Here is a 72,089-nt window from a genome sequence, read left to right on the forward strand (position 1 = left end):
AATTATTGAAGACGGTATGCATAATAAACAAGTTTTAAGAATGCAGGGCATGTGCATTACTGTGCAGTTTATAGAACATCCAGCTGAAGTAGCGGGAAATTTAGCTTTAAGTTTACCATGATTTTATTCAAAAGCATTTTGATATAATGATGTAGATGTAACAGTACACGTAAAGTATAGGGATAATTTCATTAAGAGAAGCATGGGAAATGGTACATTTCGCATCCTTGGTTAATTGATCAAGATCACTTGAACAATTATCGGATAGAAAATGAACTCATTCAGATTCGAAGTTTCACTATCGAGTGTTAATTGAAAAAGGCCCTTAAAAAGATAGACAAAGTATTTAAATTGCTTAAGTGCAATTTATAAGAGGTAAACCATCGTACATAAGCGAAACATCCATTATCATTGGAAAGCAAAGTTTGATTGATGAGATTTGAAAGGGATTGAGTGACACCAATGGCCAAACGCTTCCAATTTTACTGACTCTTCAGTATATCTAGTTTGAATAAGTGTGCTTCAGGAATTCAAAACTTTGGTGAGTAATTGTATGTTTATATTTATTTATTTATTTACTATCATCATATTTTTTTTTCTCTTTTGGGGTTTTTGTTTAGGGGGTGTATAAGGAACAGTATAGAAATAGAATATTCTTTTTGCAAAAATATCAATTGAATTCCACTCAATCATCGTCAAACCCTTTAAAAACATTATCATGAGCTTTCATGTTGGGTATACATGATAACAAAATGTAAATGTGTTAAAAACAACTGTATAATTTTTTTTTTACCTTCAGTTGTCACTGCTTAATTGGTTAGGAATGAACTAAAAGTAGAGTGTGTTTTTGCACCCAAATTCGAAGAAAAATTATATCGTCATATAAAATTATTGAGATAAAGTATAATACATATTATAATGATAATGCAACATATTTTCATAGCTCTTGAATACAAACAATTCTAGGGACTTTGCATCAGTTTTGTCAAAATTATCCAAAGTAAATTACATAATTGAAGAGATTTTCGAATTAATCTCAACTTCCAAAGGAAGTAGTAAGCAATATCCGACAAAACTTAGGAATGGAAAATAAGGAAGAATATACCAAAAGATTAACAAAATATTATTTTCAATACATTCTTTAAAATCGTTTATTAGAAGACAAAACATAATGAAAGACGATTAAAAGACATGGAGGAGGAAAACAATATTAGAACCACATGACAATATATTGAGTAAAATGTTGTGTTCTCTTTAAATGTTATTGCCACTAGCGGTTCTAAATGGGTTTTAAGGGATTCAAACCTCCTCCTTCGAGTTTTGCTTAAGCCGCTCTTCTAAAATTATCATTTAAGGAGGCACGCATAGTAAATGCATGCAAACACTCAAGCCCACGTCAGCCCCCCCCCCCCCCCCAAAAAAAAAGGAGAAATCTAGAACGGTTCCTGGTTAGCGCTCTTTTTTTGGTATATTCCTGATATGGTCAGAATGTATATTTAAGATTTCAAAATATTGCCGGAACTCTAGGTTTGACTCATTACAGCCATGAGCCCCATCACTACCATGTCCGTATTATGTAACCTTTCTACCACTTATAGTAACACACATGAATCCAATACCAATGTTTGGAATACCCAGACGGAATATGATTTATATCTTTTTGTGTCCACATTTATTTAGACCTACTTACAATTTTACCCAATTAATATGAATTATATCAGTGGTCTACCTAGTTATTATGGTTCCTGGGGCAATGTCTTGAATTTTGATCGTTCATAAACGGTTTCCACATTTGACGCCAAATTAACGAAACAAAAATCCTCTCTAATGCAATAAGTTATACCCTGCATATACAGACGTGCATTATCACCTATTTTTTCTTCTTTTCTCCCCATTCTCCTTTCTCTTGCGTTTGTTTGTATTTTGCACCCTTTTCCGCATTGAGCAATTCCCCCTCCTGCAAGCACCCTCTCTAACATTGATGTATATTTCATATGTATTGTAATGAGTAGGTTTTTTTTTAAAACTTTTTTTTAAAAATAAATATGTAAACGTTTATCATAGTATTATGTTTGTTAAAACGCTTAGAGACTTCGATGGTATTAAGCGCTTTATAACCACCGTTTCTTGTATTACTATTTATGTCGATACGCGACCGACATTCAATTTCAATTACAATTTTGTTTCACCTGCTTTACACGTCTGCGTTGAAGCATTCCATTTGGGCCATATTGGCAATAGGCCTGGTACACACTGCAGTGTTCCACCTCCATTCAGACTGTATCCATCATCACACGTGAGATGAACAATGGAACCAAACCACGTGATGTTAGAATCACAACATTCATTCATGTTGAATCACATCCACGGCGTCCGAGTCGGCGATATCATATGAATCTCAGTCCCATTGAATTAATCAAAGGGAAATTAGACTTTATCGGATTCGGACCGTATGAGAAATATAACAATTTTGTTGAGAAAATCATTGCAGTACGAGAATATTTCGACGTTTAATGTGAAAGTTTTAATTTCTTAAAAGTTGAGGTCTTTAATAAAAAAATAAAAATATAATATGGGGGTTTTCTTCTAAATTGGCATATATGTGTTTATCCATTGCGTCCCAGAAAAAGAAAACCCATATACAAACGAATATTGTGAACAAACTATGAGCTAAACAAATATAATAACTCGCTTTTCGTAAAATAGAAATAATATGATTTCAAATGATACGTTGATAACTTTAATCTGAAAAGTGTCTACGCTTCACTGAGCTACATTGTTTTTCAAATGGCACGTCAACATCAATTGTGTCAGATTTGAGTGAAACAGTGAACATGGTCATGATCGGTAAAAAGGTTAGTATCACACGCGATCATGACCAAACATGACTGGAAGGACACCTACACTTAAAAAAGAGAGGCCTTCGTGAACGCCATAATAAATTGGTCTATGAGGTAATAGGCGATTGGATATTCACTTTATTCCTGCCCTTTAATCACTTGTTCGCCTTTGATCTTGAATAGTCTCTTGGTCATTTTTTGGTTCATAGGTATTCTCATTCCTACTTAGAAAACCTAAACTTCAAACAGAATGAGAACATTGTTTAATAATAAGGATGAGATTATTGCTATCATCATAAAATAAAGGTAGGGATGTTGTCAATATTATGCTGGACATATTTTGTACTTAAATAGTTCTGCAATCGTTATGAAGAGTGAGTTGAACATTTTTTTTTTTTAGATCTGCGACTTTTTCAAAGAGTAATATGTCTACAATAATCAAAACAAGGGTACCTACTTTTTTGAAATGGGAAAAGATATGTGCACATTTTCCTCTCAGGATGGGAACCATTTTCAATCAATAAAAGGTACTTTTTTCATTGCTTGAGGGAGATTGATTGATTTTGGGGAAATGTTTTAAAATCTCTTTCTCTCTCTTACTCTTTCTCTCTTTCTCCAATCGAAACAAACTACATCTTCATACCTCTTCAAACCGTAGGAAAAACCCAACACCTTCCAACGCTCACACCCCATACTCTCCCATTCCACACATTCAAACCCTTAAACCCAACACCCTTATACCCAAACCCTCACACACTCATATTCGACACCTTTACACCTCTACACACAGCTCACACTCTACACCCTCCCATTCCATACTCACACCTTCCAATTATCACACCCTCACATCCCTCATCGCACACTAGCTCTCACACCTTCATCATCGTATACCCCACGTGCTTACAGACAACGCCCTTACATGTAAATCCACACCCTCTCACCTCACGCCTTCATATTCTCACATCTCATACACTACATCGCACACTCCTTCACTCACACCGCACACCCTAGAACCTTTACAGCCTTACACCCCACACAGTATCACACCTTCCAAACTTTACACCCTTTTACCCTCAAGTAAATAAACAAAAAGGATATCGGACTCTAAAACGCTGGTTTAATTCAATAATCAAAGACCCAACGGTTTTTCAAGACATCGTCAGTATAAAATTATGTGAATTGTTCTTATATTCACTTATGTACTGTAGTTAGGTATGTTTTATTATACATCTGTACTGTTTGAAAAACGGATTGTGGATTCTTGATTAACGCATTTACCACTGTATTAATACCACAGAAAATAAGCATATACATCGGCTTAATTTAATAGGAATTTTCTTTGAACACCTCAAACTGGGATATAGGTGAAATATTTAACATCATATCTGAAATAAAATCTAAAATACTGCAATGATTAATCCAAATAATCATGAATTATCTGGCATTGAAATTAAAACTGACTTTCATCCGTTTTCTAGGAGACGAACAAACGGCATGTGAATGCGGCCAGGAACAGACAATGGAACACCTGCTAGTCTGCCCACTCCTGCCAGAGCCATGCACCCAAGATGACCTGGAAGCCGTGAATTGCCGTGCCAAAGCCTGTGTGGACCACTGGACGGGACTTGTGTAGTGACTCGATAAGAAGAAGATCCGTTTTCTTGATTATAAGATTACCACAATATCTCGTGATATTTCATGAAGTTAATATTTCAATTCCTTAGTTGCAAGAGTATTATAGAAGCAAGGCAATGCAATTAAATAAGGTTCATAAGGTTCATAGTTATTGTACATTGAATTATGGAAATTCGTGGTATGTACATGGTATATATACACATATTAACATGCACATTCATACAGACAAATTCACTAAAACATTTTTGAGTTCACATGAACAATAACAAACCCCAAAACAATTAAACATTGATATAGTCATACATCGAAATAATGTACATGTATACAAGGTGAGATGGAAAGACGATAAGTCTTTACATGTATCAATAGTGTATCGTATTTCTACAACTGCTGTTATTATTATCATTATTGTCGGCATCATTATTAATCACATTCAACTTAACATTTTCATCACGTTCATTGGTTACAATAATATATTTTCATTTAAGTTACATAGTTGAGCACTAGAACCACTTGTCCGTGGAAACACCTACCCCGTTTCTCCACCAATTACACCATACTAGCCTTCTAACAAATTACGAAATCAACAATAAATCAAGAGACCAGCTCGGTGGTGCTGATTATTCTTAAGGGTGAATTTGCTTTTTCTACTATCTCTCTAAAGTTTATTTCTTGGCCTATTATCTTCTTGGCCTGTCTGATGAGTATATTCAACACAGTGAGGTCTCCTTTACGCCAGCTTGTGTACCAGACTAGACAATCAAACACAATGATACATTCAATTACTGATTCATAGAACAAAACCGTAATGGTGCAACACACATACAGAATATTTTAAAAAATTCTAAGAAAATGCATCCGCTTTAGTCCCTTCTTGTAAATCGCTTTACGCAAATTCATTAAACATACATACATATTTGAATTCGGATGATATTTTTCTTCCAATTTCAAAATTTATGCCAATATCTGATACATGTTACGTTGTAATAATAAGTCACTGTATCATGGTCTCACTATTTATATCCCTACTACATGTAAAAAGAATGGAGAAAATGCACAACCAACTTCGCACATGACAATACACACATAGATAGAGAACAAACAGGATGAATTTGAAACTAATTTAACGAATTCGAATTCTTAAATACACTATGCATGCATATACATGGTCTTGTGATAGAAATAAATCACTAAATATGCCCCTTCAACAATTCCAACGCTGAGGTGCGGAGTAAAACGTGGAGTAAAATCCAATAAAATCTTTCCATACTTGTAGTGCTATTTGTGCATCTCCTGATTTACTGTACACCATGCACCTGTAATGTTGAACAAGCATGTTGGCACTGGTGATTCCTGTCAAAAGGCCATTTTGTTTAGGAGAAAATAATATACACTGTACCTCTTGCCTCAGTCATAGTTCATAGTTAATTTTATTTCTTCTTTCACAATTTTGTACATAGAATTTCAAATAAAGTAACTGGAACAGCAGACTATCAATGTAGGGCAATTCCACGGTAACGGAAGGACACTCAGACAAGATTTTTGAACTTCACGTTCATACTAAAAGAACTGTTTTATTAGTATAAGATATGAAACAGTACAGATATAATACCTATATAAGTGCCTTTAATTCTCCCCAAAAAAATTGTCATTATAGTTAAGTAGTTTAAGAATGTGCATATTAATTATCTCGGTAACGGAAGGACATAAAAATGGACATGGTTTTTCCAGTTAATTAGTGTTTATCCAAACTTTGTGAAGTTGATGAAGCTTTCCACTTGACTGAAACAGATTTTGTTCCCCATAGTTTATTACATACTAATAAAACATTTCTTTTAATATGAACCTGAAGTTCAAAAATCTTGTCTGAGTGTCCTTCCGTTACCGTGGAATTGCCCTGTAACAAACATAATTTGAAGCACAATAGTAACGTTCAATATACAACTCTTGTTATTATCTAAAGAAATTCTTTAATAAAATTACTTGTGTAAGATCATGTTCTGTACATGAAAGAAAGAGGAGACCTTATAGAAGCTGGTCCACAAACATAATATAATATCTGAATGCTTAAATTTCTTTGAAGAAAAAATACTTAACAACTAAACTACCTTAACAGACTAGACGCAATTAAACATGGAAAATATTTACAAAAGAGATAGATTGATGTATTATGAAAATGAGAAAATGGGAAGATATATACATAAGGATGGAGAGCAAAAGCGCAAACCAGAACAAAACAACAACATAGAAAAGTTGAGAAGGAAGGAAGTTATATGTAGGAGAAATGATGATGTGGAAGAAAAAGAAGAGAGAGAGAGAGAGAGAGAGAGAGAAAAAAGAAAAAGTACGATAGAGCAAAACAGAACAAAACGAGTTTGCTAATAAATGATGAAATGTTGGTAAGGTAAGGGCCAGCCTGGAAAAGAGGAGGGGGGGGGGAGAGGAGGAGACAATAAAGCAAGAAAAAGAAAAGTACATACTTTATCATATGTGATAACATAGTTTTTACATTAAATACTTTCAGCATAATTACTCAATACATATAATTTCAGTTAGCGTTTAAAAACAGAGACGCTGATAGAGCGAGTTACATAAATAGGAAGTGAGTTCCAAAACTTGGGGCCAGTACAAGCTTCTGGTCATGTATGATGAATCTCAATCAGGAGGTATATATTGTTTGTCAACGAACATCACCGGTTTGTATACTCAGTGGATAGTATAATATGTTTTCAACCATCATATCAGTATGACTGAGATCTCCGTTCTCGCTTTCACTTTTCAACAAATCTTCCCTGTCCCTACCAATCTGTTGATCATCTTCTAAGCAATGGTAAAATGGGTCTGGTTTAGAAAACTGCGGCTGAACGCTCTTCCCGTTAAATCCCCCTTCATCTTCTAAATCATCTACAGAATAATATCCATGGTTGTCACTCGCTCTAGAAGTTGCGCCAGTGCAGGGGTAGTCATCACCACCCTTCTGAGCTCTAGTGCCCTTTCCTGTCGTTTGATCTTTATCATGCGATGAAATATTATGATGCAATGTGTGTGTCTTTGAAGTGACTGACAGGCCTAATGGATAGTCGTTTGGTAATGTGGTGTAGTCAAGTGCACATATTGTATGACATGTATCATCGAACCGTGTACATGTATTTTGCCCCATGTTTAAAGGGCGAGTTTCAAGATTTGTTCGTGGGGGAAGAGAGGGGCCTTCGTGGACGCCATAAGATATTGGTCTATGTGGTAAAGGGCGATTGGACATGGACCTTATTTCTGTCCTGTAATCACTTGTTTGCTTTTGATCTTGAATATTCTCTTGGCTATTTTCTGCTTCATAGGTATTCTCATCCATGCCTATGTTTGTATTTATCTGCATTGTGTTATTTTCATTACTAACGCCTGAATCCATTGTCGAGTAGTAAGTGTTTGATTCACTCTCTTCTATTTGATAAGGATTTTCTCTGTGTGGAATGGGTTGTTGAAGTGAAGGAAATAGTATGATAGTTGTGTTTGAAGGTTGGGAGCTGTCAATATTATCCTGGGCATGCTGTGCTTGGGTGTGAAAAATATGAGGTTGTGATTCCCCATCGTTGAAGAGAGTTGTGTTTATGAGAGAGTCTTCGGTATTCATAGTCACAGTTAGATGGATTCCACTTCTACCATCATTGGAAGGCTGTGTTCGGGTCCCGGAAGGCTCTCTCGGCCATCTGCTGTCAATGGCTGGGGATTCTCTGGCTTGGTAGGTACCATTTCGTTTTCTGTGAATAGAATAGCGATCATTGAGAATGTAAGGTTAGTGGTGTTTATGATACTCTGGATTATTATTGTTATTATTCCCTCATAATTACAGGTTTTTCCGCTAAATTTAGCAATTTGGTTATTCGGTTAAATGTTAAGATAATTCAAATTCATGATAGTTGTGATCGCCACTTTGAATTGTAATTCAAAAATTCAATTTCATTTGTTCAAATTCGTTATTCATGCTACAAGCTCTTCAAATGAGCCATTTAAATCTAAAGAAGGAGCATACAATTTAACAAATGGTCATGCAATTTTATGTTCATTCGTTCCATTTTGTTATCAGTGCAAAAAAAAAATGTTTAAATGAGTCACCCAAATTCAGAAAAAATCATGCAATTTAAGAAATGAGCATTCGAAATAATGTTCCCTTGTTCGAATTCATTTTTCATGGAATTTTTTTTCAAACGAGTCACTCACATTTCAACGAGGAGAATAACGTTTAAGAAATAGACATTGCAAATCAGTTGCAGATTGCCTCGGCTTTTCTTCAGTCAATCAAATTTATGAAAGGACAAACATCTTTTAAATATAAAGTGCAAACAATTTCTGATGCATCGTCCAAGACCAACTATTATGAGTATACATGTAGGCCTACCATGCTCATTCTCCATCAAATTGCGTTTTAATCGCTCAATACTAACTAGCTCACAAAGGTCCCATATGAACAGGATGAAAATGAAATAAAGAATGTAAAGCTGAAAAGAAAGAAATACGAACTGGAACCGGCCGATTATAAACAATTAAGAAAACCTGCAAAATGTCAAAATCACACCCTCTTAAAAGGACCCGGATGAAAACAAAGGAAGAAATTAACAATCATAGGCCCAAATTCACATAGGAGGTTTAAACTCAACCCATGGTTTAAACCCTCATTTACATAAATCATTGTTTAAAAATTAGCGCAAAATAAGGGTACCCTTTGCGCTTGTCTAGTATTGGACCTCTTGACTGTGTCGCGCTTATTTTGCGCTTATTTTGCGCTTATTTTAGACCGTGGGTTATGTAACTGAAGATTTAAACCATTAAACCCGGCTCATTGATGAATTCGGACCGTACTTTCATTGTGAACATCATAACGAATTTGAAAAGTATTTAAATATGATGAATTCGTAAATGAAGCAGCAATATGTCACATGAACAACAAGATGATTTATATGATGGCACATCATGCCTTTGCAAATACACACAAACACAAACATATATAGAGAGAGAGAAAAAAAAAGCACAAACGCTCACACACACAACATATACAAACATATGAAATCCATGAAACTAAATAAACAAATAATTAAATTGAATTCCCTAAAATGAAATAGATTGCCCACACAGGTTCCTCAGGCCTATTTTGTTAATTTGAATGCACGAACCTCGAAACTCAACACACGAAACCGTGCATACGTTCACGACTTCGTTTGCACATCAACGAATATCTTGCGAGAAAATAAATCGAATGCAGATTTTTAAAAAATGCTCTACACTAAAATACTTTTGCCGATAAACTTATTTGGATTCAGAGCCCAACTCTGAATACATTTAAAAGAAGATACAAACAATTACGTTTTTGTGAATAGTATTTTATTAGTTTTTATATATGCAATCAGGTTTTAGATGTTAGGTGTTAGTTGTTATGTGTTAGGTGTTAAGTGTTATAGGTTAAAATTGTCGCTAGGGACCAGCCCCACACAAGACTTAAATGTTCTTTCTTGCTGGTTCCTCATTCGTATATATATTTGTATTTTATGTTTGTCTTTCGTTATGTTATTTGTATGTACTTTACTTATCTGTAAATATCAATGTTTTAATCATGTATGTTTTTTATATGACGAATGAAATAAAATGAAATGAAATGGATGCCCATAAAATAATTCACGTTTCTCCATATAAATTCCATTGCCGGGATTTCAAATTTGAAAGACCGATATCGTTCAGAAAACGATAATGCCTGAATTTGAAAATGATTTGAGTGACAAATATATGAAATTGGGTAGGAAAACCTATATAATTGTTATTATTGTTATTGTTATTATTATTATTATTATTATTATCATTATCATCATTTTGATTGTTTTTATTCTTGTTATCATCATTATTGTTGTTATAAGTATAAGTATAAGTAGTAGTATTATTATTATCCACGTCATCCTCTTTATTTCAAAAGTCAGCATATACATGTTAAGTTTAGAGTTATAAGATTAGAAGCTGATGCTTAGCATTGGCGTTGTTGAGAAACTATCAGTTTTTCTTGAGCAATTTTATGTTTGGGAGAAATGCAGGTTCAGAAAAAAGAATGTAAGGGAAAGGTCCGTAAGGTGTTACAAACATATGACATTTTGAATGTAAATGGCGCATGGCTCGTCAGGTTGTGTGGATTTAGACAAGTAAGACCATTATGCACATATATAGCAATCATTAAGAGCCCAGAAAATTTGAAGAATGGATGGAAATCAGGAACAAGTAAAAGAAAAAGTGATACATAAAATCTAGGAGAAAAAAGGATGAAGACGAAAAAAGAATAAAGTATCATTCATGTTAGATGGTTAATTATATGAAAGCACAGTAACTTACAGTGCCAGCTAGAACATGTAGACAGATTATTATGAACAACATGCATATCACTGAAAACGACAATACTAATTTCTAGTTTGTACGTCGCTAAAATATCATGAGTAAATGCAAATTATGTCACCGAAAATCAACTTATTTATACCAATACCATTGCTGTTTATGTATTATCAATCTTACATTTCATTTGAACTAAAATAGAATTAAATGCAATACAGTTTCACAGTCTACATGTATCGTGTTAGTGAATGGAATGGAAAATGGAAAGACAGCCACATGCATGATAACTATTTGATGCAAAACATTTAGATGCCACTAATGCAGACATACATACTTCTAGGCATTCATTACCTGACTGATACCATAATCTGTCCAGCGAATTGGTAATCCATGATCTCGTTCGACTGTAATTGTACATTTAAAAATTAGGTCGTCTGTATGCACGATTGAAGGCATTCTGTAACATTATACAGCCGCCTTAGTGGAAAGGCAGTTGATATATTTTCTCGTCACAAGACGTGATGTTTACATCAGTTAAGGAGAAGTATATGGAAATCAAAGAAAGTGAAAGAGATGATAATGGAAATGAATAAAATTGAACACTAACATGAGGCTGGTCTTTATACGAACAACATCAAATATGGCGAAATGGAAAGAGAAGTAGGCTACTACATGGTAGAACCGAAAGCCTTATATTTAAATATGCCCTCATCATTCAACTATGGAACCTACAGAGAACATCTTAGGTCGGGATTGATAAGTGTTTATAAAACAAAAGTATTTATCGAAAATAATATCGCTAGTGATATTCGTTAGTCTCGCAATGTATGGTCAACAGGGGATCTAAAAGCTCACGACGTTTCGTGCGCCGCTGCAACACTTCGTCAGGTGATACAATCTAATGTATGCAAGCGTGTTCTATACTCTACAGGCGGATCCAACGGGCGATTAATTCGATCCATAATTGGAACCATAACGGACAAGGCCTATTGGCGATCTTTTAGATCCCTTGTTGAATATACATTGCAAGAAAAACGAATATCACTAGCGATATTATTTTCGATACTACATCCGCAAGGAGTAATATATTTAGCAAAAGTATTTATATTTGCTACCCTCAATTGATCTATGTCTCTTGTGCAACAGACAAGGAGACTCTGGCAATTTCAGATGCAGAAAATGGATCTTATGAAGAAATCAGCGTAACAGACCATCAGTTGATGCTAGCATGTTAGCGGTAACACAAGCCTAATCTTCCTATTCAGCATGTTTTTCGTAACCGAACGGACAACGCTTTGATAACAAGGGGAATGTGCCAGGTAATACGCCTACTGGTGAAAAAGCGGGGCTTGAAGGTTCCTACATGTATGTAGGTACAGATTTAATATAATATATTTACAAAGTTTTCCATCATCTCGTTGTAGAACTCACGCTGATTTTGCCAAGATAAATCAATATATACGAAGCACAATTTAAACTTTTAAAGGGATGGTTCAGTTTTGTTGCAAAGTGCACTACACAAAATAATTTTTGTGTGAGATAATGAAAAACTGAGTGTCCAATTTGAAAGAACATACAATTTAAATGAGGGCATTAAGAAGGGCACTCGAAGTATCATAAATAAAAATAAGAGCAATAACCATGCACTTTGAAGGCATTTGCGGTCTTAACAAGAACTTAATTATCCATTTAACCTTTTCTATCACATATCACACAATGCTGATTACCAGAAATTGACCATCTTTCATTTTTGCAGCATTTTAGAGCATGTTTCAGTTTGTAGTTTCAATTTCATTTCTAACAGAACAAGTGATATAAACATTTATGACAATACATCACAAAAATCAATATGTATTAATATCATGCATTAGGAAAATCATTAATTGAATTTACGATGACGGCACATTGGTCATACATATACTTAATGAGGTCAATCAGGTTCTTCTCAACTCCTATTAGAAGAAGGCACTTCCATAAAGCATCCCTCCAGACAGTATCGAATGTCGCTTTGAAGTCCACAAAGTTCCAATGGATGGGGATATGTCTCTCTTTGGCCTTCTCCAGCACTTGCCTGACAATGAAAATAGCATCAATGGTTCCTCTTGAGCTCCGGAATCCACACTGCTCTTCCGATAAATGCTCTTCAATTGTCTCTTGGATCATACTTAGCACCATCCTGCAGAAAACTTTAGCCGGCACTGATAGTAGTGTTATGGCTCGGTAGTTAGCTGGGTCAAGTTTATCCCCCTTTTTGTACACAGGGGTAATAAGGCCTTTGCTCCACTCAACTGGTGTCTTGCCTTGCGTAAAAGCAGTGTTGATGATCTTCAGCAAGATCTGTGCCATTGCTGGACCACCAGCTTTGAGTGTTTCAGCTGCTATGTTATTAAATCCAGTTGCTTTGTTATTCTTTACAGCCTTGATCGCAGCTTTAACCTCTTCTATAATAGTAAAAGGTGTAGTCTGGTTTTCAGTAGGAGGAGGGTCAGGTATATTGCGAAGTGTGTTGGTGTCTCTCGGGAACTCTGTATTAAGATGGGTGCTGAAATGTTCTTTACAACAATCCAAAACATCTCCTGGAGCAGTCTTGAGAACCCCCTCTTTGTTCTTGGCTGCTGGCTGTATCTTCTCCTTCTCACCAGCTAGTTTTCTTACTTTCTTAAATAGCTCATGGCTGTGATTTCGTGCCTGTGCTGCCTCCATTTCATCTACTTCTTTCTTGAGAGTCTCCCTCTTCCACTTTTTGACTTCATATTAAACGTTTTTGTTAAGGCGACGATACTTCATAATATTATGATTATTATTAGGGGAGTTTAGTTTAGTTACCCTAGCCTTCCTTCTGAGTTCACAAGCATCTCTCACATGTTCTGGGAGATGTTTCACTTGTTTCCCTCTCCTGATGCCAACAGCTTGCTTGGTAATCTCATTGGTTGCATTAATGAACTTCAGCCAGAGTTCATCTATGTCTGTATCTTCCAGCAGCAACAACGGTTCAAACGCTCCACCAATTCGGGCTTGGAATTCTTCAGCAACAGAAGTGTTTTTAAACCTGCCCACATTATATGACTTCTGTACGCTCTTTATTCTTCTAGCTTTTGGTGGTTGAAACTATACATTGGCTAATACGAGGTTTTGATCTGACCCAATGTCAGCAGAGCAGAACGACCTACTATTTTTGACGCTATTTAAGTCATCTTGGTACACCAAGAGAAAGTCAATCTGGTTCTTATATAGGCCATCTGGCGAGGTCCCAGTTGCTCTTCGACAGTCCTTATGTTGGAAATATGTGTTACAGACTGCTGGTCTATGGATCATACAGAACTCCATAAGCTTTTCTCGTCAGCTATTCTATACTCCAAGACCAAACTTGTCCAAGGCAGGTGCCCATGTTGTATAGTCTGATCCTATCTTGGCATTAAAGTCCCCCATAATTATCAACTTCTCTTTCTTCGGGATTTTTGTAATATGTCGTTGAAGCAGATCATGAAATTCATCACTCTCTTGATCACTATGTCCAGTTGTGGGTGCATAAACTTGAATGATATTCATGACTCATCCTTTCATCTGGAATTTTGCTGTTATCATTCTGGATGATACTGCTTCATAACCCAGTAAGCAGTGAAGTATATTTGGTGAACTCATTATGCCAACTCCTTCACGGCTTCTATTGTCTTTTCGGCTTGACAGTAAAAAGGTGTACCCATCTTTAGTAATGAGGGTCTCTGCATCAGTGAGGTGTGTCTCGCTCCCGGCCCCCCCACTCAGGTTTCAAAATGACCGCATGCGTGTTGCCAAAATGTCCTTTTCGTAACAAAAGAAAAAGGTCGAGCCGTATTGACTTTACACACCGGACTTTTGCTGAAAAGGGGGGGATGCTGAAAAAGGCTCGTATACAAAAGAAAAAGGTCGAGCCGTATTGACTTTACACACCGGACTTTTGCTGAAAAGGGGGGGTCGGTTGGAACACGCATATGCGTACCCTAAATAACACTGAGTGGGGGGGGGGGGGGCCGGGGTCTCGCTAAGGCCAAGGATGTCTAGTTGAAATTTCCTTGCTTCCTTCATTAAAATGTCCCAGTGCCCGGTTGTCTTCATTGTCCTCACATTCCAGGCTGCTATACTCAAGCCTCTAGATTTCATCTTCTCCCCAACTCTCACCCCACCAGGTGTATCCTTAGTCATATCAGGTAACTTCCCTTGACGAGCGGGGGTATTTTTTTCGTAGGCGATTGTCCAGTGGGTAATTGTCCTGCTATGCTTGTCAAGCCTTTATTTCAAATGAATCAGTCTGGATTCAGTCTAGTTGTTTGGTGGGGTAAGTATTTTCCGATATACAGTGCGTCCCAGAAAAACGAAACCGAGAATTATCGATGTTTTATCATAACTTTACATTTACAATTAATGAATGACACATATTTGATAAGCTTTAATAGATCCTCCTCTTTCATTTGAAGCAACTCATATGATGCATATTTCACGCATGAGTGTTCAAAATGAATTTGAAGAGAGGGAACCAAAAATGTATTTGTTTGCATGTCCATAATTTCATTTAACGAATTCGTTTTCACTGGCTGCCTGCCGTAGCAACAAGCAGAATTGACAAAAGACTTAACTCCGTTTCGTTGACAATCTGCCATACATGAAGTATTTAATCTACGGCTGATTGTTACGAAAACGGAGTTAAGTCTTTTGTTAATTCCGTTTGTTGCTACGGCAGGCAGCCAGTGAAAACGAATTCGTTTAACGAAATTATGGACATGCAAGCACTTCTTTAAATGAACGGAACATTGTTATTCCTAGCTCATTTTTCCTAACTGAGGTGTCTTATGAAAGGGCAGATACTCAACTTTCTAGAAATGTGATTTTTCTCTTTGAAATTCAGATACCATCCGCCAAACGACATTTAGGTTTCCTCTCTTCAAATTCATTGTAATCACTTATGCGTGTAAAATGCATTATATGAGTTGCATTAAATGAAAGAGGAGGATCTAAGCTTTACAAATACGATTTATTCATTAATTATTATTGTGATTAAGTTATGATAAAACATCGATAGTTCTCGGTTTCGTTTTTTCTGGGGCGAACTGTATATGTAAGACCGTCATTAAACTGACGGATAAAACAAGACTGCTAGAACACTATGCTCGTCAGCTGGCAACTCCATATTAGGCTGTCATAGCTGTTTAAAACGTCTTTGAATGAATCCAAGTCTCCCGCAACCTGTAAATCGGCGATTGTCATTCCTATACCGAGAACAAACCGTGCGTTTCAGCTGAATGATTAGGGACTTTTAGATTGAGTGGACGAGAACACGACGAACGCCGACTGATCATGCGTGTCAACGTACTCAACTGCCCATGTTGACTACAATTAGAAATCTTTTAGATTGCACACGGCGATATACATGCATGCAGGAAGTAACACTATGAACATGACGGACAAAGAAAGAGGACAAAATATACAGTTCCTCATTCTACCCTCAACAAAAGGCCATTTTCGTAATGTAACCAAATTCAATGCATAAGTCTTTGTGAAGTGCCTTAATACAAATTATTTCATTCACCTGATAAGAATAATAGTATTTCAATAGTCAGAATGCAAACTGCATATATTAAGTGTTGCTAGGTAGGTCAAGCCATAATATTTCTCCAACCTGACAACAACTAATGATGCAGTTCGGATTCTGTCTATTGAAATACTATTATTCTTTTCAGGTGAGTGAAATAATATGTATTGAGGCACCTCACAAAGACTTATGCATTAAATTTGGTTACATTACGAAAATGGCCTATTGCTGTGGTAGAACATCCCTTCACTGCTATTGTGAAAAAATGTGTAGAATAGGTGAATATGCATGCGACACCTGTTCTACACATTTTGACATAATAGCAGGGAAAGGATGTTCCTTTGTCTACCTGAGGAACTGTATATTTTATGCGCACGCGGCATATACGAGTACCATACTAGATTTAGGAAAATCAAGGTTGACGCATTCTCGATCGCCGAATGAGAACGTGACGCATGCGCAGTGCCTTAAAATGACGTCACATGTTGCAGTCAAAGCTGTCGACGTGCAAATCTAAAAGTCCCTATTATCAGCCCAGTCGCGCTTACCTCGATCATCATGAAATGTTTTGAGAGGCTCGTGATGCAGATTATTTTCCCATCAGCATCCAATCTTCTCGACAAACTTCAATTCGCATATCAACCTATAAGATGTCCGTTAATGACGCCGTCATAACACTGATTCAAGAAATCGCACAACATACCGATAAAATTGGATGCTATGCAAGAGTGATGTTCACAGATTTTTAATCAGCATTTAATACTATGCAGACTCATATCCCCTTGAAGAAGCTACCTAGAATGAGCGTACCAGTTTCTTCAATTATGTTGATAAAGGAGTTTTCTACGGACAGGAATCAAAGAGTTAAAGTGCAAGAAGTTTTATCTGATTCATTATCTATTAATACCGGTGCCCCTCAAGGATGTGTGCTTTTTGCATTTTTATATATTTTGTATACTAATGATTGCATGTCTGGTAATAACGATGTTCGCTTTTTCAAATATGCAGATGATACTGCAATCTTGGGGATGATCAGAGGTAATTAAAATAACTATCGTTCAAATATACAGCAGTTTTGTAAATGGTGTGATGATAATAAAATCAATCTAAAACGAAAAAAATCAACACGAACCAGTGAAGATCGAAAATGAAAACATTAAAATTGTTCCAAAATTAAATTTCAGGGCACAACGATCGATACCAAACTTACGTGGCATGGTGAATGTACGTCCATTGTGGCGAGGGCCCAAACGAGAATGTTCTATCTTAGGAAACTGAGCTCTCTACATGTTGATTAACCCATTTTAAGTCTTTTCTGGATTTAATGTTCTATCCTTTTCAACATTAGAATATTCCTAATTTTTCTATTTTGTCTACATTTTGTTTTGATGTTTCTTTTATGATTTACAAACACAACGATTTAGTTTCTCATATATATATATATATATATTACGTATTTTTACAATGTGTGACCAATACAAATTTCCATTTATTCTCGTGAATTTGGATGAATAAAAGAATTGAATTGAACGGAATGAAATTGAACCACCTTGAATTAACCAGTTGTTGTCGCTTTACGGACTTTTGAGGCCGGTCAAGCGGTGTAAATGAAATATCTCAGGCTTTCATTTTACATCGTATACAGATTTTCTCTATTTCATAAGACTTTTCCCTCTTTTCTTTTTTCTTTCCACCTACCCGCTAATTCGCCTTGCTTTTACAGGTAGCATATAATTCCATTTAAAATACAATTTTAGAAAACTCTACATAACTAAGTGTGAAATCACGGTTATTAATGGATGATCTAACTTACCTGATAAATGATTTCTTTCCACTTCGTTTCCACAGGACAACCACACCCAAAATCAAACCGATGAAGAGAACGATCAACAAGAGGAAGAAGAGCTTTTTTTGGCCACTAAATTCTGTTTCTGAAAAAGAAAAGATACACTCAAATGATTACCGAAAAATTAGGAAAGAATAATTTATATAATGATAACACACATAGGGGTATTTATCGTTCCACCGTGTCTTCAAGTTTCACAAACCTTCGTGAATGTGTGAGCCCTTATCTTATCGTCAGAGTGTCTGGTCCAATTTTGTCAACACTTTCTACAATATCACGTCTGGACCTGAAAGTTTTAATACGAGACAAATAATTACAGGAGTTATTACAAAAATAATTCAACGTTAACTTAGACTCTAGTACAAGTTAAACCAGAGTTTAATTAAACCTAACTTTAGACCACAGGTTTTATGGATTAATTCGAAACGGTTCATTCGCGCCCAAATGGCCTTATTGCAGATTTTGTTACAATCATACTAGATATAATGGATACATTAGTTAAAAACATTAATATCAGTGAAATGCACCTGAAAAAGTGCACTTAGTAGGCCCAAGGGTCTACTGAATGCATCATCATGGTAAATATCGGACATGATAAATATCAAGATATCAGTCCAGTCTATGTCGGTCACAGGTTTATTTTTGTTTCTTAAAGTCAGGTTTAGTTCAATTAGAGTTAAAGTCTATGCAGTCTAATTTTAATCTGAGTTTGTTTGGCATTGGGATGTTGTATGCTGCTACTGTACATGGTCAGTAGTGGTCATTCTATCTTCAAGACGACTCAAACTCGCTCATAATGTGCATGTTTCTTTTATTTCTAAGGTATTTTATGCAAACATTTCGTGAACATGCCAGTACCCTCAAAGAAAGAAATTCAACTTTCCATTTATTTTGTATTGATTCGCCTACAGAAGGCTTTGCGAAATCGTAATTGTGCAAGACCCATAAAATGTCCTTGGTATGATAGACAACGACTTTAGTAATCCACAATTTTGACAATTTGACAAAGCAGATGAAGCTACCAGATAGCCCTTCAGCCTAATTTGATATCCAATTTTAGATTGGGATGACGAGCCAGGGGAAAGGGCAGAGGCAGATCCGGAAGATGAACATAGGACAATATGTGTGTGTAAAGTTTAAATGCTTTAAAACTGAATGATACTCACCGTCGGGAATCAGAGTACCGGTTGCTGATGATGTATTTCTACAAACTTTAAATCATATATAAAGTGAGATAAATTATAAAAAAAAGAGAAAAGTGAAGATGATTACCGTTCTTGATCGCATGGTTTGGTTAATTAAATCACATGGTATTTCAACTAATATATTCATAGATGGTCTGTTACATCGTTGAATTGATATGTAAAGGTTTGTTTTTACCCGACTGTTAAGAAAGCACGTGCGTGTTTGCAAGTAACGACTTTAAGTCCTGTCCAAGGGACTGGGGATTAAAGGGGATTAATGCCTTAACACAAGCTACTAGTGCATCGACTTGGTTTCGAACCCGGGATCTCCCTTTACGGAGACCACGGCTCTCCAAACATAACACTGACCCATCGCGCCTCCACTGCAAATGCCTTAAAGCAAGGCGTTGCTATCTACATTGTTTTCTCCACCCAGCTGTTAAGTGGGTACCTTGTAGATGCGAACGTCATTTTAGTGGGATTAGTATGTGCCCTCCCACAACAAGGCGACTAGCTTGCATGCTCCCCCTTGGAGTGGAGAATGTGAACAAACTGCATTAAATGTGCAGAACAGTTGTTGAATCCATCAAGCGAAATATAAGAATCGGTAGCTTTATCATGGTTATCACAGTGCATATACAGTGCAGTACAGTCCAGTGTTACGAGCAAATGTCTCGTCAATGAAGAAAAAAATATATAAAAAACTGCATGATTTTATTTTTGAGGGTAGGCTCAAGTACAGATTCGGTTACACGTTTAGAATAATAACACATTTGATGTTTGTATGTATTTATGGTTTTTCCCTAAGAAAAGGGCAGCTCGTGCCTACTTTAAATATTTTTTTTGGCAGTGGTACCAGCCCCTTAAATAAGTTATATCCACGGATAAACCTGTTTCCAAAATTAAGAGTGATATTTCTTTATATTTTTAAAACTTGATACAGAAAATAATATATCGTCCATCATTTAACAGCCCACTGGATTAATGTTGACTAATAGAGGAAAGAATGTATTGTTTTGTTTATGGTGTCAGTATTATCGCTATGGTGTCCCAAAAAGTAACCAAGAATAATATACCAGTGGTTGGTTTAACAATACCGGAATTTCGTATGCATTTACTCATTCAAACATTTGCATGGGAGTACTGAAATCATAGGCATATTTTCTGGAGCCAGGTGTGAGGCCTGGTGGGTGAATATCAACCACCCTGTTTATAAATTGCACGAGCGACGGAAGTGAGCGAACAAACAGAGTAAAAACAGCGTTCAAGAGTGGGGGAGCTAGGGGGGTGCTGAATATGAACAGTCCTATTTATGAATTGCACGAATGAGTGAAGTGAGCGAGCATTTAAATAAACAAAATGTTGAGGGAGGGGGGCTGAGGCCTGGTTGCTGAATACCAACCATCCTGTTTATAAATTGCAAAAGCGCAAAAGGTGAGCTAGCCAAATAAATTAGTTATTGTTCATTATGGAAAAAATGTTACTTTGACATCGAATAAATTCAATCTAGCCACCTGACTGCCCAAATATTGGAACTTTAAAAACCCTCAGCTCGACAATAGAGTTTCGAATTTAGAACATTATTATGCGGTTAAAGTACATGTTGTTCTCTATTGAGTTCTTTTTTCAAATCATAATTCGTTTATTTTATTAGGATAATGATTATTTTCATCCTTTCCTCTGTTTTGTCTTATTTCCTTCAATTTTGTGTGGTTCTTAAAAGGCAGCCCAGGGCACGTGCTCTCCCTGTCACCACCATACATACATCAGTGAGTAAGACACCCATGATGAACCAAGTCACAAATATCCCTTGTAGATCAGATGTTGAACTTATGATGAAATATAATGAAATTGGCATTATTTGAATTTTCACTTTGCAGAAAGGGTTAAGGAAATGGTATGAAAGAGAGTATGAAAGCTTACCTTAGCTGTAGTGTACTGACAAAAAGGGCAAAAATACTAGCCTATGAAATCATGTGCATAATTCAACAAGGCTAATGATAACAGTTTTGAAGTTTTAAAGAATTTAAACAGGACCATTCTAGAAGATGGCAATGCTCGTTTAGTGAAGATCATAGCTAGTGATTGAGACCAACATAATCAGCCTCGGGGGCTTTAACTTCTAGTGTTGACGGTATCATGTACTGTTGATCGCTAGAACCCTAAATATAACTTTTCAGTAGATCCAAAAGGGGAGAAACAGGGTTGAGAAAGATTTCATACATACCTTCCGTGTTCGGCGTGGTTGAAAACCATTTAGGGCCTACAAAATTCAATTAAAGTTGGTATTGTGTTACAGCCCTGAATTATAAATGTGATGCTTCAAAGATTCACAACCCCCATGTTGTACAGAGTAAGACCTAATCAGATCACAATAACAACGTTTAACAGTGCGTATATTAAATAGGTAATGATGATAATAATAACAATATATTGTATATATATATGTGTGGGTTTTTGTTGTTGGGGGGGGGGGGCGGTTTCGACATGTACATAAAGTATCATCAAGCAGTATGCATGTATGTTTGTTATCATGTATATTACACACACAAACATATGTAAATAAATATGTTGATGTAATTTCTATACAGATAGCTCCCATGTGTATAATCTCATACAAAGTAAGAGAGTAAGAGCCCAATATCTGATTTACTGTTGTTTTTATTGCCGATAAAATGAGTTCATGTATGGTAGCAATTAAGTTGCTAGTGCATTTCCTCTTACCTTCAAGCATGTCACATGTTGGTCCGGAATCATTCCAAACAGGATAATACGGCGATAGTCCTGGAATACACAGAAGGGTTCCACCTCCATTTAGTCTGTATCCATCATCACACGTGAGATGAACAATGGAACCAAACCATGTGACGTTAGAATCCCATGATCCATGAATGACGTCATCCAGCTCATCACAGAATCCAACGGAAACTTTAGAATAATGATTTTAAAAATATATACATTAATGACAATTACGACAGTAATTATGGAGTATAAAATTGACAAGCTATAATGTTTAATATTGCTCAATTACTAATTCTATTTCATTTAAGTGCATGATCTTATGTCATCAAAATAAAAATAAATAACACAAAACAAGCAGGCGATCTCTTATTATATCGAGGCATGCGCATATTATATGCCTCAAACTTCCATCCATTATTCGTGGATATACATGTATACTTATTTTTGAAGAAGCTGACTGACCGTCATAAACCAATGAGTTGATAACTTGTCGAGTACCCCGGGTATTTTGGATGCATGTACTATCATCTGCAACAGGGGCTATATCGGGTAGTCTAACATCATCAGCGATAGAACAGAAGCATTGTTTTCCATTCATTATAGCGAGACCCTTCCTTGTAATCGCTCTACATGACGACACACACTGTGAGGTCGATTCAAAGATGAATCTGTTTTGTTGTGGAAGATCTTCAGGGTCAAAGCAACCTTTATATCCTGGTTCTGTATAATTGAATGAGAAATACATTTTTTTTTAAACAGAACACCAAAAATGAGCTACAACTTCTTCAAGTCATTTGAGTTTTGCCTCCACAAATTTCGAATATGCCATTCCGCATTCAGCATATTGTTTACCCCTTTCATTTAGAATTTCATACGCCTTTTTTGTATTTCTGTTGGTTTAAAAGTGCTGAATTCTTGTATTTGAGTGAATAATAATAATATTAATAGATAATATTTACGAAGCGCATAATAAATTGAAAATGTATCTGCGCTTTACAATCATAACAAATTTGAATATATAAATAACATTAATACAACAATAAATAACAAAATAGATAAGCAATGGACAAAAAATATTTATGGGAAAGTTAACCAATGCACCTATAATTTATACACCTACATTGTAAGTAAAACTAATTGACATTGCATATAACAAATTTAGCAGACACTCATCATGTCGAATCAGCCTCCCAACCAGCAACGGACAAAGCAGCTCTAGGAGACCCTCGAAAACAAATAGGTTTTCAGGGCTCTTCCAAAGCCGTCAATGCTCCCAACAACTCGAAGCTGGTAAGGAAGCTGGTTCCACATGACAGGCGCTCCCGTTGAAAAGGCACGAGAACCAAATGTTTGGGTTGATGTAGTAGGGACAGTCAGGAAATTCTTTGTTGAGGAGCGGAGATTTCTACCGGGTATGTAAGAGCAAATAATATCATGAAGATAAGTCGGCGACTTAAGAATCATTACCTTGTGACACAACATAAGAACTTTACAAACAATTCTTTCTTTTACAGGTAACCAATGAAGGCGAGTGATTCATGTTATGAAACGACTAAACAGTTGTTTTTGTAAAATAGAAAGAAAATCTGCCTTACCATAGCACTCAACTTTTACGGCATCACCGGAGGTAAAGTTTCCGAAAGGCCATGAACAATCCTCTAAACGGAATGTGTCTGTGAACATGCGGGTGAAGAAGAAGACGAAGAAGGAAAAAAAAAAAATCCGTTTTTATTTGGTAATGCATTTCATTCTTCGTAAATGGAATAGTTAACCGCCTTTGACACAAAAACAAAAATTATTTACCCGTGCACTATTCTTTGAGCAGATTCCACAAGCATACCATACATTCTTACATATCAATAACAATATAGTAGATTTTATCTAAATTAGACAAGAGATGTTGTACGTCTATATTCAAACTGTTGGTATGGTCGTATCAATAATATTTATGCATATAAATGTGTATAATATTATATTATTCAAATTGTAAGCTCGTCCATTCAGCATGTGCTAAACTAAAACAAAACAATGAAATTAATATAATTATGCACATGATTAATTCAAAACATGCTAAAACCCAGTGAATTGACGACCCACTAGTAAGACGGAGCACGACCTTCTGAGAGTTCGTGAGACTCACCGGCTGTCTACTTCGTGGCATTTGGCCCATGTTTTGGTTCTCAGTCCATATACCTGCTATATGAGATGTTTTAATTTGTCTACGTACGCGAGTTCAACAATGTATTGTGTTTTAACTCGTTGTTCATGAAAAAATTGAGTACAAAATAAATATTATGTTTGTAATATGAATACAACATCGGTGTAGAATCAAAGGAACTTGATTATGGGCGATATTAACCACACGCGCAGACATTTTGTTGTTTTTTGATGAAAGTTTGCAAATTTGAAATGAAGGGCTGCACGCTCCTGCAAAAGCTCAAGCTATTGATCTCCCTCTATTAAAACAAACTTTCACTCAACTGTATATCGTTGAATGGAGTCAAATTGTCTTGCATAAGAGAGAGAGAGAGACGCTTAGATATTATCGTTTTGATAGTCCATTTGACAATACGAGTGCGCTTTTGGCGTAATGTAACGGATGTACTCACATTCATTACAGATGGGAGCCTTGATGCAATCTTGCCCAGCTGAAATACATTCATCAGTCCCATAGGAAACCTTCCTAACAGCAGGATAGCCTAGTTCCCCACAGACGACCTCTGCCATCCTTTCATCAAAGCCATCTTTGCTTACCCTCCTCCAGTTATTCGATTGAGTACGAAGCTCAAGAAAGCCCTTCCCTGGTGAGCTACCGCCAACAATACGTGCCACATCTGCATCCCCATATAACGAAAGTTAATACATCAAAATACAGAATAATTCACTGTAATAACCCACACATATGTTTTTTGGTTTAGAAATTGAGAGGTAATGATAGGTAAGGTAAATATTAACCCCTCTGTTTTGTAAAAGAAACTCGATTGAGATGAGAAGTTTCTCGAACATTGACCCACTTTCGATTATTTACAACCAAATTTAAAACCGTGTACGCTATTTTTATGTTGTAAGTTTAGAACCTTTCGTTATTTATTTTTACTCTTGAAATGTAAATTTTTAGGCATCGTTTCATTTGTTTTTAAAAATCTGAGATATCTCGATTTAGATTTAATGTTAATATCTCAAACAAGAGCAAAGAAGAGCATCTTCCTTAGCATGACGTCGGTTCTGCCAACATACAAAAGTAAAAGAATTTATGAAACATGAAAAATAAACTATACTTGCATTATTGTGGTGATCGAAGCAGAATATTGTACGAAAATGTTCAACCAAAAATATCCCTTTCTTTTTCACTACCAAAAACAAAAGCTGATCTCTTGAACTGATTAGGCCATCTACTGCATTGTCTCAAAACAGTTTTGCTAAAAAAATAAACTTACTTGAATGATTATAGCAGGATGTCAAGACGTTAAACCCCTTCCTAGTCCCTGATTTTAAGGATATGAATGTCATCTCCAACTCATTTCCTTTGGTCAGGAAAGGAGGGAACTTCACTATTTCCCCTGTGTATCGCTTGGAATTTTGCTTATCCACTGTGTCATCCAGGTCAAGGAAATCATCTTCCTCTACTATAAAGTCAGCGAAGGTAACGAGAATTCTGCGACGATTAGGCGCCATGATGAACCTATTCTCATTTGCTCTATTCGGATAATGTAAAGGGTAGTTAGGAGATGTAAACGAGACGTCATCCCCGCAGTCTACATTTGTAACTAAACCAGAATGAAAAGAACAGAAGAAAACCGAATAAAATCAATCAAATTTGTTAACTCATTCAGGAAGAAAATTGGTAACATGTATTTATGAAGGAAAAATAGAATTATGATGGAAAAGAAGTATTTGGAGAGAGCAAAAATTTACTCATAGAAGACAAAAGAGAAAAGGGCAAAACAAAATTAAAAAGGTAAACGATATAGACCAAATTTTTTTATATTTTTTTTAAAAATCGTCATTAAAAATTATGAAAGGCACACCTCCGAGAAAGCGAGTACCAAACATATACTTCCAACAAAATAAGATAATTCTAAAATATCCCGGAAATACTAATAAATATTTCAGAATCCGAAAAATGTAAATTTATCCATTACTTAGAAGAGGGAGAGGGCCAAAATCAACTTTGGCAACATAAAAGATAAAGAATTGTGGAACAGACATACCTTCTCTAACATTTTCAGTGTCAACCTTGCTTGCATATTGTAGACAATTTGGTCAGAAACAAATGTGAGCGGGGGGGGGGGGGAGGCTTTCGACTTATTTTAATTGTGCACGTTTTGCAAATTACAAGGAACACACGACTTGTAAGAGCTTAATGTTTTACCTTGAAGTTCACTTGCAGCGAAGGATAACACGAGTTGTAAAGTGAAGGCACGGAGAATTGTCATTTTGAATGACAATTCAGTCATTGCCACAGGCGACGGTTTCGTGGTATCGTTCATGGCAACAATGTAACTAGTTGTGCGCTTGTTAATTTGAAGAAGCCCTTTGGCTTCAGCACCTGTAGACGGTCGTCTACTGGATTGAACGATTGCGCACTTGGTGTTGAGCTCCTATGATGGTAACTCCCGTGGCTAATGAAACTGCCCCCGACTTGGGACGGGCGACGGTTGGTTAAGAGGTTTGGTTCCAATACCCCTCCCTCCCTCTTCAGTTGCGGAAACAATCGATTTATTGTTTGCTTCTGCTTGGTCATTCATTTGAGGCTTGTCTTGCATCATGCCCTGGGGTACAAGGAAAATATATGTCGTTTGTTAAATTACATTTCTATATTTACTTTTGTATATCTCTCAATCTGAGGTCTATAATAAACCATGGGAAGTGACAGAGGTTTAATAACGAGAGCATAACCAGGAAAAAAACCCACGTACTAAATAAATGTTTGTGTTAATTTAAAGACTCATAATAGTTTGTGTAGTTTAATATATTTTGTTGATCGATAGCAAATCATTAACCCCCCCCCCCCCCCCCCCCCATCCCCAATTATCACTTAAATGTATAAATACATTTGTTTCCCCACAGTTTGGTAGGTGCATATACATGTACATTGTATTTCAGTGTTGTAGTCAAATCCCAAACTCCCGAGGTCAAGGCATTGACCAGCAAGGCTACAGCCAAGGTCAAGGTTTAAAACCTCAAGGACAAGGCCAAAGCCAAGGCATTAGTAAACATGATAAATAAAAGTGTAGAAAATGCACCATACAAGGACCGAGGTTTACACACACATTACAGACAAAGAACATGGGCTTTTATATACTTAAAGTATTTATTAAACAGGAACATTGTGCAGGCACTTCTTTCAAAAAGCAAATGAGAACACTATTACATGGGTGACCAAATATTTGTTCATAATGGGGGAGGGGTCAAGAGGGTAACGTTTTATTTTGTTAAAAGGGGCCGCCTCCAAAGACCTGGTTGGAAAAATCTTTACAAATTTTCGTTTTCATGATTACCCCATTTTCATAATCCACTGTTGACATGTATTATCATCATCCTGGACATAGATAGCTTGTAATACTAGACATAGATTGGCAAGCAACGAGAGCTAATTTATACAGAGGAACCTAAAGTTATAGCGCCAATGACCCCATTTTAGTAAGCTTTCATTTAAATCAACTCAATAGAATTTTACTATTGCAAAAGAAAGCAATGCGAATCATTTGTCACACCAATTTTCGCGCTCATACTAATGGACTCTTTCACGCAATTTATTTTCCTATAACTTGGGTATATTTATGTATACACTAGAAAGAAATCAATTGCCACAAGTTCTCTCTAATATGTTTAACACAAATACTGAATTTCATAGTTACCCCACGAGAATAGCAAAATGTTATCACCTACCAAAGCCAAGAACGCAATTTTCCAGCAGGATTTTCACTTTCACCGGCCCAAAATATTGGAATGCCTTTCCTGGCACATTACAAGAAAAGCCCTCATTAAGTGGTTTCAAAAATGCCCTCAAGCACTTTTTGTTGCAAACGAATCAGAATAAGTAGTTCTCCTCTCCATCTCTGTCTCTTTCTCTCTCTATCCCCTCTCTCTGTGTTCTTTTTCTCTTCCTGCATGTTTTCCCCCTTTTTCTGTTTTTTACTCTCTCATTCTTATTTTCTTCATTTATCATCATCATCTTGTCATTCTGCTAATGTTTCTGATTTGTTTTTGTCTCGTTTAATTGTTCTGTTTTTTTCTATTGTCTGTCATAATTTTTTGATTCCGTAATTTTTTTTCAAAATTAAGTTATAAGTGTATAAAGTATAATTATAATTGTGCGAACCTACATCTAACAAGTTTTGCTTTCAAGTAGGTTCATTTTTTTCATTTCTTGTAATTAAATCATTTTGCATTACAATGACTAAAAAACAATGTCAAAGATATTTCAATGTTCATTTCTGTTATATCATTAAGTTTATTATTGTTTGTTATTGTTTATATTATGTGAGAAGATAAGAAAAATAAATTTGCTCTGTATTGAGCTACTACTAAGCGTGAACCCGATTTGCCCCAGGAATGGGCGGTTATGCATGAGTGGTTTCGAAAATCGAAGAATGTAGTGACCTTGATGAGATGTTAGAGACTATGTCTATGAAATTTGAAAGGAAAAGGACATGAGGAAAGCACCTAACTAGGAATAACAAGCACTATGTGTAAAACGAATGCGATTTCCTGACGATAAGGGAAACACCAAGGAGGAGAATATTAATGGGACAGAATGTGAACGAAAACATGGCAATGACGAAGGTCGTCATTGCAATTATAAGACATGGACACAGACTGGGGCTGGAAATTAGAGGACAATGATGTTGAATACGGAGGCTGTACCTAGTAATCTTTTTAAGTTGATTCATTGCAACTGCTGTACTGCTTGTTGCACACCTTGCTGTACCTGCAAATGTTACGGACTACCATGTAACAGTGTGTGTGTGTGTGTGTGTGGACCTTGCGACTTGATCTATGCCACAATCCATAGAACGAGTCACTTGATAGTGAAGCAGAAGATGATTTATTCTTACTCAAGTACATTCCTCATCAAAATGAAGGTATGTGTATGTTCGGTATAAGATGACACGAATTACCAACACAAGGTTTTAAACATTTGTAATCGTATGGAAGGTGGGTATTATGAATGTGTGTTTAGATATTATTATTAAGTTGTTACTTTGTCTTTGTCACCCCCCCCCCCCTCGGCCACTCCCTCAGTGTTGACAATGACCTGTCGAAAGTTGAATTGACCCTTTTTGCTGGGGGGGGGTGGTAACACCATAATGGTGAGAGAGAAACGTTATAAGTTCATTTCCTGTTCATAAAGTGCGCCCTCTATTGAGAAATCTTGGACACCATCTTGGATTGTGGGGGTTTCTAGACCATCACAAACCATTCTTACTTGTTCCAATGGATTCGCTGACCCCAGAAACCATGGGATAGACACCAACATTATGTCTCTAGGATAGATATTAAGTAATTTATGGCCATTTTTATGCGCGGCGGCCATCTTGGACGCCATCTTGAAAAAACAGCTTTCTGAAAATTTGATTTTGGTATACTTTTTAGTATGTTATTCCTGAGGTCAAATACTACTAAAAACCGTTGAAAATCCTTTTGTTGCATTTTGTTGGGGTCAAATCATGACTAACGTTCATGTAGCGTCTTTTGAGACTCCTTTATCCAGAAGCTCTCAACTTCTGCAGTTGATGCGTCCACATTGTTCCTCTTTCAGTACCTGCACTCCCATCAAGCCTTGATCGAAGTGCAGCTTTCAACTAATCAACAAACTTCAAGACATAAGCAGTCACTCTCACTATTCTTCTCCAGCATGAGAATAGTTTGCAGTCCATCAATTCTCGTTCTCTGGTGACGAAAACATGATGCACCTTCCACAGCTTCTCTACATCTATATCTGGAACTGTTTCAGTCTCAGTCTCTGATAATCAAAGAAAGTCTGGTCCATGTAGCCACCTACCAGACAGCTCTTCCACAGTTACACCTCTAGACACATCGTCGGCAGGATTTAGTTCGCCTGGTATGTGCCTCCATTGCGTCGGATCTGAGTTGCTCTGAATCTCGCCAATTCTAGATGAAACGAATGGCTTGTAGCGTCTTTCTTGTCTGTGTATTCATGCTAGAACTATCTTGCTGTCTGTCATTAATACAGATCTCTCGATCTGAATTCTCGTTTCTTGCAAAATAGTTCCAGTCTACTTGCCATTACAGCAGCTTGCAACTCTAGCCTAAGTATGGTAAGCTTCTTCAAGGGGGCAACCCTAGACTTACCTGTGACGAACTTGATAGCATACTGTCCGTCGCTATTAAAGCCACCATCTCAAGTAAGCACAGGCTCCGAAGGCGTCTTCCGACGCATCAGAAAAAATGCAAAACACCTCATCCCATCCTAAGCCTAATTGCCACAGTCTTTGCATCCCTTAGCTTGCACAAGGAAAGCAGCAACAAATCCTATCGAATCGAAGATGTGAGCTATGTTGCTTAGAACCATTGTCTTCGTTACAGTTTCATTATCTCTCCTTCCATCCAAGTTCACCTTATACATGAACGAGTCCTTTTCTTGATTCCAAGCGACTCCCAACAATTTCTCCTCTGAAAGTGCTTTCAAGAGGGTGATTTCGTCTGTACATGAGGTGCTGTCTTTCTCGTTCAGTGGTCTGTTAGACATCCACCCTTTCACCTTAACACCTCATCTACTTCTTTGGTCAGCTTTCTTGCCTCATCTTCAGTTTAAACTGAGGTACATATGTCATCCATATATGTATTCTCCTTTAAAGCACAAGCAGCCTGGGGTTGCATATTCTCTGCCTCTTCTTCCGTCTCAAAACGATCTGAACCATAGCAGACGCAGGATTGTCACCAAAGGTGAGAACCGTCTTGATGAAGACGTCTGGGTCTCGGTTTATCTCTAGATCTCTTCATATATATCGATGTACATGTTGATCTACTTCCGGGATTATCACCCTGTGATTTATTTTCGAGATGTCTCCTGAAATGGCATCAAAGCTCTCCCGAAGTCTCATCAGAACTCCAAACAGTGAGTTCAGCAAGTCTGGTCCCTTATACCAATAGTCTTTAAGACAGTGCCCTTGAAACTCTGACGATGAGTTGAAGACAATACGCACTGGGGTGCTCTTCTTTTCAGGTCTCACGACTGCGTGGTGCGAGATATAATGCACTGGGCCTTTATATTTCTTCATCTCATTTTCAGTTAGCTTTCGAGCAAATCCCATCTCTACTATTTCGGTCATCTGATTCTGGTATGCTTGACTATGTTCTGGATTCTTGAGCAGTCTCTTCTCAATACCTTGCAACATCTTTTCTGATTGCCACTTGTTGTCTGGGAGGTCTCTGGGATCTCGCTTCCATGGATAGGGAATCATTCATTTCTTTCCATCCTTCTGGCAAGACTTGGATGATATTATATTCATCCATATCTAACTTCGTCATTGCTGCAGGGCTACATTGGCAATTATCACCTCTAACTCCCATCGTCTCTGTGCTTCAAAAGCTAGACATGTCCACTTGTTTGGTTAACTGGTCATGGAACACTCTACCAGGCGAGGCTATCTGATTTGGTGAAGATCCAAAAACGACCCATCCGAGTGGAGAACATCTAGCAGTGTAACGCTCCCTTTCTCTTGTCTCTCCTCCATGGAACTTGTTGTGGTCAACTCCAATTAGCAGATCGACAGGTTCACTTCCTCTACGAAGATCTTTCTTCATCAGATTGAACAGCTGGGCTACCGGCCTACCGCCTCAATCTTCACTTCTGCTATGTCGTCGTTTATACATGGCAACCCAATAGCAAAAAACCATATGAACTTTGCGATTCTTACCCAATGCTTTCACTGGCACTTTGTACAGTCATGCAAGACTCAAGTTCTTCCGCTGCTCCAACTAGCTTCGTAATGGAGATTGATGTCTTCTTTCCTTGCAATTGTAAATCATTTGCAAAAGACTGTTTGATCAGTGAAATCTGAGATCCAGAGTCCAGCAAAACATTATATCTTTTCTTAACATCCTCTTTAACGATGGCCTCACCTATCAGTATCGGTAGCATCGCCTCCTCACCACTGATGAAAGTAACATCATAATTAATCCTTCTACGTTGAAAATGTAACAAAGGATGATGGTAAGACTTACACTGGTCTCCATCAATAGTCTCCGTGCAGCGTCTCTTTCTCTTGCATGTAGACATTCGATGTTCCTGTCTCGCTTTCTTTAAACAAATAAAGCAAGCTTAGTTGTCTGTTACCAGCTGCACTCGTTCTTCCTGAGACTTGGACACAAACTTCTTACATTGGTCAGTCCAATGGCCATCATTGGATTTACACATCCAACATCGGTACTCCGTCCTTGTTGGTGTTGTCGATAGCTGATTAACAGCACCACTGGCTCTTGCATCATTTTTAACTGGTGCCGATGATCTGAGTCTAGCCTCCATATCTACTTCCATCCTTTGCAAGAGAGACTCCATAGTTGGTAACGTGCCTTATTCTTGGATGCGAAACCACATCCTTCGGTCATCGATACACATCTTTCTTTCGATGAGAGCCAATATGTGATTGTTGTTCATATCATTGGTCCTTCCTATCTCGTTCAAACAGTTGAAGCTTCTGCGAATTAGGTTGATGAAACTGCAAAACCTCTCATCCTCTCCTGGCTTCAAGGGCTTCATCTTGGAGATGTCGTTAACAACAACATCTGCGATCACCTAGGATCACCATAGTGTAGATCCAGTTGTCTCCAAGCTGCTTCATAATCATGCCCCAATCCTTGAATATTCTTCAGAGGCTTTCCAATCAGAGAGGATTCGAGTATCATAAGGGCATCTCTACCTTCATACTGCCGGTGAACCACATTTTAAAAATCAGCTTTAAAAGCGCGATATTCTCGTATGTCCCCACTGAATTTCGGTAGTTTGGGTCTCTCCATCTTGAAACTAGATGACTCTGCTCTCATCACCGGTCTATGTACTTGATTGCCATCTGTATCTACAGGAGAAGGGTTCTCTGTATCTGTAGGCTGATCATGACTAGCCGCAGCTGTCTCTCCAACAAGGTCCTTAACTCTGACCTACAACCTCAGGAATACTTTCTGACATTCATCTATATACTTCTCCTCTTCCTCAAATACAGCATCATCTTCGATGAATTCGGTTAGAGCTTCATATTTAAGCTGAAGATCTTCGTAGGCCTGCTCATAGTCCTTTTCTGCCTTGGTTACGTCATCACGTGAACGACTATCCTGTACAACTCTAAGGCATTCCCAAACCGTGTAAACTTGGCCTTAGCACCTCTCCGTTTCAGCTCCAGGCTCTTTTCTGTCTCAGTCATAATTCCTCGCCAGACTTCGTATCCGATTTCTCAAAGAAATTGAATTAATGGATCATTGAAAACCAGGAATGCCGCTTTGAATTGCATAGGTAGAGCTTGATAAGCAAGCTGCAATTTTATTCAATTTCTATGGCGACATTTTCTGGCTACCTAAAACAACATAGTAAGACTTTCGTCTCCTCAAGGTCTTTTCCTAACGAAAGAAACATGGAATCTGCAAACACGTCGCTCTGAACTAGAATTAGGATAAATTCCAGATGCGCTATGGTAGACGTAAAAGAAGCTACGGTTGTTGTTGTGGTTGTTGTTTTCATTTCCGAAATCAGATAAAAAATATCATACATAGTAAAAAAAAAAAAAAATACAAAGTAAAATATTTATACATGTACATAGACAAAAATCGGTGGAAAGCCCAATTCAGCAGTGTTTATAGAACACTACTGTTCTTCCTTGGTATCTTCTGAATTAAAAGGAAAACAATTCTGCTATCTCCTGGTTTGTCAACAAACCAATTTAAAAAGACTATTCATTTCAGTGTAAGCTTACTAGAGTTGTAACCTTGTAACATTATATTTGTTTGCAAAATTAGTTGTAGGCATAAATTTTGATGCTCATTGAATCATATTTATTGGTCCGATACAAGACTAAGGAGTTAACGTTATTTTACAAAAATGCTACATGCATAAAATCATATTTAGGATTAGGGACTGAAACTAATATTAAACCAAATTTGAAGTCAAGTGTGTATTACTTAACATAAATTGTGTTTGGTTGCAGAGTCAAATTTATCCATTAGTTTAGATTCTTGATCGCTGAACCTCTGACCCAGTTGATCGCAATTATAGATGGATAAGATTTGAAGATTATAAGTTGTAAAACCAGTAAAACGTATAAATTAAGGTACATGTAGCTACTGAATACATGTAGATGCATGTGATGTCACAGGCGTCGCTTTGTAGAAAGTGTATGGATTAGGCCGCTTGAGGGCGTACTGGATTTTGTGTGTTGCTGATTTTCCTTGTCATGGGATAGTTTACTGCCCAGAGTTGCCTAAGTTTTCGTTTAATTTTGTGATACAAGCCCAATGATGTAAGTACAAATGAATGTGGTATCTTGAAGTTTATGAGTTATATTTTCGTTCCTGCTAGATAGCTTGATGAAATATGATGTTTATGACACTAATATGAGGTAATGAAATTATGACATGAATGAGTTGTTCACGTGAAAGATTGTACACGTGTACTATGAAGGTTACGTAATTGTAGTGCACGGTAGTGCGTATTACATGTACGTAGTAGTAACATGAATGTTATGACCTTGAAGAATGAAGAAGGCATTGTTTGTTTTCCTTTGTTATGATAACAGATATTTATGAGGATTGTCAGGGTATATTTAATTTGATACATGATATGTTATTTTCATGTCAGTTTATGCAAGTTGACTTATTATTGTTTATACTTTTATTAAATTGCAGATTGAACCTTGCCTGCTACAGTATGTAACCAAATTACAGCGGTGCAAGGTGTCTTTACTATGGGTCTTGGGCAACTGGGTTGGTTCGCCAAATCATACACCACATCAGTTCAATATCAGCTTGTGTGACTGTCATATCCTCCATCATGAGCGTAACCGCCATGGGTAGCAGCACAGATCCAGAGGTTACCTTCAAAGACCACAAGTCGGACTCTATTAGACCTGAGGACTCTGCGAGCCAAAGGGGGAGCAGCACCACCTCAGCCAGTTGGAGGATACAGGCTAAGGCCAAGAGAGCTGCCTTAGCCGCAGAAGTTGCAGCTCTTAAGGACCAACAAGAGCTCGAGCTTGAGGAGATTAAGCTGAAACAACGGAAAGCTAAGCTTCTTCTGAAGACTAGATTGAAGATAGCAGAAGCGGAAGAAACTGTGTATAAAGGTGCTCGGTCCAATGTACAGTCCAACATCAAGGTTGAGAATGTACCTGTTAGAAACACGACTGAATCCTTAGAGCAAAAGACTGAGCCTTCCAAGTTTGAACCTTCCCAAACAAGGTTCATCAACTCCTGTTAGAACGAAGCCAGCAAGTGAAAACCAGACACTGACCAGTCAAGATGATAAGATAACTGGAAAGATGGACTCTGACATTTTACATCATCTACAGCAAGGTCAGAGACAACATCAACAGCTGTTGGAAGCCATCACAATTTCAAGTGCCAACATTATGTCTTTTGATGGTAACCCATTGAATTTCTTTGAGTTCATACGATCATTTGATAGTGTCATCGGAAATTCATCATTGGACAATAACGCCAAGCTGCTCAAGTTGTATCATCTTTGTAATGGAGCTGCCAAAGACATAATCCAATGTTGTCTCATGATGCATCAAGATGATGGGTACTTTCATGCCAGAACACTTCTGATAGATCGCTTTGGAAGTGACCATAAGATCAGTGACGCCTGGATTAGGAAGGTCACGGAAGGTCCAGTTATTCAGAGCAATCCTAAACATCTAAGGGATTTTGCTGATCAGCTAAAGACCTGTGCTGAAACTTTGATGGCCCTTGGGATGCTTCACGAGATGAGCAGCAGAAGTGAGCTGGTGAAGGTCATTGAACGTTTGCCATTCCATCTGAAGAGCCGGTGGTTGCGTTTCGTAAAGACCATCAGGGATCGTGGCAGACAGCCTAACATCCAGCATGCAGTTGAAATCATCACCGGCGCAGTTGATGAACTGAATGATCCTGTATTTGGAGCCTTACTTATGGGTGGACCAAAGAGTCTAGGAAGTGCAAGGAGTGTAAAGGAAAGATCTGTGTCAGGTAGAGGTCAGGCAAGCATGTTTACTTCCTCTGTGAATTCATCGACCAAGAACTGCATCATGTGTCAGGACAGCCATGACCTTTTCGTTTGCCAGGAATTTAAAGCCATGAAGCCTGATGAACGCTTTGATTTTGCCTTCAAGAACAGGCTATGTTTCAATTGCTTGTTACCTGGCCATGTATCCTCAAAGTGCATCCTTAATAGGACCTGCTCAGTCAAGGGGTGCAATCAAAGGCATACCAAGTTCCTCCATACCGGGAGAAGGATGAGACCATCTTCAGGAAATCCTACATCTTGGAGAACAAGAAGGGAATCGAATGACTCATCAACTCAAACTGACTATGATGTAGCATCTCATGCTAGTTCCAATGCCACGAGGGCCGGAGGTTGCAAAGTAGCCCTTCCAATAATTCCGGTTACTGTCAGTGCTGCAGATGGTGGAGAAAGCATTGAGACCTTAGGTTTGCTGGACTCTGGTTCTACGAACTCATTCTGTCTTCAAGAATTAATAGACGTGCTCCAGACAAAGGGGACAAAGAACGTCATTAAGGTCTCAACACTGGAAAGCCCTAAAAGAGCAATGGAATGTGAAGCTGTCAAGTTGAGGGTTAAAGGTTCCACAGCAGACAAGAAGATAGAGGCTGAATTTCTAACTCGTCCGAGCCTTACATCAGTACTGCAAACATGGCCAGGGAGGAAGATATTTCGAAATATCAACATCTTTGTGGCATTGATCTTCCAGACACGGAGAAGAACCAAGTAACCATACTGATTGGACAAGATGTGCCTGAAGCCCTGATGCCACTTGAAATTAAAGCAGATAAACCTGGTGAAGTTTATGCTGTCAAGCAATACTTGGATGGACGTTAAATGGTCCACTTGGAAATGGGAGTAGTTTACAGAGTTTTCAAGCCTCGTCTAGCTTCATCTCTGATGATGGTAACATGCTCCTGGAAGTTCACAAATTTTGGAAGCTAGAAGGGACAGAATACCTTCATGATGATGAAAGGAGCATGTCCATCAATGATCAAAAAGCCTTGAAGACCTGGCAGGAAGGAGTTTGCAGAGATGGTGATCACTATCAACTTCCCATTCCATTTCGGAAGAGGCCTGAAGATCTGTCGAATAACATCCAAGTTGCACTAACCAGACTAGAGTCACTGAAGAGAAGACTGGAAAAGGATGATTGTCTACATGCTAAGTACAGTGAAGGAATGAGGTCTTTGTTGGATGAAGGGTATGCTGAAGAGGTTAAGGACCAGGATCTTGGGAAGGATGAAGGAGTCTGGTACTTACCGCATCACCCTGTATTCAATCCAAATAAACCAGAAAAGACAATAATTGTCTTCGATTGTGCTTCCAAGTACAATGGAACTTTTTTGAACGATGCGGTACTCCAAGGTCCAGACTTGACGAACAACCTTCTGGTGTTTTGCTCAGATTTCGCCAATAACCTATAGCCATTATGGGAGACATAAGGGCAATGTTTCACCAAGGTAGAGTCCCTCGTGAGCAGAGAGACTTTCTTCGCTTCCTGTGGTGGCCAGAAGGAGATCTTATCCAACATCCTACGGCTTACAGGATGTGTGTTCACTTATTCGGTGGGACATGGAGCCCAAGTGTTTGTAGTTTTGCCCTTAGACATACAGCTGAAGAATTCAAGACTGAATATTCTCCAGAAGCAGTGGATGCTGTCGGTCGTAACTTCTATGTAGATGACTGTCTCGTTTCATGCAAAACAGAAGATGATGCAATCAAGCTTGTAGCTGAACTCATGACGCTGCTCAAGAGGGGTGGATTCGAAGTGACCAAGTGGATAAGCAACAGCCCAGCTGTGATCAAGTCTGTGTCTTTGGAAGATCGAGCTAAAAACATTGTGGGACTCGATTTGAATCGGGATGCCTTACCAGCAGAAAGGGCACTTGGATTAACATGGGATGTAGAACTGGACTGCATCACCTATAAGATCACCCCCAAGGGCAAACCTGTAACGAGGAGGGGAATTCTGAGTGAGATAGCATCAATATATGACCCCTATGGATATGCCAGTCCATTCGTCTTGGTTGCCAAGAAAATCCTCCAGGATCTAACTGCTCTGAAGCTTGGATTTGATGACCCAGTTCCAGATGAACACCATTCCAGGTGGCTAAAATGGAAAGAATGTCTTCCCTTAATGAGCAACTTCAGAGTGAGAAGGTGTTTCAGACCCTTTTGATGATGTGAACGAGTATCAACTGCATCATTTCTGTGATGCATCTGAGTCGGCGTACGGTGTAGTGTCTTACCTGCGCATGACCAGTGAAGGAGAACAAGTCCATTGCAACGTAATTCTGGCTAAAGCAAAATTAGCACCTTTGAAGAAGATGACAATACCTCGCTTAGAGCTTATGGCGGCAGCACTTGCAGTCACAATGGATAGAAAGATCAGAAAGGAGCTGGACTTTCCCTTGAATGAGTCTGTCTTTTGGACAGATAGCACAATAGTCCTCCATTACATCCGCAGTGACAACAAGCGCTTTCGGACATTTGTGGCTAACAGGATATCTACCATCCGTGATGCCTCAGAGCCCAGGCAGTGGAGATGTCAACACTGAAAAGAATCCAGCTGATGATGTATCAAGAGGTCTAACGCCAGACAAGCTCAATGGCAGATGGCTCAAGGGACCATCCTTCCTATGTGCTGATGAGATGGAATGGCCTTTCTCTCCTGTTGATCTGCAAGTGCCACCAAGTGATCCAGAAATCAAACTACCTACAGAAAATGCCAGTGCATTCACAACTCAGTCAGAGGAGAAGTCATTGGAAAGGCTTATCAACACATATTTCTCCTGGTATAAGCTGAGGAGGGGAGTGAGCTGGCTATTGAAGTTCATGCAGTGGTTGAAACTCAAAGGAAAAACCCAGACAGAGCAAGAGCTGAGGGACTTCAAAAGGATCAGCTACGACGACATGCAGAAAGCAGAGAAGAGAATTTTGCATTACGTGCAAAAATGTTTCTTCCAGAAGGAGACTGAATCATTGACCGATTCAGCTGGTAAAGTGACAAAGACAAGTCAACTCTACAAGCTGGACCCTAAGATAGACGAGGGTCTTGTTAGAGTTGGAGGAAGATTAGAGAGATCAGCTCTACCATTAGAGGCTAAACACCCAGTCGTCTTACCCAAGGGAAGTCACGTGTCAGATCTGATCTTGAGAGATGTTCATGTAAAGGCAGGGCATAGTGGAAGAAATTATGTCCTTTCTGTGTTCCGTGAGAAGTATTGGATGCTTGGAGCAGGAGCAGCTATCAGGAGCATGATTAGCAGATGTGTCATGTGCAGGCGGCAAAGAGGGAAGATGATGAGTCAGAAGATGGCTGACCTGCCTGAGAATAGACTGTTACCTGACGAGCCTCCATTTTCCAAGGTTGGCATTGACTATTTCGGCCCCTTTCAGGTTAAAAGGGGTCACAGCATGGAGAAGAGATAAGGAGTCGTGTTTACATGTCTTACCACACGCGCCGTTCATTTGGAAGTCGCTCATTCTTTGGATACGGACTCTTGTATCAGTGCCATTCGTCGTTTCATCGCTCGCAGGGGTAATATCAAGGAGATGCTCTCAGATAATGGCACTAATCTTGTGGGAGCTGAGAGAGAACTAAAGAGAGAAATAGATGGGTGGAACAAAGCTCAAATCAGCGCAGAACTGCTCCAGAAAGGAATCAAATGGACATTCAACTGGCAGTAACTAAGCAACAGGTGCTCTCAGGTGAAAGTCTGACAACTCTCTTCTGCGAAATTGAGAGCATCGTCAACAACAGGCCTCTAACAAGAGTAAGTATCAGATGATGTCAATGATCTTGAGGCCTTGACTCCCAATCACCTTCTTCTGCTGAACAGGAAGCCGCAACTGCTACCAACAGTGACGGACAGATCAGATGTCTACTCGAGAAGGAGGTGGCGTCAAATACAGTATCTCGCCGACGTATTCTGGAGGCGCTGGTCTAGAAAGTACTTACCGCAGTTGCAAAGAAGAGAAAGATGGGTACCATCGCATCGCAATCTTCAGATTGGTGACTTGGTGCTGGTTGCCGATGCAAACACTCCGCGGAACTCATGGCTGCTGGGAAGAGTACTTCAAACTTTCCCAGACAAGAAAGGCTTCACCCGTAGTGCGAACATCAAGACAAAGAATAGCGTAATTGTTCGTCCTATCTCGAAATTGTGCCTGATTTTGAAAGGAGATTGTTAATTGCCCTCATTTGGTATTCGTGGATCATGTGATGTTTAATCATATAATAAGAAAGAGAAATTTTTGAGATATATAAATTTTGTGATCAAGGAGAATTTGTGTTTTAGAGGATGTCTTCGCAGAGATATGATCATATGAAGATCGTTTGTCAGTGATTTATGATTGGAAATCAGAAGGATCCAATTACAGCAGAAATGTTATTATCATGAAATGTGTTGTCATGATATCGCTAACATTTATTTTACGTGAAAGTGTCAAAATGTGACAATTCGTATTCAACGCGAGGATAAAATTTTGGTTGAGTTATGAATCGTCTAGTGATCTGGAACTCTCCGACGATTCAGATTTAGTCACCATAGCAACTCAACAGTGACTGATAACTGAGAATTGAGAAACTGAACGGCTTACAAGAAGAAGACATAAACTTATACATTTATAGAAAAATGACTGTCTGCAATTCAAAGACTCATGAACTAATGAACATTAATGTATTACACTTGAAGTTATGGAGTAATTTGCAAATTTTGACACTATTTGTTATTTTCCAGTGTAAAATGTAATCATGGCATTTAGCAGCATTTAAGTTGCAGTAAATGTGCAGTTGTGTATGTTGTTTGATGGCAATTTACATGTAGCTTCAGTGATTATCAGATTACTGTATATTTACTTATGTAAAAGTATTGCTTCATTTAACATTCTGATTTAAGATGGAATTTATTCCAGAATTGGTTTGCATATCATGTTCTTGTTAGTATAGTGGTAAAGTGGTAAAAGAATATTCCATATTCTGACACAGAAAATTTGAGTTGTGTGTAGAAAGGTTCTACTAGTTGTCATGTTGATTTATATATGCAAAATTTATTTGAAAGTATGACTGATTATCAGGAATTAAGCATAATGAGAAATTCATCATTCCTCATGTCAAGGCACATGTAATATACATGTAGTTTGCCTTTTAGTACATTGTTACAAATACAAAGGGTATTAAAATAGGAAAGGTCAAGAGTTCAGCTCTTCATGTAAAGCTCGAGTAGAAAGTTACTTATAAACATAAAATGTGTGTTTACGGTACAGTCAATTTGTTGGTTGTATGTTTAACTTGACACATCACTCTCAGTTCTCCCATCGTCTGAGTCAGTAGGAAGATTTAGTTTTGGATTAAAACATTTTTAGTGTCATTCCTGGTGTCGGAATTATAGTGAGGAAGCAGCGTGGTTGCTTACAGTTATCTTTTGAGTCGATGTTTTCCAAAATGATTCTAAATTCTGGTAAGGAGTGTTGGGAGTTCTGATATGGTTGTCATGGTGATGTTGAGAAGGATATTTGCTTTATGTAGTGCATTTGATATACACTTGGTGCATTTTATGCAAATGTCAAAGCTTTTGAAATTACTTAGTTGTTTGCTGAAAAGAAACTCTTAAGATATTTTATGTTGATATTAATGGTCAAGATCATTGAATAGGTTAAGGGTGATTAGTTATTTAAAGATGTGAAGAAGAAAAAAGGTCACTTGAACAGTATAAGAAGTTGAAGAATTTAAAGGAACAATGATTTATTGCAAGTAGCAATTGTGGATAGACTTAATTTTGAAATGTTTTAAATGAACAAAGTATTGTTAAATGTTCAGAAAGGCTTCTCATTTAAGAGGGCCGGAATGTGGAGTGCAGGATGACGTTCTGCTTGAAGCCGATGCTTGTGATGTCGCAGGCGTCGCTTTGTAGAAAGTGTATGGATTAGGCCGCTTGAGGGCGTACTGGATTTTGTGTGTTGCTGATTTTCCTTGTCATGGGATAGTTTACTGCCCAGAGTTGCCTAAGTTTTCGTTTAACTTTGTAATACAAGCCCAATGATGGAAGTAGAAATGAATGTGGTATCTTAAAGTTTATGAGTTATATTGTCGTTACAGCTATATAGCTTGATGAAATATGATGTTTATGACACTAATATGAGGTAATGAAATTATGACATGAATGAGTTGTTCACGTGAAAGATTGTACACGTGTACTATGAAGGTGACGTAATTGTAGTGCACGGTAGTGCGTATTACATGTACGTAGTAGTAACATGAATGATATGACCTTGAAGAATGACAAAGTCACCGTCGGGGAGTCTATAATTGTTGCATGTATTTACCGTAGTCAGATATATAGTGAAGAAGGCATTGTTTGTTTTCCTTTGTTATGATAACAGATATTTATGAGGATTGTCAGGGTATATTTAATTTGATACATGATATGATATTTTTATGTCAGTTTATGCAAGTTGACTTATTATTGTTTATACTTTTATTAAATTGCAGATTGAACCTTGCCTGCTACAGTATGTAACCAAATTACAGCGGTGCAAGGTGTCTTTACTATGGGTCTTGGGCAACTGGGTTGGTTCGCCAAATCATACACCACAATGTACATTGTAAGTGATGAGCTTGATGCGGCTGAGTTTAATACACAACTCTAAAGATCCTCATTCTTTGCTGGTATTATGAGGTGACAGGGTCCTGTAAATCGAGCAGTTCTCTGTTCTATTATATCCTTGCGAAATGGACATTCTTACTCTCTGGAGTAAATGGGTTTGTTTAACTGTGGGGTTTATAACTGTTTTCTTTGTGGGGAATTATATAATGGTGGATGAGGAATGGCATCACAGGAAAAGTGCAATTCACAAGAAATGGAATCGGTTTCATATTTGAAATTACTTTAGACATACCCCACATTAGATTGCTGATGAAAAGGGGGATGTTAGTAGCTATACATATCGCTCTGCCTATAATGTACGCAGTACAAAAAGCTTCAACGTATAGAAAACCTCTTGGCTAACATGTATCTTAAATTTACATTTTATTCTTTCAATGCCAGAGGGCTTAGAGAAAGCGCCAAAAGAGGTGAATCATTTTCTTGGAGCAAGGAAAAGGGATATGATATATTTATACAAGAAGCTTATAGTTCTAAGGACATTGAGGACAGTTGGATTCTATGTAGGACGGGTTATGTTTTTATAGTCACGGATTTACTCACATAAGAGGGATACGTTTTTCCAATCAAGACTTCTATTGAGTGTAAACTCATATACATAGAGCAAGACGATAGTGAACGTTTTACATTACTAGACTATAAAATGTATGGGTGTAAAAGGCCGAAATGTAACGTATATTTTACGACGAAGGATATAGAGAAATACATAAACTGCTTTAACAGCTTAAACAAGATAAATAGGAATAACGATTATGTTATAATAAATTATGAGTTAGATTATAATGGAAAAGTAGAGTAAAGCTCTCCCAATAGATTTTGCAGGAAAGTGTTATGGAAGAGTTATATTTGATAGATATATGGAGAGAAAGAAACCATATGAAAAACCGATTCGCTTTCACCAAAAATAATCCAGTTATGCACAATCGATTAGATCATTGGCTCATATCCGAAGATTTGGAAGGAATGGTTATCAGGTACGATATAATATCGTCTTTGTGCAAACGTATAATAATTTAAACAGATGAAAGATCATATTACCAATTAAAGGAGGAACTGGAGTTAGAAATTAAAGATAGGAGAGTGCTCTGGGACTATATAGGAATGAAAATAAGGAGCTTTACAAAAGCCTTTTCAAAGAGATTCTATTATATCAAATAGGTTTTATAAGGGAAGCGGCAAGAATAATAAACGTCATACGTCTCATAATAACATGCCCAGGTTCCTGATAGTTATTGCCTTTTGGTTTCAGTTTGCAGTGTCGTAGATGGGTGAACATACTGTATACTTGTACACAAAGTTGTATCTTTAATGGAGAAAATTAGACATGGTATTTTAATGTGTATTAAAAAGGGTGTTAGACAGAGGGATCCTCTTTCTCCATATCTGTTTATATTATGTATATAAATATGGGTTTTAAAGGAATACGTTTAGGATAGAGGGAGATAAAGCAAGTTATATATGAAGATTACCATGACCCTTTTCTGTTCAAGATCAGGACTTCATAAAAAAAGTAATAAAACTGTTAGAGTTTTTCAGAAACTATCCGGATTCCGTGCACTGTGAAAAGGTTGGGCAATATTTTTCCAACACTTTGCCCAACGTTGTGCCAATAGTCAACCCAACCATCTATTGTGCAATATTTTGATCAGTGCATAATTGTTCCGTATTTTGTTCTTTACATTTTACATTTTCTTTTACTTCTACTACCCCTAAACTTTGTTGGGAGAATCTTGACCTGCTGTTGGGCAAAATTGGTAAAATATTTCCCAATAGATGGTTGGGTTGACTATTGGCACAACGTTGGGCATAGTGTTGGAAAATATTGCCCAACCTTTTCACAGTGTGTAAACAATGATAAAACAAAACTTATGTTGATAGGCGCCCTTTAAGGAAAGTTGTATCATATAGCTATTGGTCACAAAGTAGAATTTGTAATGTTTAGGGGTAGTAGAAGTAAAAGAAAATTTAAAATATAAAGAAATACAAACAAATTGAGTATGTAGAAGCAGATAGATTTGACCATGTTAAAATACGGTAATTCAGATTGATTTTTATATTCTAACACAGGTCTCAGGATATATATATGCGGGTTAAAATAAGCTGACTTTCGAATGTTTGTGGGGTGGGAGGAATGAAGTTAACAAACATATCCTTTTACTTCAATTAGAAATTCATATAAAATGTGAATATATCCTTGGACGTTGCCACGAACTAATATTAATTTTTTGGAAGTTTGGACGTATACGAGGGATTTTCGGATGAAATGTGAACCATAAAAAGGAAAGGGGATATTTATTTATAACGAATTCATTCGAGTAAAAGGAAAGTACACACTTTACACAAAACTTTTCGATAAAAATACATATAATATAAAAATACTTATAGACCAAAGTGGAAACTTAGGATCTTGTGCATATTTCCAACAGCTGGCATTTATAATTTAAATGATTTTGAAATAATGCAGATAATTAATGAGACACCTCCAATCAGCTGTAAAAGAAGTATTAGAAAAGACAATAATACGGTTCCTGGTATAGACGAAATCACGTTTATTACTTACGGGGTAAACCCCCGATTTCGGGTTTTGGAGACGATGTTGTACACGTTTGTTTGGTATCAATGTGTTCAAGACACTTCTCCGCACAATTTTTAGGTGGACTACCTTAAAATTATACTGATGGAAAAAATGACTGCCATTTTGAAATATGGCCGCCATGAACAGTATAACTATATCTTGAACAATTTTGGAGATTACATTTTAAGGGAATATTATTTTACATGTGTGAGGTGTGATATGTAAGGGAATCCATTTTTTTTACGAGATGATATCCCGTTCAATATGTTTGAGGATAATTTGCATGATAATTTCGAACCAAAAAAGTGAATTTTTACAATTTTTTCCGAAACAGGGAATTGCCTCAAAATAAATATTTAAAAAAAATATGATTTCTACTGACTTGAAGATTTTTGAAAAAAGCTGTCCATAAATCCTGTTAATATAATATCAGAGTGTCAATTCATTTGATTTCTAACAAAAATGTTATAGCGCTTCAAAGTTGACACTTGATCTTAGCTAAAACTATAATTTTGGTTGCTAAGAGCCGTCTTCTCCTTAGCGACGCTAACATAATAAGCAGAAATTAGAGTATCGCGAGTAGATTTTATCATCAAGCAGATGACTATTTTGATAGGTAGGGTGATGTCGGATGATACAGCTTCATCATACGTTAATGATATATTTATCTTAGTTCCTGTTGATATGGTAACGATATTACTGCCAACCGGTATATAAAGTGATATCAGGAACCAAATTAGGCTATCAGTAAAAAAAAGGGGCACTTATCAGAAGGAACAAGGGGAATCATTACAAAGGAATGAAAATAAAAGAGGCACTTATCGAAGGTTAACACAGGAAACGGGGCATTTGTCGAAGTAAAAGGAGCACCTCTTAAATATAAATTGAAGAGGTGAAGTGGAAATTATCAGAGGTGGTAAGGGGCACTCGTATTACCAGAACCAGAATGAGAGATTCAATGCTCGAATCTGGAAAAGTTTTCCAATTACCTGTGGAGAGGTACACTTGTTCTTCGATTTGCAGTCAACCTTGCAGCTTTTTCGTCCAACTGTGGCGCAGATAATGGTCGCAGCAGACTCTTCTAGCTTCTCAATCTCTTAATGGGAGCTCTAGAAAATGAATTAAGAGAATTAGGGAATTAAATTGGAAAGATAGGTAGGAAGCAGATGGCGAGAGGGATGGGGTCGTATTCGACAGGTGCCCACTAATGTGAAGGAGTCAAGATCAAGTTCAATGTACCTACAAAACAAGTCGTTTTAACCCAACTATTTTGAAGTTGGTTTTGGCTCCATGAATTATGTATATGCATGTACATGTACATCTTAAATTATTTCATCATGTTTGTACATATTCATAGGTTAATACTCGTTGAATTCTGCATAAGGTTTTGAAATTTCATCAACCAAATATACATATCATTGATATAATATACATGTATTTCCCTTCAACAACAAAAAGAAGAAAAAAAATCTCTGAACTATTGTAGAAAAGTTGTAATCATTCAATTAATAATCGTATTAATCAAACAATTATTATATTTGTCATGACTGTACTTTATGTCCCATATGCAGCCAACATCAAATTATGTAGAACTTTGCAGGAATTATGATTATGCCAGGAAACCCGTTTACTTTCTAGACATCACTGTAAGACACTATTGAGTGACTGGCTCTCCTCTTTTTTTTCTGGTAATAACATACATAAATTGAGCTGAAAATGACTGAGCATTTGTCTTCATCAATAACCGACTTCTTTTAATTGCCAAAACGTACAACCATTGAGTACAAGGGTCTGAAAGTCACTACTAAATGGACTGCAATCACTAAAGTCGATAGGACAACTATTGGCCGTTATTTTACAACTTTTGGAAATTTTCAACCCCTTCAAGGGAAGTTCTAAATTAGTATTATCTTCCAAATGCCGTTTGAACTTAACCTTTTCATTTCTTCGGTCTGTAAATGGGACATAGTAGTACCATAGTACCTTTAATATAGTGCCTTTATATTGTCCACGTGAAGTTCAGTGTAGTTCTTTGAAATTTTCAAAACTTGGGTATATGCTCGTAATCATGGTATGCAGCATATATTTCGTTTAAAAAAATTATCACAAAATTATAATTACGTTCCAACGTAGACAAAAGTTTAATATAAGGCAGGTAGATAAATTCAGTGAATCAGTAATGATAATTGAAAATAATACGGAATAAGGTTAAAAAAATACATTTCCTGATAATTATAATCAGATAAATATAATGCTTATCATTCATTCATATTTACACACATACATTTACATATATATATATATATGTTTATTTTTCTTTATATAAACGAATACACACTATATATGCATATATTTCGTATATTATCATACTATATCAGTAGGCAATATATCAACTATAACTTAACACCATCATTAGATAATGGCGTAGGTAAGTTTTTAATTATGGGCAAAAGAAAGCGCCCTTCGTTTATATATCAAGCACATAGACTGTGTATTTATGGCAAATTGCCAAGAACCGTTTGAAAAACACCATCACGAATTCACACATCATTTGATGGACCATTCGTTTGCACCACTTTAAGATGTTTTTATGGCAAAGATTTTATAAACAGAGTAATCCAGTGGCGAACAAAACAAATCGTTATAGCTCTAAAATTCGAAAGATCTAACTTGGGTTCTGCATTTGAGGGAGCGGCAAATGGTCCCTCAAATGCTATCGGTCCCCCTGGCTCGAATTCACAAAGGAGGTTTGTTGACAAACCTATGTTTATGTGCGTCACATAATGCATTTCGATGCGTGTCTGAACCTTGGTCTAAAACGCATCGAAACGCGTCATATGACGCACATAAACATAGGTTTGTCAACAAACCCCCTTTGTGAATTCGGATATCAAAATCTATGTGTAAAATGTTTAAACATGCACGGATGATACATGCACACAGTCGCCCGTGCATCCCATAATATACATGTATATAATGTCTGCGTTTGCGTGGACCGTCCACCGGTGTAGTGAATACCGATTAATGTGTCGTACGTCACTGAGTTGTACGGGTAAACGATCACAATGCCTGGAACTATTTCCTCTAGTTTAGCTTCATTCGTGGTGTTACACTAAATGAAAAACTAGAATGTTGTAGGCAGAAATAAGTACATACACATGTATAACCTCTAGCTGTTTTCACGAAGTGACGGTAGTGAAAAAAATTGCTTTCACTTTGCGTTACGATTTTCCTCACTACCGCCACTTCGTGAAAATAGGGACGATTATGATCGATTTCAAGAATCTATCAAACGGAGATATTTACCTTGAATATTGTGATCCAGCAGAGACGCTCGCGCATTAATATCATTGATCTAAAGCAGGTGATCTAAATTTAAAGTTGCAATGTGATTTTGTGAAAATGCTGTAAAAAGTCGACAGGCTATTTTAATGTGGATACAATAAGGGTGTCAAAGTATCAAGTTTTGGAGAAGTGAAATTAAAGCAGCTTATGTATGAAGATGATGTTCAAGATAAGGACTCCATAATTAGAGATTCAGAAAACTATCCGAACTCCGTGTAAACAATGATAAAACAAAACTACTGTTGTTACACACCCTTCAAGGAACGTTATGTAATATTTTAGGGGTAGTTTTTTCCTTAAATTACTGTAGAAGTAAATAAAAAATTATAAAGAAATCCTGATTAAAATAAAGAAATATATGAGTATGTAGAAGCTCAGAGACATAACAATGATAAAATATAGTTATTCAAGTTGATTGCATATTATAAATTCATTTATGTGGCATCTCTAACAAAGGACCAAAGATGGGTATAATGAGGATATAGATAAGCTGGCTTTCGATGAGTGTGAGGTGGGAGGTATACGATTAACAACCTTTTATTTATAAGTTATAAATTCATTTACTATATCGTTGGACGTCGCCACAATTCTGTATTAATCTAGTGGAAGTTTGGATAGCTACGAGGTATTTTCAGATGAAATATGAACCATATCAAGGAAATGAGATAATGTTAAAACGAATTCATACGAATAAAAGGGAAGTGCATGTTTTACAAAAGAGCCCAACCGCACCCCAAGCAAGGAACCCTGATGCACCCACAGCAGGCCCATCAAGGCCCATCGTTCGTTTCAGCAGACACCGTGTCTTGTGAAGCGGGAATGGTTGCTGAGCAGGATGAAATTATTATAAAACCAACACCTCTTACCAACTTTATGGGTGCAGAGAAATATGCTGGTCTTTTTTTCTTCTAAACTAGGTTTTGATAAGGCCTATAAGCATGTTTTAGCTACTTTATTATTTAAATCTAAGGACTCCGTTGTGTTGCTTGTTCTTTCATACATGTACTTCACTGTGCTTACTAATTGTGACTACATGTTTGCATTCAAGGGACTGCTGGAACTGCATTTTTCTTTTGTCCCTGGCCTTCAAATGAAAACCCATTAAAATAGAACATAGATTAGTATACATTTGCATAGCATAATTTGAGGCCAACGTAGGCTCCTTGAAATACAATGTTACATAATATCAAATATAAAGAATAATATCAATTATATACCTCTCTTTAGTATGTTGAATAAATCAAGTCAATAAAACAAACAATTATGAAACATATTTGTGGCTTACACCCAGGAAGCATTACATTAATAAAAACAAGCAATGTTGTTGATGATCTGACTACATTTTTCAAGCAAGACAATGAGCCCTTTGGTTGGCCTATATTTACGATCTAATAAAGAAAATGGACCTAAAGCATTTTGATGAAAGTTGTAGATGCCCGCGGAGTATAATTTGTTATTCCAACCTACCATGAATGGGTTCTACACATCAGATAGCATATTAATTAATATTCTAGTCAGAAAAAAAAATATATATATATATATTTCACGTATATCCTATTGGGCCGCGATATTTAGCTCCAGGGCTCCCGGTGCCCCCTTAGGTGCCCGGGAATTAGTTGAATTAATAAGTACCACCATAACACACTGACACCTCTTTATAGAAAGAAAATTCATACATCTGAAGCATAATATTTGGACACCGATTCGATTTTAGCATCAAAATTTACTGCGGAATCCGCAATAAATTTGACTGAAAACAAATTCACTGTTGTCGCTGTATGTGTACCTTACTATTGCAGCCAGTATGTTGCTTGTCACCCTGTATCGATAACAGTGATTCATGGCTGGTTGGACAATGTTCTCTTCGTATAAGTAGCTTATAAGTTTATTGACCCGTATAACATTGTTTTTGAGATACACTGTGACCCTGTATGTAAGATTGTGTATATCCTTTTTTATACAATCACACTGATAGTAATTTTATTCTAATTCTACGCTCCTTGTGGTCCTTTTTTTTTTATTATTACGGAGACGCACCGATGGCTCAGTGGTAGAGTAGTGGTCTTGTTACCGGGAGATTCCGGATTCGAAACCAAGCCGATACGCTATATAGTGCCCTTTGGTAAGGCTTTAATCCTCAATACCAAGTCCCTCGGAGAGGACTTAAAACCGTCGTTCCCCTGGTTGCTTACTTACAATCATACACATGCTTTCTTAGTAGTCAGGTAACACAAGACATCAAATCAAACCAAACCAATACAAAAAAATGTCAATACGCTAGGGCACTGCACACACCAAGGAGTTGAATTCTAGTATATTTGTAAAGCGCTTAGAGACATTTGTATTAAGCGCTATATACAAATTATATATTATTACTATTATTATTATTATTACTATTAGTAGTAGTAGTAGTAGTAGTAGTAGTAGTAGTAGTAGTAGTAGTAGTATTGCTCACGCGACGTTCTACCTCCTTGCTCATATTTACACCCTTCTTTGGATAGTGTATACAGATGATTCATGTTTGTGAGTGCCTTAGTGAATATGCAGCGCACGCATGATAAGTCACAATCGGATAAAAAAGACTTGTACGCCACAATTCTAATCTAAAATCATTGAAATATTTAACGTGTTTAGATAGTTATTTTAAGAAACACTCAATAAATAGCCCAACATTTCAGTCCATTATACTAGCTCAAGGTTCGCAAATGATCTTATTCGATCGGACTTGACCTCAGAATGACTCAACAACCCGGGGAAACGCCGCGTCGTGTCAAAGTCCATCTCTATCTTTCGTCTCGAGTACGTATAGATGATTGAAATTTAATAGTACAATGCCCGACTTTTTATTGTTGTAACAGATAACAGTTAGTATTAAGCTGTTGACAACCACCGAACCGTAAATCATGGACTTTGCTACATGAGGGCAGTGTCGAAATGATCCAAAATATTATGGAAGAGGACATATATATATTTTTTTTTTGGTCCCGAAATTTGAAAATTTGACCGATCGACATTCCGTTTAGTTGTGGGAGGGGGGGGGGGGGATAAGGTCATCTTTTTTAGGTCATCCATTAGGATTTTTAGTTTTTTTTAAATAAAAAAAACTCAAAGGGAGGGGGGATTTTCCCGAAAAAATACATATATCACAAAAACTCAAGGGGAGGGTTTAACCCCCCCCCCCCCTTCCGTACGCGTCTGTGCGTACCCTAAATTCAATCCGTAGGAGTTAAAATTCATTTTCCAATATTTTGTTTACAATTTAATTGTTCAAAATACATTTCTCTTGATATATATATATATATTTTTTTTTAATTTAACAATAAAAAAACATATTTGGGCAAAGATAAAATAGGTTTTTGATGTGTTCTCTAATGGTAACTTCCTTTAACGTAAACAAAGGAATTACATCAATAACTTTGGGGGCTACTAAAATTAAAGTAGAATGAATACTCTAATTCATGTCCTTTCAACCCATACTTGTCTAGCAAGACTGTTATCAAAAGGTGGCTACATTGAGATCATCAGTGGGCATTTCTGTCAAAGTAAGTGTGTACGCCCATCGACCACGATTATTTAATCGTTAATTCAATACAGAACAAGACAATTTGTAGCAAGACTGAATCATATTCAAATCATCAAACACTCTATTGCTATGCCAGTAAAGATTTCAAATTAATTGGGGCACCTGCAAATTACTGTTTTAAAATTACAAAAAAGGAACAAGACAAAATAAAACTCGACAGGCAATTGTTTTATTTCTTAGACGATTTATTTAAGACCATATTTTTAAAGTCAAAACTGGAAGCGAGTAAGTACCTTCCTATTTGCCATCTAGAATCAAAGAAATATGAACAAAATTAAAATAAATTCTCCTGGAAGTAGGCTGGTCTAAGTTAAGAAAAGGAAATATTAAAAAACTGAAAAGTCATAACATATGACTCTTTGATGACTGCATTTTATTCATACAAATTGACCATTGACCCACTAATGTTTCACCTCGGGGTAAAGCCGGTGAACGCCCTTCATATAATATTTTTTTAGGAGAGGTACTGAAGCAGCAATCGGGGCTGCCTTAATATATTTGCAACCTTTCACACATGAATATTCCACTGTTTTATCTTATTTTTGTATAGAACGTTGTCAATTGTTGAAATGTAAATTATTCCAGCTTGCTTCGTTCTCTGTTTTACAGGCACATACACAATTGGCTTGAATTCTTTACAAAGACACATGGACATGTAGAATATCACTTTAAACCAGATTAATCACGTGCAATCCAGTCTATATCTTAAAGCAGAAAACAGTGCGTAAGTCGGATAAAACCTTTAATTTGTGCTAGTCTTCATTTTTATACTCATAACCTGTGTATGCATCGGGGTGAACATGATCTTGGTGACGAGTATGAGTATAGTCTATCCCAAACTAGTTATAATCATTCGTCTTTGTTGACACAGGAGGGCGTTCACTCGTATACTACACAGATGTAACGCCCTTCTGGCTCTTAACAGACGACCTCTATCCATATGTTATTCATATATATCAAACCTGATAATACACTCTCTACAAGGCAGGCCTACCAATGTTAACGAAAATCACATGTACAATGTCACTATAAGGTTTTGTTATGCAGACTATATGACCCGTAACGACCTGCAATGCGCAATGAATTTCTCATGGCGAATCACCAATGTCATGTGCGTGATGCACGGAACTGGACAATATTGTATTGCGGTGCGATGTGTTTAACATGTAGATCCTGAAATCAGGAGTTGTATGTCCAGGACTTTGATATGTAGGCCTATATTCTCCCATAAAGAATTTAAAAAATCAATAATCTACTCCAATTAGAAAACCAATGATAATTTCCTGTTCACTTTAACGGGAAATTATAGGAACTATTTTATGTCGAGCAAGGTTCTGCCTGTTAAGTGCGATGAGTCAGACAAAGGGAAGCTGGGCGCGCCAAACGACGACTAACGCCATTTCCCCCCGTAAAGACTGCCTAGCATGAGCATCTGTCATGCATGTAGAAAGACTAACATGGGGATTCCCCTTTGACCCGAAAATGGCATCCCTGTTATGTATCCATCGTTGTATAATATCATATTCATTAATTTATATACAATTTATTTTCTGTCAATTTAGTCTAAGGATTTAAGCATGGATGGAAATGTAGGGGGACTTTTTTAGCCTTTGTGCATGAAACAGATCCGGTTTGTAAGGAATGCGGGTAATATTACACTGCCATGTATACTTGTATCCTGACGCACAAGGGAGAGAGAGAGAGAGAGAGAGAGAGAGAATGCGATGAGTGTCATGTCAATACAAATGAAAAATGTAACGTTATGGCTATACAAATATTTTATTTTATTTGATTTATTTATTTATGTTTGATTTTCTTTTTCTTTTGCATTTTTACAAATAATTTATATAACAAACAAACCATTGCAAATTTCACACATTTCAAAAGAATATAATGTCAAATAAAGTAACTAATCGAAAACATCAAACAGGCAGGATCGGTTGACAAAGTAAGCAAAGTTTGATATAGCATGACTACCCTCAATGGATACATAATAATACGAATATGGTGAAACAAATACTGGTAAAAGGGGAAAGAGAGAAAGAGAGAGAGAGAGAGAGGGAGAGAAAAAAGAAGAATGGGGGGGGGGGGGTGTACATCAAGATTCACAAATGTATGTGGTACATATAGTTTTTAAGTATATAAAGCAAACGCATTATAGATGAACAAGTACTACATAATCCATAAAATCAATAAAACCTTATCGCGATAAAGATCCCTCATGCTTCTAGTTCCCTAACTAATTAGATACAACAGAAATGGTATTGTTTGAAAGTTGAATTCTGGGCATGTGATTGCATTGTGAAAGAAACGGTGTGGAATCGATCAGACAAGGATGATCATCTAGCATATAAGTATTTGTGTGTACTGCAAGGCTCATTAAAAATATTTATTTGGCACAGTCTTGGTATTTAATGGTAAAGTTACTAGGAAGGTAGACAGAAGATGTATATGGGACAACACGAACATGTGGCAAAAAATCCGTCCCGAGTTTTACGATGTTACATATGCGGATATGCCATATTTAGAATATTAAGGCACTTGAAGAGCCATGCTTTTCAGGGAACTTTTTTTAACTGATGTGCTTCCACACTTGCATAATACAATGATAACGGTCACAAATCATTATCCACCTCTTCCCAGAAATCAACGTTCTCTTTTAGCCTGAGCTTTGGGCAAGCTGCAATAAACGTCAGATTGAACACAAACCTAAAATTTCACATACATTGTTTCAGGCGTTTTTAATGACTTGTTAACCTTTCACATGAAAATATAATGATTATTTATAACCTTTTTTATCGATACTTGATACTAAAAAAATGTCAATTTTGGTACCATGTTTTAAAAGGAAACATACTAGTGGTACCAATGAATTTAACCTCACGTTCTTGCCGGGGGTATGCTAGTCTTTGTTTGTATTTGTTTTATTCATTTATTTATTATTTTTCTTGGGGGGGGGGGGCACCCGGTATAGTCGACTTAAACATTAGTAACCCAGACATCTTCTTTCCCCTGAAGCTTTTGTTTTTTGTTTTTGTGTATGCTAATTTATAATTTTGAGTGGTCCAAGAACAACGTCAGCTTTGGTGCTCAATGGGAAACATTCAGCAATATGCATAATTTGCTCACATCCGAAATGCGTAAACTGGTAGAATGAGCTGTGTGTTAAAACCGGCAATTTCGTTAGTCCTATAATGAAGACATTTGGAGAAATATTCAATTTGATGACATGATTAATGGACAACTCTCCATGCCTTCTCACCATGAAACTTCCTAATTCTTTCATTTTCTTCGGATTCATATTATTATAGTATAATACCATTCTGCATACTTGATCATTTTTCAGGGAAGTAGATTAGCTCAATCACAAACATGACGTCTGAAGTGCGGAAGCGGCATGGACAGATGTCGATTAATGTCAGTAAATTAAATGTCTCCCTCTCAAGGAAAGTTATTTAAAAAAATCTTTAACTTCCTTATTCCTTGGCCAATTCCGTTCAAATTGTATTCAAATCAGTTAAACTTTAAAATAAAAGTAACAATTTGAAACTTACACCCAGTAAATAAGATCGATTGATCTGCAAGTCCCACTGGTTCCAAGATTTGTTCTGACTTGTTTTTCACAGATCAATCGATCTTATTTATTGGGTGTAAGCCACAAGTATGTTTAAATCATTGAAATTTCTCCCAGGACGCATTACATTCATAAAAGTAACTTAGTATGAAGGTTTCAGTTTCCTTTGAGTATAATGTAGACAAGTACGCAGAGCAACTGACACGGGTTTGTACCATCGTCATGACTCTGACGATAGAGGGCGTTGTCCAATGAGACTATTCGGAGCCATATGTGAACTTAAACTAAAACCTTTATATCTACTATTTCTTGGCCCCTTAGATCTAGACACATATTTGATTTATTTTTGATGTACTTTCCAAGCACATGAAAGAATCACAACATTTGCTATTGAACTAGTTCTCCGGTGACAGGACATGATATTTATCACATGTTTTACATCCTGTCACTAACGTTCTGTGGTAATTTTGTTCCGGATGATTTTGAATACTCTTATAATGTATAATAATAATAATAATAATATTATACAGTTTTTTTCGTCGCAATTATCCTACTATAAAACGCTTTGTGCCTCAAAATGTTTGTGCAAAATGTCTTGGCATGCTCCTCAAGAATGTATGGAAATATGAAATCAAACACCCTGTAATCTTTTGACTCCAATAACATTTTGAAATATTAATTAGAATATCCTGTAATCTGAGGACCCCTTGAGACTGCTGCTACTAAAGTGTTTGTTTTATTTCATAGTTTTAACTATCCTTGAGCTATATATGTGGGTTGGTGAACAAGCACAATTACATGCTAAATATTCCACAGGATATGTTATTTTCTAGAGAAATGGGCATCCATTGTCATATTGTCACAATATCAAATATATCAATTAAATTTGTTGATGTATAAAGTCATATCTAATAGATGACAAAATACAAGTACGTGCCTATACTAATTAGGGGATTTCAGGGATTATGCTGCCATTTTTCAAACCATCTAGGATCTTTATAATTCTTGTCTGTCACATGATAATTACAATGATCTTAATGGATTCATTACTTTCTTTCCCCAATGTTATATCGGGGTTAATGATTCAATACTATTTTCAAATGCTGCAGGCCACTTCCGGTGATTTTTAGGAGACAAACAGCGTTTTTTTCTCGTCACCTTTTGTTTTGTCACAGCACCCTTGAAGGAGTTAAACGGTTTCTGGCACCCCAAAGTTCATCAAACATGATTTGTTTTCATCCCTTTACATGTGGCCTACGGGCACATTTTCGCATGAGGACCGTGAGGGTTTCTTGTCCAAAAATAAACTATACTGATATCATATATTGCGAGTGGGCGAACCGAGAAATGTTGGGTCCTTGGTTACGTAAATTCTATGCTCTTTTTTCCTTCTTTAATCTAAGTAATAAGTCGAGAAATTATAGTTGTCAGTAGAGAACTTATGGCAGTGTCACGCTCTTTGCTAATACGCTCTCGAGATGAGTAATAATTAAAGCTTTAAAGATACTATGAACCTTTTGCAGCCAACATCAAATTCTGTAGAACTTTGCATGAATTATGAATATGTCATGTTTGTCCTATCTGTGAAATTTAAACGTTAGCAGTGTCCTAATATTCAAATTATGCAAGGAAACCCGTTTCTTGCTAGATTTCACTGTCAGACACTATTCTTTGGTAATAACATACATTAAATGGGCTGTAAATGGTACATGGGCATTTGTCTACATCAGTAACCCACTTATTGTAATGGCCAAAATTAAACCGATTAAATCTTTGCGCAGCACCAAACGTACGACAAATCGGTACAAGGGTCTGAAAATTAGACTATTACTTACTGACTCGGTAGCACTTAACATATAGCTCCGTTTAGTCTCATTTCACAACGCCCCCTATCGTCACAGTCAGCAGCCTAACAACTAGGCGTTGTGGCGTGCGCCTGTAATCCAGCTAACAGTGGAAGTCACAAACTGATTCAGCCGAGGACGCAGGTTCGAAACTGAGTCACGTCTTTCGGATGGTGACGTTAAAGGTCGGTCCCCAGACGTAAATAATCATATCTGATTGATACACGTCTGTAAAAACCCAATTACACACACACACACACACACACACACACAATCTTAGCCTATGGAATTTTACCCCCCCCCCAAATCGTTAAAAATTCATTTTTTGTTTAAACGAAAAGCACATCCACCCGACGTACGTTATCACTAGCTCTTTCATTGGAACCCTCATGTCCCATTGACTTTGAAAGTTCACCCCCCCCCCCCGTAATTTTATCAAATAGGTTGCAAGCTCGTCATTGCCTATAATACACATGTGAAACAAGTCGAACTTTGGACTCAGTTTGCCAAGCGATTTTAAGATAATAGGTCAAGCACACGAAGGATAAGGAGCATGAATTATCATAGATCACTTCTTCTTGGTTCATTATGTCCATTTCATTCAACCCCCACCGTAATTTTTCCATTTAGTAAAAGCAAACATTTTGCCGAGGTAAGCAAAAAAATGAATATTCATGAACGGTCAAACAATACAGCCTTTTAGTACGTAACGTGTAGTGAATGGGAATGGGCGATGATCCGTCCAGGAGGTAGAGGTCAGTGGTTTGTGCTGGCAATGTTCCAGCGAGCGAAATTGAGACAATCGGAGCAATATGTTGAATTTGACAACTAAAATTCGTTATTTTCCCACTTAAAGATATTTCCAAGCCCCCCCCCTTTTTTGTTGTTGTTTTGTTTTATAGGGAAGTTCAAAATTAGTATTATCTTTCAAATGCCGTTGGAATTTAACCTTTTCATTTTTTGGCCTGCAAATGGGACATGACATTGATCAATGATGCTAATAGTAATAATAAATCCAGGATGGATGAAGTGACAGCCATAAAACAGTGTCTCTTCCCTTATACGAAGTTGATATAGTCAAGTTTTGGGCTTGCAAATACTAGGGGACTATGTGGGTTATTAGGCAAGCAGTTCTGACAATATTGCATTTTGGGTTTGCCTCAAGACATTATAGGTATAGTTGCAGAAATGCGTTCAACATTTTGTTAGTATCACACGTTTGAAGGATGAAATCACGGACACCGAGTATATAATATTTTCTCACAGCGTATGAAATATGCCGAATCAATATGTACTGAAATTTATCGAGCCCTATATATCCTTTAGGTTTATGTAAGGGAGCTATTCAGTATATATTTTGCCTTGGCAAATATATTGAAACACATAAATTATTCATAACAATCCTAACGCAGGGACAACAACTTATGCAAAAACAATTGTGAAACAAATCAAGACACAAACAAAACAAAAATACAAATATTTACTTACCGTCATGAACTATCGATTATGTCCACTCGAGTGTTAGAAATTCCAGATTATGTGACGCGTAATAGCCGCGAAGCAATTTGATTTGCCTATTTAAATATAAACATGAGTTCTGGTAAATATAAAACATGAATTCGCATATAATCCAACGAATATTACACTGAAGGTTCAGGATTACAAATAAATGACATGTGCCAAATAATATTGATAGAAAATGTATAGGGGCTGATTAATGAGCAGAGAAAGATGGGAAATCCAGGAAAATACCCCGACATCATGTGCTCAACATAGGTCACTATGTGCAAATGGGAGTTGTGGGTTATTTAGAAGATGATGCCCAGTAAGTTGTTGTGCGTTTATTTTTACTGCAGGAAAAAAATTCAGAATATTCATATCAGTTTTCTCTCTAAACTAGATTCCCGTACCAAGGCTCAAGATTTGCTTTAATGATGACGATGGTGGATTCTTGATTAGTTCTGGTGTCCGCCTTTATAAGCACTCGTATCGCTTGCTCTACAATGTCTCGTAAACTCAACATTCTTTATCAGTGTTTGAAATTCAGATATTTGCCATTACTCTTTGAAGGTATTAATATTTTGAGATAATGTCGTAGCTAGGAACAGGAAAGATTCGAGGCCTGACACGAACGTTGATAAAGACCCAGCGTTCCTGGTAAATTACGGAAGGCTATTCCACAGCGTAGGTCCAAATAATTAGAAAGCTCTGTCACCTCAAGAACGATTTTCAAATGGCAAGTTTCTTTATATTTCCCTGCATGAAGTGCGACGAAATGAAGCTCCACTCATATTTCTATTAGTAACCGTGAGTGATAGCTTGACACTTTAGAAACAAAAGCTACAATCACAGAAACATCACATCATTCAAACTGTCGCAACAAGAAACTGCACTTGAGGGTTTTGTTTATAAGCCCTCTTATATGTCTAATCGCTAATGAGAAGTTAAAAATCTTGAAGGTACTTTTTTAATATTGAAATAATATATTCGAATCAACAAAATGATTAAAGAGGAGGCAATATTTGTAAGCCTATTTCAAGTCCAGAGTTGTCGAAATGTACAGTCATTATATACATTAATAAAAGGGATTGTCGAATATCAGATGAATTGTGATATAAATGCATTCAAGAAAATAGATATATGTATTTAATGCCCGTCTTCTGCAAGTTCTTAAAGGGGTCTATCTAGAAATATAAGAATGACGATCGTGTAATTTGATTGCCAATTATTAAAAAACTTTATTTTTCGAAAATTCGGACAATAATGTTTTATCAATTTTTGGCAATAATGCATTACACAACGACCATTTTCTTCACGCCTAAATTTTCTGGAACACCCGTTGTCATGTCACAGTTGAGAATTCTCGCACTTTTATATTATATATACAGTGCGACCCAGAAAAAACGAAACCGAGACTTATCGATGTTTTATCATAACTTAATCACAATTATAATTAATAAATGACACATATTTGTAAAGCTTAGATCCTCCTCTTTCATTTGATGCAACTCATATGATGCATATTTCACGCATGAGTGATTAAAAGCAAGAAGGAAAGAAACCAAAAAGTTATTTGGTGGTCGTTATCTGAATTTCGAAGAAAGATTAAATTCAGTTTCTGCCCTTTCATATGACACATCAATCATGAAAAATGAGCAAGGAATAACAAAATTATGTTTGTTTGAAGTGATGCTTGCATTTTCATAATTTGATTTTAAAAGTTCGTTTTCACTGGCTGCCTGCAGTAGCAACAGGCAGAATTGGCAAAAGACTTAACTCCGTTACATGGACAATCAGCCATGCATGAAGTCTTTCGTCTATGTATTTTTGGTTTCCTTCCTTCAAATTGGTTTTAATCATGCGTGAAATATGCATCATATAAGTTGCATTAAATGAAAGATGAGGATCTAAGCTTTACAAATATGTGTCATTTATTAATCGTAATTGTGATTAAGTTAGGATAAAACATCGATAATTCTCGGTTTCGTTTTTTCTGGGTCGCACTGTATAACACAATACAAATCATCCTCAGACCTTTTCATGTAAAGATTGTATTTGGCTTTGAAATGTTTATGGGTTGAAGTGAAAGGACAAGAATACTTACGCCACAGAGACATAATGCAAGCAGCAAGTAAGAGAAAGCGATCACGTCATAAAGAAACCGAAGTAAGATAACGAAGGAAATCACAAGAGAGAGCACGTGAATAAACACGTTAGTGAAGTGGGAAGAAAACGTATAAGACAGAAAGAGAAAGTACGGTTGACAAACGGAAACTCCAGAAAAAAGAAAATATCTACATGCTAGGCTGCTTAACGTTGGATGGGGCTGCTTAACGTTGGATGGACTCACCATCACTTTCCATTCATTCCCCTGTTCTTGCCAATATTGTTCATAATCTTGGCTCTCTCTCTCTTTATGTATATATATATATACATCTGTATTATAGAATGACATAGTTTGTTTAAACTGCATTTCTCCACAAAGTCTGTTCTGTCTCCCTCTCTCTCTCTCTATCTCTCTTTATATATATATTTATATATATATACAGCGCATTCAAACAAAGAAGAAAATCGTTAACAAACGGTTCTTGTGAGAAACATAACTGCACAAAAATAATTTCTTGCTTCTCATAAAGTAGAAGTAATAATTATGTTTTCGAATGATACTATGATAGCATTTATCCATACATTTATCCGATTATCCGATACTCACTGTTTAAAAAAAAGCATGTCAAAAGCCCCCGCGCCAAATCATGTTAACATAACGTAAGGGAAATGTAAGCTCCATTATGTCATGATACAAAATTAACTAATCAGTTATAAAAAATAAGGGCGAGTTCCCTTTTCTAGGATGACAGAGAAGTACAACCCTAGCTTTCCCCTAAATCAATCAATATCCCTAAACCAATGAAAAGGTGCATTTAATTGACAAAAAGTTGGTGCCCATCCTGAGAAAGAAATAATATATTCTGACTAATTATCTGCTTTATATGCCCATAACACCATATATTTTCCCTACCAAAACACTATAAGGTGCCCGTTACTTTTATTATTGTGGACATGCCATCTGCTTTGCTGTTTAAAAAAGTTGCAGTTCCAAAATAAAAGGCGGAAGTCACTTGTCATAACACTTGTAGACCAATATGCGTACAAAACAGAACATGCCCTGTTCACTCTTACCATCGACAATATCTCCACTGTCCCCTTTTTATGATGGAAATAATCTTGCCCTCAATACTAAAAGAAGCACATGAAAATACTGTTCTCATTTGGTTTAAAAGTTCATGTTTCCTTGAGGTCATTTTTGGTCATGTTCGCGTGGTACAAAATGATTTTGACGTGTCATTTTCAAAACAATGATGTTCAGTGAAGCATATGTGGATTAAATTGATTAATGTATTGTTTGAATCCATATTACTTCTACTTTATGAAAGGCAAAGATCATATTAATGCAGCTCATAGTTTTGTTTACCTTATCCATTTGTTTTGGGGTATCCTTTTTTGTTTTGTGTATATATATATATATATATATATACATATATAAATATTTACATAAAGAATGAAGTAATTTGATGGTAACATCCTAATAGAATTGCCTCTAAAATTTGTTGATATATATGGAAATGGTGAAAACTGTACTATGGTTCAAATATAACAATTATATTTTTATTAAAAATGTCAAATATGATTAATGTTTACATCCAAAAAGAAATCGATATATAATAAAACTGCGCTTCCGATAGTTGTGATACTTTTGATACGGCTTAGAAGTGTTTCCGTTTATATACTCCATATTTAGCAATATAGAACTTAAGTAACAAATTTGTTATCTACATGTAGCTTAAACCTATCTACGATAAGAATGACTGAAACAACGATCTTAAATTTTATTTGTGTAGGAATATGTTATAATTGAGTTAGAATAGAAAAGGGAAGATTCTAACATGCGACAGCATATACCCACGATCATACATACAGATAAAAGTGTCTATAATAACTGTGTAATGCATTTCAAATGCATAAAAAAGGAATAAATACCCCAGTTTATCCTACATGTACATGTAGATAATAAACGAAACTATTTGCTCTATATGCAGCCAAGATGGAGTTCATTTTTTGACGATACTTGCTCTTTTTAGTCATGACCTTAGAAATGTCTTCTAACTAAATATTAAGATAACGGGCAATTTTATCCACGAATGTGGCAATTAGCAATGACCCGCGAGACTGCTCTGCGCTGAGCAAAAGTGAGTAGAATCGGTGGTACATCCCCATAGGCCTATAGTTGGGCCATGGGAACTATGTTCTTTCCAAGATATATTTGTGTAGGATACTGTCATTGTAAGCCTAGTAGAGGTGTCATAGAGCCAATCTTTTGTCAATAACCGGGTTTCGACGGAATGAATTACGTTTGTTATACACGCTCTAGAAAACACATGATTTATTACTTGTTGAAATAATAGATTATCATGGTTGAGGGGGAAGTTTGTTGCAGCTAATCCAGGCCTGTGTATTGCGTGATAGAAAATCAGTCTCACGATCAGCTACAAAGGAGTCATTAAAGTACTTAACATATTTAACTTCAGTTGAATAACTTATATGTATTTGCATTATCAACTATTATGCATCTAGCATTCTTCCTATATACTACTTTTTACTTCTTACCACCGCTGCTACTACTACTTCGTCTTCTTCTCATCTTCCTTTTTCTTCTTCCTTATCTTCTTCTTCCTTTTCATTTTGTCTCATTCTTCTTCTTCCACTACTACCGCTACTATTACTACCACTACTTCTACTACTACTACTACTACTACTACTACTACTACTACTACTGGTACTACTTCTTGATTCTCTTCATCTTCTTCTTTTTCTTCTTCTTCTAACCTCTTACTACTAATACTACGACCACCATTACTTCTTTTTCTTCTTCCTCCACCTCTTCTTCTTCCCCTGATACCTTCTTCCTCTTCTTCTTTTCTACTACTATACTCCTTGTCTAGTCCTACTAATATAACTACTACTACTACTACTACTACTACTACTACTACTACTATTGCTGCTGCTACTACTACAACTACTACAACGACGACGACTACTACTTCTACTACCATTAATATTACTGCTACTTCTACTACTACTACTACTACTACTACTACTACTACTACTACTACTACTACTACAAATTTCCCTGATCCTAATTTTATTACCACTAGTACGTCTACGTCAACCTCTTCTTTCTTTTACTCTGGGTTCATATAACACTTAACCAGTATTTACAGATTCAATGTCTCTACGTTCTCTACAGTGCCATTTAAATGTCGAGTACACATCGATCTCTCACCACGTAACGTCTGAATAATTGAGGAGAAAGTAAAACACACATCAATACGACATTCTATTGATTATGGCCTTCAAACTGGACGATGTCTTTCATGCATGGATCTACACAATGTGTTTTAATGCATCATAAATATAAAGTAGCGTTAAATAAGTTAATTATCAATGACATTTTATTCATGGTAGAGGAACTGAATTGTAGGTCAAATTATAAGTTCTGGTAGGGCTGTAAATTCGATATAATCAGTAGTTATACCAAACCTATACTATTATTACTATTTTTCTTCTTCTACTACTACTATATTCCCCCTCCTATTCTACCACTGCTACTACTAGAGTAATCAGGGTTTTCAGAGATATGGGTCATGCTGTATTAGATCAAACCAGCCCTTCACAGGGTTCTAACCTAATTCTTTGACACAAATAATATAGTGTAACTCTGAAAACTTTACCTACATCATCACAATTGTAATTTTCCTTGATTTTGGGTCAGATCAAAGTTCTGGTAAGGCTGTCAGCTTGATAGAATCATTAGGTAAATCGAATATGACGATATGTCGGTAAAATATGGTACAACATAGACGTAGGCTTATACTTGCCCGAGTATATACATTGTTATTTTGAAGTTTCGTGGTAAAGTCATTCATTGAGGGTTCCTAGCCCGGCACTAATGTCTTTTGCCGAAGCGTTAATTATGTGCACAGCTGTACTACCAGTGTAAGCTTTCGAGCTTTTGGCAGTTAAAAAATAGCACAACGGTTTCAAACATTGATCGGTTTTTGACGATTTATGAAGGCAGGCTTACTGGACTGTAAGACTTCTTAGTTTCGAAGTTTGAAAACAAAAAGGCAGCAAAGTGATGCCTGCATATTCCTATAAATCCTAGGTATATATTTTGTGGATAAATGGGTTTGCTAAGGCGCGTACGCAGGGGGGGGGGGGGTTGGAGGTTGAACCCCTCCCCCCTTTAACTTTGTTTATGTGTGTGTTTTGGAGGAACCCCCCCCCCCTCTTGGGTTTTTTTAAAAATAAAATAACTAAATAATAATAATAATTTTTTTTTTTTTTTTGTTATAATGGGCGACCCAAAAAACTGACCTTACCCCCCCCCCCCTCAACCAAAACAAAATATCGATCGGCCAAATTTTCAAATTTCGAATTTTTTGGGACAAAACAAAATATATATATGTCCTCTTAGCCCCCCCCCCCCCCCCCCCCCCCCCCCGTTGATACAGTTTTGTTACTTATTACAAGGTTTTTCAGTCTGTCATGTTTGGATAGTGCTTAAAACACATCAGGATTGTTTTTATTTATCTCTTCATGAGATGTAATTTTTCGCACTGCGGCCTCATATTTAACAAAAGAATTTACTCGCTCACTTCACTTGCTCACAAATTAGTAGTCAGTCCATCACACCCAACTGCAATGTATATTGCTTAAGCAGTATATTAGACCATGTAAAGAGAGAGACATATACTGGATTCATCATTGATAATGTAATCACAATCATAAAAAGATAGGGGAATATACCTATGTTTAAAATGGTATATTTTCGCTTCGAGGCTTCCTTTTGTAGGTGCCCCTTTTTTCCACAGAAAGTGCCCTTTCTTGTTGGTGCCCCCACTTTGGAGGATGTCCCTGGCTGGTGTGACATTAGGAAACAACACATTAGTGACATTTGTACAAGATATTCAAACTTCTATATCAAATCTTATCAAACTTTAACAGAGATATCATATAAGGCTATTAATAGTTATCTTTGCTTTTAATGATAGGATTCACACGGTTTAACATGCATAAAGCTAAGCCGCGGACCTGCAAGGCTTTTTTAAATTCTGTAATAAGAATATTCTAAAGGCCTCAACCTCTAAGCTATTTGGATTTTTTTAGTAACTTGACGAACTTTACGACAAATATTAGACTGCCTTTGTATTTGACCAAATCTGGTGAAAACAGTCATGAGTAACTTAATTTATGTCAAATTCAGTCTGTTGAAAGTTAGCCAAATCACTACATTGTATAATCAATCCCACTTGAAGGATGAATTGACTATGAAGCTTCATCAGCCAATTATCCACGCATGAAACTACTGATTGTCAACGAAACCGAGTTAACCCCTTTTTTTTCAATTCTGTTTGTTGCTACGTCAGGCAGCCACCGAAATCGAATTTGTTTAACCAAATTATTGAAATGCGAGCATAACTTTTAAAAAAAGAACATTGTTATTCCTAGATACTTTGTCTTTATTGAGGTGTCATATTAAAGTGCAGAAAATGAACTTTCTAGACATGTGATTTTCTCTTTGAAATTCAGATACTGTCCTCCAACTTTGTTAGTTTTTCATTCTTTTCTGTTCTTCATCTTGACTGTGAGGAAGATTATCAAATTTAGCATTATCTAACTACAATGACTGTTCTTGGAAATGTTATCATTGATATATATAGTAAAGAACAAAATGACTTACACCCTTACCAAGCTCTGTAATTCGTTCAATTATGCGAACAAATTCGTTTTTCGTTTTTCCTTGAGAATGTCACATATTAAAGCTTACATTAATAATTATCAAGTATCAAGTACCAGGAAATGGGTATTTCCAGGTTTATGTTCCGTGAGCAAGCGACAAACAATTTTAAGAATATTAAAGCAGACAGGACAATTTACCAAATTCCACTAACACTTTTCATCCCTAAGAAAAACACAAACACTTCAACTGATGAATAATTGTGTTGTTTACGGTTTACAATTTAACATATAAACACACATACGCGCGCGCGCGCGCCCACACGCACATACACACACATACTGTATACAGTGTGGCTTTAAAATATGCTTTGAATTGGTTAACAGTTTGACAGTTTTTGACATTTGATATGTGTAAAGTTGATCGTTCACATATATCGAACACAAGGAAGTAAATCTGGTCAAATCTTAATCATAATCTCCACAATCACATTTTCCAAAGTGGTAACTTCACTGTTTATCACATCAAGGTTTTCATGTAGTAATCCGACTAGCTTTGTGGATGAACAACCCCAATGGCGTATCTAGGGGTCAGGGGCAGTCTTTAAGTGTTCAAAATCCGAAACTTTACCGCTCGATTGCAGAACGGTGCTTTCTGTGAATGTTCCCAACATAACTAACAAATTAAAAATTTGAAGGTGAAAATGAAAAGCAATATTCTTCGACTCGGTCGCTTTTCTTATCTCACTTTTACAGTGACAAACGTTCTCTTGAGCAGGGGGGGGGGGGGTGTATTGAAGCAGTGTCATACTAAACTCTAAATTCTCTCATAGTTATGACCAACAAACCGTTTTATGTCGCATAAGCAGTGTCAACCAAACAAATCAAAGCCAAGAAGATCTGGTATGTATCTTGTACATGTAAATTCCATTACATAGGCAACAAGTCACTAACAATGTATTAAATATTCAAACTAACTTACAGTCAAATGTCTCTTGTGCAAGAAGAAGAAGTTGTTGTTCGTCTTCTGAATCCCAAAACTCACAAATGTAAATTAAATGCTCAAAATGTCCTGCAAACTAGTCCTAATACTGATTTCCTTTGATGCATTATGTTCTTCCCTTGTTCACTTGTTATAGACTTCCGTGTTGACTTCAATTCAAGAACATATGGTATTTGCGGTTTATACAAGGAAGTGAGCAATGAATATCTTTCGCTCAGTGAACCGGCAAACAAACATTTCACATCCAATGGTATTTCCCGTACAAGTTATAATTGACATTAAAGGTACTATGTCCCATTTGCAGGCCAACAAAATGTAAAGGATAAATTCCAACGTCATTTCAAAGATAATACTAATTTAGAACTTCCCTAAAAAAAAAGGGGGGGGGGGGGCTTGAAAATGTCTTTAAGTGGGAAATAACGACTATTAGTTGTCAAATCGACTTAAGAGCTACAGAGCCAGTATGTAATGGTCTGATTTTCAGACCATTGTACCGAACGGTCGTATGTTTTATGCTGCGCAAAGATTCAATCATTTTAATTTTTGCCATTACAAGAAGTGGGTTATTGGTGTAGACAAATGCTCGTGTACCCTTTACAGCTCATTTTATGTATGTTATTACCAAAGAAGAAGAAAGCCAGTCAGTCACTCAATAGTGTCTGACAGTGAAGTCTAGCAAGTAAACGGGTTTCCTTGCATAATTTGAATATTAGGACACTGCTAACGTTTAAATTTCACAGCTATAGGACATACATGGCATATACATAATTCCTGCAAAGTTCTACAGAATTTGAGGTTAGCTGCAAAAGGGACATAGTATACAAATATTGACTGCTCATGAGGATGATGGTGGGAACTATCACTCCCAAGGTGTGTATTATTTGTATATTATTCATTTTAATGTCCATAATTCCTGATCCCCTCTCTCTCTCTCTCATCACTTTAAGTTCATAGTTATAAAAAAAGAGAGTTGAGTTCTGGGAAGAGGTAAACAATATTATGTGAGCGTTATCATTGTTATTTTGCAAGTGTGGAAGAACATCAGATAAAATAATGTTTCCTGAAAAGCATGGCTCTTCAAAATGCCTTATTATTCTAAATATGGCATGTAAAATCATACAAATCGGGTCGGATTTTTACGCCACATGTTCATGTTGTCCCATCAGGCGCGTACACAGGGGGGGGGGGGGGGGGGGGGGGGGGGGGTTGGGGGGTTAAACCCCCCCTTTGGTAATTTTTTGTGTGTAAACCCCCCCTAAATTTTCCTAAAACTCCCCCCCCCCCCCCCTTTTGGATTTTTTTTTTTTTTTTTTTTTTTTAAATAAAAATTAAAAAAAAAAAAAAAAAAAATATTCCCATAGCCGACCTCAAAAAGATGACCTTACCCCCCCCCCCAATGGAGCAAAATGTCAAATTTTAAAATTTCGATACAAAAAAAAAAAAAAAAAAGTGTCCTTCTTCCCCCCCCCCCCCCCCCCCCCCCCCCCCCCCCCCCCCCCCCCCACTGAGCGACTTTTCGGCCGGCGCGATTTTCAAATTTTCGGGAGCAAAATATTTTGGGCCAGATTTTAAACCCCCCCCCCCCCCCCCTTGAAAAAATCCTGCGTACGCCCGTGTGTCCCATATACATCTTTTTGTGTACAATGTTTGTAACTTTAACGAGACTTGGCCAAATTTTTTATCATTTTGATGATTCCAGAACCTTGCAGTACATACCAATACTTATATTGTAGATGATCAACCTTTTCTGATCGATTCCACAACGTTTCTTTCACAATACAATCGCATGAACGGAACTCAACTTCATCTTTAATACTGTGAGCAACTATTGTGAAAACTCTCAGGCGATCACATCTTAGCATTTTCTTTATTATGTATTTATCCTGGACAATGCCTTTGCGTGTTGGTACAAAATGTTAAGTGTATTGGACAAAAGCAGATTCTTTGGGCGTTATGCCAACGTTCGAAACTGAAATTGAAACAAGTTTACGAGTTTGTCATGATTTTGAAATCTATGTACGTTTGTGAGTGGGCGTGAATGGACAAATCTACGGTATAACTTTTGTAGCTGTCCCATACAATACCAAGAATAATGATAAAAATAGAATCAACATTTTGTGAAATAACTACAGTATCAGCAATACATTTCCTGGTAGAGAAATATAATTGTAGGTAGATTATTAGAGTTTTTAGAGTAATAAGGTTTGTTGGTATTAAAAGTATTCAGGGTTTGAAGGTTGTAGCTAAAGTTTTCAAGGTAATTCGGGTTTGGGTAAAATGTTCAAGTTTTCAAGGTTGTAATTAAAGTTTCCCGGTTTTTTGTAATGGTTGGAGGTAACATTTTAAAGGTTTCCCTTTAGTTGTTGGATTGGCTGATTGTTTGCTTTCGTTCATATTACTTGCAAAACATAACAAAGCATAATGAATGTTATAAAACATTTACATTTACATTCGTTAAAGCAATATGGAGAAAATTAGTCCTGAATCAAATTAATTAAAAACTTGAAAGAGTGTTCTGTAAATCATTAATTTTGAAAACTGAAACTTATAAAGTAGGCTTGTCGCGTGTAGCTTCACTGAACTAATAGGAGAAAAAAATACACATACACTTGTCTGAGACAAACAGATAAATGAAACTAAATACACCATGTTAAAAGGGAAAGAGAGAAAAGATAAACAAAACGTTAGGGTACATGGATAGAGAGAAAGGGGTGGGACAGAGAGATGAAGTAAGAAGTGAAACGAGAGATAGTAGTAGTAGTACAGGATAAGATGGAAATGGTAAATGCTCCAGGGCTTTAGGTAGATTTTTGTTTGTTGTATTTTTAGGGCTGTAGGTAAAGTTGTTAGGGTTTCCAGGGTTGTGGGTAACGTTTTCGGATTTCAGAGATGTGGGTAAAGTTTTCTGGGTATTTAGTGTTGTATTTAATCTCTTTTCTTTTTTTTCTTTTTTTTAGACTTTCCATGGTTCACATTGTAATGATTTGCAGTGTTTGAGGTTTAGTTTTCAAGGTTTGAGTGTTGTAGAAAAGGTGTTCAGGGTTTTTTAAGGTTTGTTTGTAAATTGTTCAGGTTTTTCACGTCGTAGGTAAAGATTCGTATCAGGACAATTACCCCCTGGGCAATCACCCCCCGGAAAATTACCCCCCGGAAAACTACCCCCCACGGACAATTACCCCCTGGAAATTTACCCCCTGGAGAATTACCCCCCAAGGACAATTACCCCCCAAGGACAATTACCCCCCGGAAAATTACCCCCCGGAGAATTACCCCCCGAGGACAATTACCCCCCAAGGACAATTACCCCCCGGAAAATTACCCCCCGGAGAATTACCCCCCGAGGACAACTACCCCCCGATGACAATTACCCCCCGAGGACAACTACCCCCCGAGGACAATTACCCCCCGGAGAATTACCCCCCCCCCGGAGAATTACCCCCCGAGGACAATTATCCCCCGAGGACAACTACCCCCCGAGGACAATTACCCCCGAGGATTTTAATTTATTTATGACGGAATAGATTTGTTTCGTACAGGGGTTGTGTATAAACATATTTGCAATAATCATATTTAATTATATTTTATGTGAATGTATGAGAAAAAAATTGTTAAGGAAGAGTTTTCTAGTACTACAGTGCAAATAGGCGGGGAGCTCACAAGACACGTCACGGAGTTGCATATTTGTGTTTGCACCTTCTACAAATCATAATTTTTTAATTTTTAATTGGTGAAACTTCTTCAAACTCTAGGCCATATGAAAGCTAGAAACATCCACTACCTCCATTCCATCCTTGTGAAGTTTGACTTAATAT

General features: G+C 36.9%; 3 protein-coding genes across 3 annotated transcripts; 2 read left to right on the forward strand and 1 right to left on the reverse strand.

Moving 5' to 3' along the window:
• Positions 1 to 6,378: 6,378 nt before the first annotated feature.
• Positions 6,379 to 18,356, reverse strand: LOC105444995. Its single transcript, XM_030983417.1, has 3 exons — positions 18,215 to 18,356; positions 11,187 to 11,239; positions 6,379 to 8,230 (listed from the first exon to the last, which is right to left on the reverse strand). The coding sequence occupies exons 2-3, from the start codon at positions 11,225 to 11,227 to the stop codon at positions 7,156 to 7,158; spliced, it is 1,116 nt and encodes a 371-aa protein (XP_030839277.1). The 5' UTR covers positions 11,228 to 11,239; positions 18,215 to 18,356; the 3' UTR covers positions 6,379 to 7,155.
• A 17,310-nt stretch (positions 18,357 to 35,666) lies between these two features.
• Positions 35,667 to 37,225, forward strand: LOC115923287. Its single transcript, XM_030983720.1, has 2 exons — positions 35,667 to 36,354; positions 37,098 to 37,225. Exons 1-2 carry the CDS (start codon positions 35,667 to 35,669, stop codon positions 37,223 to 37,225), a joined length of 816 nt encoding a protein of 271 aa, XP_030839580.1.
• A 595-nt stretch (positions 37,226 to 37,820) lies between these two features.
• Positions 37,821 to 38,570, forward strand: LOC115923288. Its single transcript, XM_030983721.1, has one exon. It carries the CDS (start codon positions 37,821 to 37,823, stop codon positions 38,568 to 38,570), a length of 750 nt encoding a protein of 249 aa, XP_030839581.1.
• The last annotated feature ends 33,519 nt before the right edge of the window (positions 38,571 to 72,089 follow it).

This window comes from Strongylocentrotus purpuratus, unplaced genomic scaffold, assembly GCF_000002235.5.
Source record: "Strongylocentrotus purpuratus isolate Spur 01 unplaced genomic scaffold, Spur_5.0 spur5_scaffold_13, whole genome shotgun sequence".
Classification (NCBI taxonomy): domain Eukaryota; kingdom Metazoa; phylum Echinodermata; class Echinoidea; order Camarodonta; family Strongylocentrotidae; genus Strongylocentrotus; species Strongylocentrotus purpuratus.

Excerpts from the sequence above, each read along its gene's own strand:
- LOC105444995 (XM_030983417.1), bottom strand. The coding sequence starts at position 11,227 with ATGGATTACCAATTCGCTGGACAGATTATGGTATCAGTCAG. Across the intron at positions 8,231-11,186 it reads CAGATTATGGTATCAGTCAG|AAAACGAAATGGTACCTACC; the intron begins GTAATGAATGCC and ends TTCTATTCACAG.
- LOC115923287 (XM_030983720.1), top strand. The coding sequence starts at position 35,667 with ATGGACTCTGACATTTTACATCATCTACAGCAAGGTCAGAGACAACAT. Across the intron at positions 36,355-37,097 it reads AAAGGAAAGATCTGTGTCAG|ACACGGAGAAGAACCAAGTA; the intron begins GTAGAGGTCAGG and ends TTGATCTTCCAG.
- LOC115923288 (XM_030983721.1), top strand. The coding sequence starts at position 37,821 with ATGGGAGACATAAGGGCAATGTTTCACCAAGGTAGAGTCCCTCGTGAG.